Here is a 72,089-nt window from a genome sequence, read left to right as displayed (position 1 = left end):
GTTTGTCTTCGATCTGCGGCCTCTGAACAGCAGATTGTTGGTTAGGTCGATGATAGATCGCCTGCCTGTAATAATCGTTTGTGAACGGGTTCTGATGGTTGTTCACTTCACGGTTAGGACATTCTCTCTTGAATTGGCCACGTTCCTTACACTTGAAGCAGGTAACCTTTGATTTGTCGAACCCTAGTTTCTGATCAGGACCTGAGAGACTGTTTCTGCCTGTGATCTCCATAAAGCATTGTGCTCTTCTAACCAAACTTGCCATGCACCATTTTATATCAATCAATTCAAGCTCCTCGGGGTCGATTTGGTCGTAATCCTCTTTTGTCATATCAGGATTACCGATCCTGCCCGCCACTAAACCTTCATACGCCTCTAAAACGGAAGCAAGTAAAGCAATGTGTTGTTTCGCGACTGTTTCATTAATTTCATTTCCATACTTAATATTTACCGCGATATTGCATTGCACCCCAGAAACGTAAGCCTGATTGTTGGAACTTGTAGAGCTTTGAGGTGAAGGCTGCTCTTGAGCTTTGAAGTTTGGATCGTAGTTCACAAACGGTGAGGGTTTGTTTGATTGTGGAGTGTTTGTAGAAGCATTTGAATTTGTATCAGCACTAAAACCCGTTTGAATCTTTGGACTTTGATTTGTTGCAACAGGAGTGCTTCCTTTGTAGTAAAGAGATACGTCTTGCTGCACATTTGCTGAAATCATCTTCTTTATCTTTAACATCTCCAACTCATGAGCCTCTATCTTTTCGATAAATGAACTGAGATTCAAATTCACGAAATCCGAGTTGTTTTTCAACATCATCAAGTATGTTCCCCATTCATCATAAGGTAATGCGTCGGACAACTTGTCGATCCACTCTTCGTTTGTCTTTGTAATCTCCAATCTTTTCATCTCTACCACAAGATGGCAATAACGTTCAATCAACTGCTTCGTTGTTTCACCCTTCATCCCGGTAAAGATGTCGAACTCTTTCTTGATCAGGGCTTTCTTGCTTTTGATCATAGAGACGCTGCCTTGGAACTTCAACTTTAATGCTTGCCACATCGATTGTGAGTTGTCATCATGTTGTAACAGCACAAGAATATCTTCTTTTATGGCCTGTTGGAGAATACTGACCTTTTTCTTCTCCGCCTTAAAATCATTCTGTTCGGTTTCAGTCAAACTTCCAATGCCTTTCTCTAAGCCCATTCCATCAACAGGTGGAACATATCTTTTCTCTATCTTCATCCAACACTCAAAATGGTTGGCTTGTACCCAATTCTTGAAACGACCCGACCATCCGGCATACTCATCCAAGTTCATAAGCTTTGGTGGTTTCTGCATTGTTCCTAGCTCGTTCTCCATGTTGACATTTTGAACTATGCTTGCCGGACTTTGTGTTGCCGTCATGCCGCTACCCGCAAAAAGATTGTAAAAATCTTGATTTTCCATTTTAGGTGACAAATTCTGAAAAATTTTTAACTTTTTGACAAAACAGATTACTTTTACCGAAAAACTTTTTACACAGACTGAATTCCCAATACGATATCACGAACGAAACGGACACTCAAACCATGTTTTCACACTTAGACTGACTTTTCAGGCGAAATCAGACTTTTTCAATTTCAGGCGAAATCACAGTTTTAATTTGGAGCGAAATCAAAAGATACTTTTTGGAGCGAAATCAGAAAGTGGCTTTTGGAGCGAAATCTGAATGTTATCTCGAGGGAAATCAGATTTTGAAAACCTTGGAGCGAAATCAACAGGTAATTCCGAGCGGAATCACCTTTGGAGCGAAATCAGTGATTGAATCTCGAGCGAAATCAGAATTCACGAGCGAAATCACTGATTTCGCTTCTACTGCTCGAGCGAAATTAGATCTTTTGGAGCGAAATCAAACAAAAACACCCTCGAGCGAAATCAGGTTTCGAGACATTTTCTACCAATTTTAAGCCGTATTTTGATCTGAAACTCTCAAGGGTTTGTTAATTGTCAATTTTACACAATATGTCCAAATTTCAGTCCATTTTGTCCGTGGAAATGTCCAGAAACTCAAAAAGTGTAGTAAAAAGGCTTTGATTCTGGTATTCTAGCTCATAACTGGCTCTGATACCAATTATAGGATCGTTATTGACGATCAATTGAGTGGATCTGAGCTAAACACCACTGTTTATGCAGCGGAAATACACAAACAGCTTGAATCAAAGCAGAATGGAGTAGAAACAGAATGCAGATTACTTTAAACACATTTTCACATTTATATTTCTCAGAAAAATTTGGCAGCAGTTCGGCTACACGGTCGACATTCAGATACAAAATGAGAAAACATCACAACTATATATAGGGGGGTGATTTCGCTCCAAATGACATTGAGTCATTTCGGGCGAAATCAGAAAGATATGATTTCGCTCCAAATGACACAATGTCATTTGGGGCGAAATCGGGACATTACAACACAAACTTTACAATCAGCCCCCTATACTATACATAATTAACACTTCTGACCCCTAGACCCTATACAAGCTTAACTAAGACTAAGACGCAGGCTTTAGACATTCGTGCACCAACACATAGCTTAATCACAACAAAGCTATATGAAAGTAAAACCATGATGATCATCCATTAATTCAAGTTTTAAAATAAAAATACGACAACATTGTTTTAAGAGTTGACACATGAAACGGAATTTCAACACAACATAAATAAAAAAAACATTGTTCATAAGACACAACCATAAAACACGAAACAAACGCAGTTTAAGTCTTGTGACTCGTCCAGGCAAAAGTCACAATCCCTAAACTTGGATGACATCACTTCTCCTACGCAGCATGAAGACATAGCATACCTTGCCAGATCCCTAATTCCCTGAAATACATGTAATTTGAAAAATCAACAAAAGTTGAGCGAGCTCATGTAAAAGTGAGTATGTAAAAACCTTTGTAACATGTTTGTATGTATGAAAATCCCTGGTATGTAGCAAATAAGGAAAAAAAAGAGATTACCATTGGGTTGCAAAGCCAATGATATGTGTGAAGTGCTGTAGGAAGACTCAAACCTAGCAGATTTTTGCGTCGGGCTCAAAGTCACCCCAAGGTCCGTATAGTGGGCCTGGAGTTGGGCTCGCTACACCCAGATAGATCTACCGCTACTGACCCTCGGTCCTAAAATGAGGATTAATGGCCTCTAGTTCCAGCCTACCCACTCACATGATCTAAGTAGTAACCCTCCTTAAGCTAACCATACCATGCATAAAAGTATCCGTAATTACTGTAACCTATAAATACCCCTTTGATTTTGGGTTTCACTTGCATCTCTTCTCATTTCTGATTGCTCTCTAAATTCTTGGAGGATCTTGAGCTTATTGAGAACCTCCTTCTGTCCTTAATCTTTCGTGCTTAGTTTAATTATTTAGCATTTAAACCGAAAAGTCAAGCGTTTTCGATAAACGCTTTGACTTTTAAACGGTTGAGCCATGGTTCGCAACAAATATGGCTACGTGACCGTAATTAGGTAGGTGTTAAACCCTAAAAAGGGCACCTCCTAATTACCACGTTTTACATAGTTAATTGTCGGGTCAAACTAATTAAAATAAAAGTCAAACGGGTTGTTTTTTTAAAATAAAATTAATAACTAATAATGAAGAAGCTATAATCAGTTTTGTCACTTTAATAGCTTGGTAAATATTAGTTGAACATGTTTAAGCATGTTCAACCCGACAATTCTAAGTATAGGCTCGATTCACAACCGAAAGTCGCAAAGTTTGACCTTTGCTTTGACTTTCAGTTCTGACCCGAATTAGCTTGAGTTTATTTATACCTTAGGGTCCCTTGTGACCATGTTATATGTTAGTATAACCTCCTAAAGTTATACTACTTGGTTCTTTAGAATTAAAGATCATTGCATGTTTCCATAATGCCTAAATGTGACCATAATGCCCTTTGATGTTAAAACAAGATTTTTGAAGATGTGAAAGGACTAAAACCTTCGTTACTGATTTATAAACATGTCCATAAAATTTCACATCAGTTTGAGGTCTAGATTAGGAGTTATGCTCATTAGCGTAATTAAGAAGCTTTTTAGTAAATAAACCGCATAATTAGCATATAGCCTATCTAAACCCAATTTTTGATACCAACCTTTTTACCCACTGATGTAATATAATATTTTGGGAATTTTGGAGATTTTTATTTATTTTTAGGCTGAGCATAACTTAGAGTTTTAAGCTTGACTCAGTAATTGCCGGTTTTGCCCTTTTGGGCTATAAAATGGGTTTTACAAATTCTTTTGACCGCAAACCTTTTTCTACTGGTTTAATATGATAAATAAATTATTTTGAGCCTTCTAGAATTATAAAAATATCAGCTTTTCTTTAAAAACCCAGAAATGGCTCCAAATCGCCTTTTTAAGCGTTTTTAACGCATAATATATATTAAAACTATTTTAGATATATAAGACTTGATACCTACTGATGTTTTAAGTAAACTTTCATACTTTAGCAATAAGCAAAAGTCTTAAACTCAGAATTCCAGTTTTGACCTTTTAAGCCTATGTGAAATTACCAAAATGCCCTTAAGATGCATAGTTTGGTTATAAGTGATAAATTTCACATATAAGTTATACCCTACTGATGTAACTTAGTAAATTAAGTATTTTTACTGATTTAATCAGACATATAACTCAGATTACTATTAACCTCTTTTATAACCTTTAAAATGACCAAAATACCCCTACGGGGCATAAGTTGGTTTTAAACTCATTTTGGGCATAATGGAAGATATCCTACTGATATCACAACATATCAAAGGCATATTAACTTATGGAACATGTTCATGACTCTTATGGTTACCCGTTACGCATGTTCCGCGTTCGGATCGGTCTATGTAACTAGTTTACATGTAATAGCCGAAACGGGTCAAACCATATCGTTTCTGTCTCAAAATCCAGAATGTGATTAAGTTACCCATATTAAACAAGCATGCAAGCTTGTCGGGTCAAAACCACATTCTAAACCGGTCTTCGCTTTATCATGCGTTTGAACCGTGTCTTCCTTTTTAAAACTAATCGGTCTAAGTCTAAGCTTAATTAAAGACCCATTAGGATTCTAATAGGTTATTAAAAACCTTCGTTCCAGATTAGGAGCCCAGTAAAAGCTACGTGCACTTGCTGTATTTGATTTATACTTTGCTCAGGTAAATACTCTTAACTTATTTTCCCTATACGGGCTTGGGATACGGTACTATAAAAGTACCGCTTGGTCGGGTGTATGTAGTCATTTAAATCGTAATGTGATTGATGTATTTACATAACCTGTTTGATATGTATTATTTGGTGTATGGCCTTTGGGGGTTAAATGACCATCTCCCGGATATCCTTGGCATCATTCATGAAATGGCCACGACCTAAGTACGGGGTGTCGGCGTACACCTGACAGATGCATTATGTAAAAACTAGTATCCCACGTAAAGGAATCAACCTTGTGGGCATTATACCTGTGGCGTGTCAGTTAACTTAAGTCCGGCCTTGTAACCGACCCTAATGGACGACAAATGAGTAAAACTGTATACAAGATTATTTTGAATAATTGTCCCAAGTTATAAAAATATTTTTGCCGAAGTGCATTCAAATCAATCTTCAAACTCTTTTCAAAATGAGTCAGTTAAATTGTATTTACCAGTGTAAACTGACGTATTTTCCAAAAAGGCTAAGTGCAGGTACTATACGGAATAGGCTGGCTACTACAGGCATCATTACTCAAGTCTCGCAAGCTTTAGATGTCAAAGTCTGTTGAACAGTTTTCCTTTTTATTTGATCTGCCTGTTGATCTATTTCGACTGTTTTGTGATACTTAAACATTACAATTTATTCAGTTGAAATAAATCTATCTTATGCTTCCGCTGTGCATTTATATGTTGTGTTGTTTGACTATGATGATATCAATTACGTCACGATACTCCCCACCGGGCCCACCGGTGACACGTGGAAAATAGGGGTGTGACAGGTTGGTATCAGAGCCAACACTGAGTGAATTAAACACTAGCCTTTTGTGTTTAATCTCAGTTACACAATTGCACACTCTTGAGTCTAGGCAAGAACATAGGACTAATCCTAATTCGTTATATTTTGTTTCCTTTGTTATTTTCTGATTAGCCCTTGCATGGGCAAGTCATTTTTTTTTGTTAGAAGTCCCGTTTAGGGCAACCATGTACTTGTCTAAATTTTAATGGGACGATTAGATTCCTATATTATAAGATCTACCATTATAATAAAATGGCAAAAATCTAAAAAGGACAAGACCTAGCCTTATGTCCACTTAAGACAGGGCCAAGATGGTAGTTCCTCGATTAGATTCAGATCCTTGTTAACATCTCAATTTAGGATTGCTCTGCGTTTAAATATTAAAAAGAATCTTAAAGGTAAAAGCTAGCCTAATGTCCTTGCAGACATGGCCAAGATGGTAAAACCTATTCGAAAGATTCAACCCTTATTAACATTTGATATGTTATAATGCTTGACAAATATGATTCGATAAAATCACATAAGTCATTATTAAATTGGGTTATTCTAAGATCCCTATTTAAATAATCATCCCTTAAGGATGAAGTGCCCACGGGCTATAATTAACGTCCTCTGGGACTAAAGACAGTGGTAGCCTACAACTCCCTGTCAAGGAAAGGTAATGAACTTTGATTCAAACCTTAATACCTCGATTCTATAAAATCCTGGTTTATAAATTAAATCTGTCTACGTGACTAGGCCTTTTGTGCTATTGCTTATAATTTAGGGTTATGATAAAGATCCTGAACAATTATGTACTTATCAAATTAACTAAAAGGTGTATTAAAAACCATGGTTAATAAATCATTTAAAACGATAAAACTGTGTAAGCTTCCGTATAACCCCGTCCTTATTTGATTTTATGTAGCAATTAAAGCTACATGGCTAGGTCAGAGGAAGTGAACAGTCATTCCTTGGAAAACCACGATGATGATAGGGTTAATATAACCAGGGGAGAGCTCCGTACACTGATTGATACGGCTGTATCTAAAGCTGTAAAGGAGCAATTCAAGGAGGTTAGTGAGACATATAGTAGAACTTCTTCCGTACCCACTCTAAGTCTGTTCCTAAGACTCATTCAGAAGTTCACAGCAAGCCACCCTCTAAGAAAGATGAACCGAAGAAAGATGATGATCGGCATTCATCTAATCAACACAGTGTTCCATCCAAGAGGATAGTGTTCGATGATGGAGCGTGTACCAAGTCCTGTACTTATAAGTACTTTGTTTCCTGCAAACCCCGGGATTTCACTGGGGAGAAAGGGGCAATAGATTGTATGACTTGGTTAGATGAAATGGACACTGTAGTTGATATCAGCGGTTGTGCTGAAAGGGATATAGTAAAGTATGTATCCCAATCGTTCAAAGGAGAGGCACTGGCATGGTGGAAGTCTCTCATTCAAGCTGTTGGGAAGATCCCACTCTATAATATGCCATGGGAGAAGTTTGTAGTCCTCATTAAGGAAAATTATTGTCCACAGCATGAGGTGGGAAGGATTGAGTGTGATTTCTTATCATTGGTGATGAAGAATTTAGATTGCCAAACTTACCTCACCAGTTTTAATACCATGTCTAGACTGGTTCCTTATCTTGTGACGCCAGAACCCAAGAGGATCGCTCGCTTCATTGGGGGTTTAGCCCCAGAGATCAAAGCCAGTGTTAAGGCTTCAAGACCTGCCACTTTTAGATCAGCAGCTGATCTATCTCTATCCCTCACTTTAGATGCGGTCAGGCTAAGATCGCTCAAGAACTCTGAGGAGAGTAAGAGGAAGCGTGAGGAGGATAACTCACGAAGGTCTAAGAAAAAGCACAAAGGTAATTCGGACCACAAGAAAGAATCTGGGTCCAACAAAGGTAACCAGCGAACTAAGGAAAAGCCAAAGTGCACGAATTGCCAAAAACGCCACTTTGGAAAATGCAGGCTTGAGACCAAGTCTCAATCAGGACCACCTGCATGTGGGTTGTGCAAGTCTAAAGAGAACAAGACTATTGACTGCAAGAAAATTAAAGATGCTACCTACTACGGCTGTAAGCCTGTAACGAGAAAGGGGACATTAAGACTAACTACCCTAAATACGCCAAGAAACCTGAGGAAGTAAAGAAGACCAATGCTAGGGTCTTCCAGATGAATGCACATGAGGCAATTCAGGACGACAACGTGATCACAGGTACCTTCCTCATAAATGATGTCTATGCTAGAGTACTGTTTGATTCAGGAGCTGATAAGTCATTCGTAGATGATAAGTTCTGTAAGTTGTTGAATTTACCTGTTAAAACCTTGAGTGTGAAATATGAGGTGGAATTAGCTGATGGTACCTTAGACACCGCCTCAACCGTTTTAGATGGATGTTTTATATCCATTAGGAACCACTTTTTTCCTCTATCCTTGCTTCCTTTGAAGTTAGCCGGATTTGATATAGTATTGGACATGGATTGGTTATCGCATAACCAAGCCCAGATCATCTGCAACAAGAAGCAAGTGGTGATTAAGACTCCGTCTGGTGAGTCACTTACCATTCAAGGAGATACCCAACACGGATTGCCTGAGCAAGTGTCTATGCTCAAGGCATCTAAGTGCATGAAGAAGGGTTGTGTCATTTATATGGCACAAGTGACGGTCGACGAGCAGAAGCCCAAGATTGAAGATATTCCAGTCATTTCTGAATACCCTGAAGTTTTCCCTGAAGAGCTACTTGGTTTGCCACCAGATAGACAAGTAGAATTCAGAATTGACATCATCCCCGGAGCAGCACCTGTTGCTAGAGTGCCTTATAGGTTGGCACCAACAGAGATGAAGGAATTAAGGACGCAGCTAGATGATTTGCTAGCCAAAGGTTTTATTAGGCCTAGTTCATCTCCTTGGGGAGCGCTAATCTTGTTTGTCAAGAAGAAGGATGGGTCAATGCGTCTAAGCATCGATTACCGCGAGCTTAATAAGGTTACTATCAAGAATAGGTATCCTTTGCCTAGGATCGACGATCTGTTCGATCAATTGCAAGGAGCAAGCTACTTTTCTAAGATCGATTTGAGGTCAGGCTATCATCAGTTGAAGGTTAAAGATGAAGATGTACACAAGACTGCGTTCAGGACTCGTTATGGTCATTATGAATTCTTAGTGATGCCTTTTGGGCTCACTAACGCACCTGCCGCATTCATGGATCTCATGAATCGCGTCTGCAAGCCTTATTTAGATAAATTTGTCATCGTCTTCATCGATGACATCCTCATTTACTCGAAGAATCAAGCGGACCATGAGAAGCATCTCCGTTGCATTTTGAAACTGCTTCATCAAGAAAAGCTTTATGCCAAGTTCTCGAAGTGTGAATTTTGGCTTCGTGAAGTCCAATTTCTTGGACATGTGGTTAGTAAGCATGGTATCCAAGTATATCCCGCTAAGATTGAAGCTATCATGAACTGGCAAGAGCCGAAGACGCCTACGGAGATTCGCAGCTTTCTAGGACTGGCAGGATACTATAGGCGATTTATTGAAAACTTCTCAAGAATTGCAACACCCCTGACTCTTCTCACCCGCAAGAATAGCAAGTTTGATTGGGGGCCTAAAAAGCAAGAGTCTTTCGACATTCTGAAGCAGAAGTTAAGCAACGCTCCTGTGCTGACGTTGCCTGAAGGAATAGATGAGTTTGTAGTATATTGTGATGCATCACACACCGGGATGGGATGTGTGCTTATGCAGAAAGGCAAGGTCATTGCCTATGCTTCACGCCAGTTAAAAGTGCACGAGAAGAATTACACCACCCATGACTTGGAGCTGGGTGCCGTTGTATTCGCACTAAAACTGTGGAGGCATTATTTGTATGGGACTAAGTGTGTGATCTATTCAGATCACAAAAGCCTTCAGCATATGTTCAATCAGAAGGATTTAAATATGAGGCAGCGACGTTGGATGGAAACTCTGAATGATTATGATTGTGAGATAAGATACCATCCAGGCAAGGCAAACGTGGTTGCCGATGCCTTAAGTAGGAAGGAGAGAGTAAAGCCTATAAGAATCAATGCCAAGAGCATTGAGATAAAGAATAGTTTGAATGAAAGGTTGTTAGCTGCGCAGAAGGAAGCTGTGCTAGAAGCTAACTACCCTGATGAAAAACTAGGAGTAACTGAGGAGCAGTTATCCGATGGCAAGGACGGAATCCTGAGATTAAATGGACGAATATGGGTTCCAGTTTATGGAGGACTTCGGGATGTCAACCTCCAGGAAGCCCACAGTTCCAAATATTCCGTTCATCTTGGAGCTGATAAGATGTACCAGGATTTAAAGGCAAATTATTGGTGGATAGGCTTGAAAAAGTCTATAGCCGCTTATGTAGCTAAATGCTTGATGTGTGCTCAAGTTAAAGCTGAACATCAAAAGCCGTCAGGTTTGCTACAACAGCCTAAAATCCCCACCTGGAAGTGGGAAATGGTGACGATGGATTTCATCACCAAGTTGCCAAAGACTAAGAAAGGAAATGATACTATTTGGGTGATAGTAGATAGACTGACTAAGTCAGCACATTTCCTACCTATTAAGGAAACTTACAGTTCTGACATGTTGGCCCAATTGTATGTTGATAAGATTGTATCTCTGCATGGAGTACCAGTGGCTATTATCACGGACAGAGATACCAGATACACATCCCATTTTTGGAAAAGTTGCCAACAGTCTTTGGGCACGCGCTTAAATTTCAGTATGGCTTACCATCCTCAGGCGGATGGGCAGAGTGAGCGTACCATTCAAACCCTGGAAGACATGCTTCGTGCATGTGTAATTGATTTAGGAGGTAGCTGGGATAAGCACCTACCATTGGTCGAGTTCTCCTATAACAATAGCTACCATACAAGCATTCAGGCTGTGCCTTTTAAGGCATTATATGGTAGGAAATGCAGAACGCCCATTTATTGAGCAGAAGTAGGAGAATTATCAGGACCTGAACTAGTCTTCGAAACGACGGACAAGATTGTCCAAATTCGTGATCGCCTGAAAGCTGCCAGGGATAGGCAGAAAAGCTATGCTGATAAAAGGCGAAAACCTCTTAAGTTTGAGGTTGGTGATAAGGTTCTGCTTAAAGTATCACCCTGGAAGGGGGTCATGCGATTTGGTAAGAAAGGTAAGTTAAGCCCAAGGTATATAGGACCATTCGAGATCATCGAATGTGTAGGATCAGTGGCTTATAAGTTAAACCTACCTGAAGAGCTCAATGGCATTCACAATGTCTTCCACATCTGCAATCTGAAGAAATGCCTAGCTGATGAATCACTAATCATACCACATGCAGATGTGCACATAGATGAGAGCTTGAAATTTGTGGAAAAACCCTTGTCGATTGAGGATCGACAGTGTGACACTCTGGGTTTTCCCGAGCATATATCTTGTAGTGACAATGTGTGTGTACATATTATTAAATGAAAGTTGTGTTTTATCTTGATGTTCTACGTGATCCTTGCACTAAGTTATATATATGTAGTATATATATATATGTGTGTAAATATGTATTAGTGAGCCGAGACCCCTCCCTTGCACACTATGGGCTGCCAACCTACCTACCCAGCCCAATAACACAAGGACCCGACTCGAGACCACTCGGTCTCGAGTGAACAGTAAATAGTTGGGCCGGTTGGGCCGCAAACCCCTCTGAGCCCCACTCGAAACCCTTGTAGGGTGCACCACCCAAACCAAGTATAAAAACCCATCATCCACCTTTCCCTTACACTCTCACACATCATCCCACACAAACTCTCTCCCCCACTAAAACCCTAGAACCACAAAACCTCCTCTCCTTTCTCTCAGACCAAACCGGTGACAACAAGGACCCTCGGTTCAAGCTCGAGATCATCATTCGAAAGCTCACTCATCGACCCTTCATACCCTCACACTTCGAGTCTCTACCGGTTAGTGTTCTAATGTGTACTAGGTGTTATATGTGTACTAGGTGTCATGTGTGAAATATATGCTTAGTCTCTTTGCATGATCTTGATTGATTTAGTGAGTAAAAATGATGAAATACATGAAGATTGTTGTTTATCTATGATGAAGATGCTTATTTGTTGAGATGATGCATATGGAATTGATGGGTATCATACTAGCCTGACTTTTGTGAAATGTTGAGAAATATAGAAAAGAATAAATGTCAATGCATATGCAACACAAGAGGTCTTGTTAGTGTGTTCATAAATCAAGGAATGATCTATTGTTTGAGTCCATGTTAAAAGTTGAAAACCCTAATAATGAACAACATGAATATGATATGAATGTGTTATAAATGTTTGAAATACCATGCTTTGATCTGTTTTGAAATAGGATTAGACAACAAAACATGTTTGTGCATTTTCATTGGATAGTACATGGGAGCATGACATGGGAATTCTATTGGATAGTACGACATGTGCAGACACGCAGGAAACAACAGGTGGTGGAGTCGAAACCCTTGGTCTCGACTCGAGACCATTGAGTTACAACTCGAGACCGCAGTGATTGCGACTCGAGACCTGGACCAAGCAACTCAAAACAGACTTCAGGGCCTCGAGACCATCAAGGTCTCGACTAGAGATCACATAGTCTCGGCTCGAGACGGGACTCGAGACCCCTGAGGTTGTGACTTAAGCCTGCCCTCCTCGAGACCAGAAGTCCGTGACTCGAAACCTCCTGGTTGCGACTCGAGACCGCGTGTTCTCGAGTCGAGACCACCCTGTCTCGGCTGGGCTGCTTGTCTTGGTTATTGGGCCACAACGTGTTTTGTTTTGGGCTGACTGTTGACTGGACTGTGTGTTAGCTGTTACTGTTTGGTTGTTTCAATAGTAGAGCAGGCCCAATAACTCAACATGTAACTATATGTATGCTATGTGTTAGCTATGTGCAAAAATATACGTGATCTTCCTGTACCCAAACCTGACCTATACTGGTAACCATGATTAGGACGTGGTGACCAACATACTTGACCAAGTAAACTGCCTGTCGAGCAACCCAAGGTGAGTTCACACACTAAAAGCATGCGTCCCAGGGAGGGACACGGACAAACTGCCAACTTTGGGAAAAACACTTTCGAACTGATATTTCCGGGGGAAACACGAATGGGTACTTTTATATTACTATCTCCGGGGGAGATATGTTTGGATATTATTTATAAATCACAACTAGCAAAACTAAACGAAACTCTATCACATTAAGTCCCTGCTTACAGTACCGATTAATCGTCGGGGGCGAACGGGTTATTAGTTGATAGCGCTATTAGGTTTGACAACCTCACACCGTGACCGGGGGATCGGGCGTGAACTAGTAGACCTTGCATCTTGGTCAATGATGATAGACATTAACTCGGGGCACAACAACTTTACGTCAACAGTTTCGGTATCGACAGTTTAGTGAGCTTACAGATGGGGTAGCTCCCCGTAACGTGATTATAAATGCTTTGTCTAAACAACTTACGTTTTCGAAAACTAAAACTCGACACCTCGTGGACTCGCCAACATTATGTTGATACCCTACTGCATGCTTTGCAAGTACCCAGTGACTCAGGAGCTTGCAGCTTGGGGATGTGTAGTGGTTGTCTAACCCATGTGTTGGGTTCTAAATAAACTTGAACTATGAACTTTGTTTTAAACTATTTTGTCTATGCTTCCGCTACTTACCTAAACTACTATTTGAATTTAAAACTTTTGAACTTTGGTTATGATATTTGCTAACCCTATGGTTGGTGAATACTACTTATGTTATTAATTAAATCTCAGTATAATTGGTGGCTGGATCCTGGTCAGTCACGCCCCCAGGCGGTGGCACTCCGCATGTGGATTTTGGGGGTGTGACAGATTGGTATCAGAGCCATTGGTTATAGTGAACTTGGTTTTAAAAAAGGGAATCTTTTTGAGAAAAACCAGACTATAACCCGTGACTCGTGACGACGCTACACTCCAAGTGCAAGACTCAACACATTAGACCTCATAGCTCGGACTAGCGTTTACTTGCTTGCTTGCTTTATGCTTTCTGTTCTGCTATACGTACTAGTGTGCCTAGTTAAATAGATACACCTCCCTCTTCTATCTCATTCTCGCTACATTACGACATCACACTCATACTATGTTTTCTGATTATGAAGACAATGAGTGGACGTGGAAGAGGAAACATTAACATGACTCAGGCTCAATTCACTAACCTGCTTAACACGGTGGCTGCAGCTTTCGCAGCTCACCCTGGAGGTAAACTCATTATTTTAGGATGTTTAGATCCTACCACCGCATCGTCTTTTCACCCCTAAACCTATTCGCTTCGCTTCTCACAACAGGTCAGCATGCACCTGCTCAACCACATGTTTGTACTTTCAAAACCTTCATGGATTGCAAGCCTCTCCCTTTCAATGGCACTGAGGGTGCCATAGGTCTCCTACACTGGATTGAGAAAGTCGAAGCCGTCTTTGCTGTCTGTGAGTGTCCCCCTGCGAATTGGGTGAAGTTTGCTACTGGTACGCTCGAAGGAAACGTGCTTTCCTGGTGGAAGGCGCAAATTCAGATGTTTGGTTTGGAAACTGCTAATGCTATCGCGTGGGAAGATTTCAAGGACATGATTAAGGAAGAGTATTGTCACAGGGATGACATCCACAAGCTCGAAAACGAGTACTTTGAGCTCAAGATGGTTGGATCAGAGATCGAGGCATACACCAAACAGTCCAACGACTATGCTGCTCTTTGCCCAAACATGTCTTGACCTATGTATCGAAGGATCGAATTGTACATCAAGGGTTTGGCCCCGGAAATCCGGAGCCATGTGACCGCAGCCAACCTCAATACCATTCAGCCAGTCATCCGTCTTGCTCACAAACTCACTGATCAGGCTGTGGAACAGGGCAAGCTGCCCAAGAGGATCAATTGGGACTTCTAGTGATAACAAGCGTAAGTGGGAAGGAAACCAAAACAAGGATGCTAACCCCACTCAGGTCCCATCTCAGCAAAGGAAAACTGAAAACAACAAGGGCCCTCAACAACAGGGTGGCTATCGAGGGAACCACCCCAAGTGCAACAAGTGCAACCGACACCACAGCGGGCCTTGTGGGAAAGGTCAGTGTCAGCGATGTAACAAGATGGGGCATGAGGCCAAGGACTGTAGGAGTCCACGTCCCGCAGGGCAGAACCAACAATAGCAGCAGCAACATCATGGGAGTGTCAAGGGTTGTTTCCAGTGTGGAGCTGAGGGACACATCAAGAGGAATTGCCCTGAACTGAACCAGAACCGCAACAACAATCAGGGAGCTGGAAACAACGATAAAAACAACAACAATGCTGGGAATGGTGCAAGAGGAAGGGCTTTTGTGATTGGAGCTGGAGAAGCAAGGAATGACCCCAATGTCGTGGCGGGTAAGTTCCTACTCGATGATCGTTATGTTTCCATATTATTTGATTCTGGAGCCGATGCTAGTTATGTATCCCTACGTATTAGTAAGAAGCTTAAGCACCCACCTACGTTACTAAGTTCTAAGCATATCGTTGAGTTAGCTAATGGTAGAAACATCGAGGCCTCACATGTTATCAGCAACTGCAAACTAGTACTGTCTGGTCAGACCTATAGCATCGATCTTTTCCCTATCGTTCTTGGAAGCTTCGACGTCGTCATCGGTATGGATTGGTTATCCAAACATCGCGCTGAAATCCTCTGTCAAGAGAAAATGGTTCGTATCCCCCGCCATTCTGGCAAACCCCTCATTGTACAAGGTGACAAAGGCGGAGAAGTCACAGGCATCATCTCGTTCTTAAAAGCCCATAAGTGTTTACGAAAGGGGCACACCGCTATCTTAGCACTTGTCACCAACACGCAGGAAAAGGAAAAGAGGATTGAAGATTTTCCAGTGGTACGCGACTACCCCGAGGTATTTCCTGAAGAACTGCCTGGACTCCCTCCCCACCGTCAGGTCGAATTCCAAATCGAGCTAGCTCCCGGAGCAGCACCTATAGCTCGTGCGCCTTATCGACTAGCCCCCGCAGAACTGAAGGAACTTTCCACGCAACTACAAGAACTATTGGATAAAGGATTTATCCGTCCTAGCTCGGCACCCTGGGGAGCACCAGTGCTCTTTGTCAAAAAGAAGGATGGCACATTCCGAATGTGCATCGACTATCGTGAGCTGAACAAGGTTACCATCAAGAATCGTTACCCTCTCCCACGTATCGACGATCTATTCGATCAGTTGCAAGGATCGAGCTACTACTCTAAGATTGACCTGCGCTCAGGTTATAATCAGCTAAGAGTCCGTGCCGAAGACATCTCCAAAACTACATTCAGAACTCGTTATGGCCATTACGAATTCCTCGTCATGCCCTTTGGAATGACTAACGCGCCTGTGGTTTTCATGGATCTCATGAACCGAGTGTGCAAGCCTTACCTCGACAAATTCGTAATTGTGTTTATTGACGACATCCTGATCTACTCGAAAGGTCAAGAGGAGCATGAACAACACCTGCGTCTTATTCTCGAACTCCTTCGCAATGAACAACTGTACGCCAAGTTCTCGAAATGTGACTTCTGGCTTCGAGAAGTCCATTTCCTTGGGCACGTGGTCAATAAGGACGGAATTCACGTCGACCCAGCTAAGATCGACTCTGTAAAGAACTGGCCTACACCTAAAACTCCGACCGAAGTTCGCCAATTCTTGGGATTGACAGGATATTATCGCAGATTTATCAAGGGATTTTCGAAGATTGCACAACCCCTCACGACTCTCACCCAGAAGGGCATTGCTTACAAATGGAATGAAGCTCAGGAGTCCGCATTTCAGAAGCTGAAGGATAACCTCTGTAGTGCTCCTATTCTCTCGTTACCTGAAGGTACCAACGACTTTGTGGTTTACTGCGATGCGTCTATTCATGGGCTCGGTTGCGTGTTAATGCAACGCGAGAAAGTTATTGCTTACGCTTCTCGACAACTTAAGACTTACGAAAGGAACTACACTACGCACGACTTGGAACTGGGAGCAGTGGTTTTTGCTCTTAAGATATGGAGACATTACCTGTACGGTACCAGGTGCACCATTTACACCGATCACAGGAGTCTCGAGCATATCTTCAAGCAAAAGGAATTAAACATGCGACAACGTCGATGGGTCGAACTCTTGAATGATTACGAATGCGCCATCAAGTACCATCCAGGCAAGGCCAATGTCGTGGCAGACGCCCTCAGCCGAAAGGACACTGCACCTAAGCGTGTGCGAGCGCTACAACTTACTATCCAGTCTAACCTCCCTACTCAGATTCAAAACGCTCAGGTTGAAGCACTAAAACCAGAGAACATCAGGGTTGAGTCCCTGCGAGGATCGAGGCAGCGGTTAGAACAAAAAGAAGACGGCGCTTACTATGTGACAGGGCGCATTTGGGTTCCACTCTATGGAAATCTACGTGAACTTGTGATGGACGAAGCCCATAAGTCCCGTTACTCAGTACATCCTGGTTCGGATAAGATGTACCACGACTTAAGGACCACATATTGGTGGCATGGCATGAAGGCCCACATAGCAACATATGTCAGCAAATGTTTGACTTGCACAAGAGTCAAGACTGAGTATCAGAAACCAGCAGGCCTACTCCAACAACCAGAGATTCCAAAATGGAAATGGGAGCAAATCTCCATGGATTTCGTTACTGGCCTACCTAGATCTCAGCGCGGAAATGACACTATCTGGGTGATATTAGACCGATTAACTAAATCTGCACACTTTTTGGCTATTAAAGAAACAGACAAGTTTTCTACCTTGGCAGACGTTTACTTAAAGGAAGTGGTTTCGAGGCACCGGGTGCCAACCTCCATTATTTCCGACCGAGACGCCCGTTTTACTTCTGAGTTGTGGCAAGTTATGCACAAATCCTTTGGCTCACGTTTGGACATGAGCACCGCTTATCATCCACAAACGGATGGGCAGTCGGAACGCACCATCCAAACCCTGGAAGAATGCTTAGGGCATGTGTGATCGATTTTGGAAAGAATTGGGAGAAGCATCTACCGCTAGTGGAATTCTCCTATAATAACAACTACCACACCAGCATTCAAGCAGCACCCTTTGAGGCATTATACGGTCGTAGATGCCGATCACCTCTTTGCTGGGCGGAAGTTGGTGACAGCCAGGTCACGGGCCCAGAATTGGTGGTAGACACAACGGAAAGGATCGCCCAGATCAGACAACGCATGGCGGCAGCTCGTGACCGTCAGAAAAGTTACGCTGATAAGCGTAGGAAACCGCTAGAATTCCAGGTCGGGGACCGGGTTCTACTTAAAGTCTCACCCTGGAAGGGCGTGGTTCGTTTTGGTAAACGGGGCAAGCTAAATCCGCGATATGTTGGACCATTCAAAATTACCGAGAGGATCGGTAAGGTTGCTTATAGGCTGAACCTGCCAGAAAAGCTGAGTGCGGTGCACAACGTCTTCCACGTGTCTAATCTGAAGAAGTGTCTGTCAGATGAAACACTCATAATTCCCTTCAAAGAACTCACTATTGACGAACAGCTACACTTTGCTGAGGAACCAATTGAGATCACGGATCGAGAGATCAAAACCCTCAAACGTAGCCAGATACCTCTCGTGCGAGTTCGTTGGAACTCGCGACGTGGCCCAGAGTTTACCTGGGAGCGGGAAGACCAGATGAAGTGCAAGTATCCCCAGTTGTTCCCAAATGAAACCCCCAGCACTGAAGCTACAACCGAATTTCGGGACGAAATTCTAAACTAACGGGGGGATGATGTGACACCCTGTTGAAACACTCTCACTCATACTAGCTTGACAGTGGCTGCCTTAACTTTCGGGACGAAAGTTCTTAAACCTTGGGGATAATGTGACACTCTGGGTTTTCCCGAGCATATATCTTGTAGTGACAATGTGTGTGTACATATTATTAAATGAAAGTGGGTTTTTTGATGTATCTCAAAATAACTTTGGGCCTAGACAAAGCCCAAGATTTGAAACAAAAAACAGTTTTGGCACACTTCAAAATGAGGAAGATTGTTTCGATACCGAGCATGGGTTGTGGGAAAAAGAGATGTTAATGGTTCGTAAATTTTACGAGACAAATACGCAACCTCCGGATGATGTCTTTAAATCTTGGTCGGAAAAACTAAGAGCTTACTATGTGATGTTAACGAAGTTTGATCCGGTTAATGAAGCGATGATTGAAACAAAGGATGAAGATGAGATAGAGGTTGAATCCGAGACGGATGAATCGGCAAGAGATATCGCTAGAGGAGTTTAGCCTTTATTATTATTCTTGTTTTGGTGTTTGATGTATGTTTTAGTTTTTGGATTGTCTTTGGCGAGTTGCCTTGGCTTTTCCTTTTTTGTACTCTCATTTGAAAGTTATTAATAAAAGGTTTACCTGGGGGATTCCCCTCGTTTCCCATAAGTTATATATATGTAGTATATATATGTGTGTAAATATGTATTAGTGAGCCGAGACCCCTCCCTTGCACACTATGGGCTACCTACCCAGCCCAACAACACAAGGACCCGACTCGAGACCACTCGGTCTCGAGTGAACAGTAAATAGTTGGGCAGGTTGGGCCGCAAACCCCTTTGAGCCCCACTCGAAACCCTTGTAGGGTGCACCACCCAAACCAAGTATAAAAACCCATCATCCACCTTTCCCTTACACTCTCACACATCATCCCACACAAACTCTCTCCCTCACTAAAACCCTAGAACCACAAAACCTCCTCTCCTTTCTCTCGGACCAAACCGGTGACAACAAGGACCCTCGGTTCAAGCTCGGGATCATCATTCGAAAGCTCACTTATCGACCCTTCATACCCTCACACTTCGAGTCTCTACCGATTAGTGTTCTAATGTGTACTAGGTGTTATATGTGTACTAGGTGTCATGTGTGAAATATATGCTTAGTCTCTTTGCATGATCTTGATTGATTTAGTGAGTAAAAATGATGAAATACATGAAGATTGTTGTTTATCTATGATGAAGATGCTTATTTGATGAGATGATGCATATGGAATTGATGGGTATCATACTAGCTTGACTTTTGTGAAATGTTGAGAAATATAGAAAAGAATAAATGTCATGCATATGCAACACAAGAGGTCTTGTTAGTGTGTTCATAAATCAAGGAATGATCTATTGTTTGAGTCCATGTTAAAAGTTGAAAACCCTAATAATGAACAACATGAATATGATATGAATGTGTTATAAATGTTTGAAATGCCATGCTTTGATCTGTTTTGAAATAGGATTAGACAACAAAACATGTTTGTGCATTTTCACTGGATAGTACATGGGAGCATGACATGGGAATTCTATTGGATAGTACGACGTGTGCAGACACGCAGGAAACAACAGGTGGTGGAGTCGAAACCCTTGGTCTCGACTCGAGACCATTGAGTTACAACTCGAGACCGCAGTGATTGCGACTCGAGACCTGGACCAAGCAACTCAAAACAGACTTCAGGGACTCGAGACCATCAAGGTCTCGACTCGAGATCACATAGTCTCGGCTCGAGACGGGACTCGAGACCCCTGAGGTTGCGACTTAAGCCTGCCCTCCTCGAGACCAGAAGTCCGTGACTTGAAACCTCCTGGTTGCGACTCGAGACCGCGTGTTCTCGAGTCGAGACCACCCTGTCTCGGCTGGGCTGCTTGTCTTGGTTATTGGGCCACAACGTGTTTTGTTTTGGGCTGACTATTGACTGGACTGTGTGTTAGCTGTTACTGTTTGTCTGTTTCAATAGTAGAGCAGGCCCAATAACTCAACATGTAACTATATGTATGCTATGTGTTAGCTATGTGCAAAAATATACGTGATCTTCCTGTACCCAAACCTGACCTATACTGGTAACCATGATTAGGACGTGGTGACCAACGTACTTGACCAAGTAAACTGCCTACCGAGCAACCCAAGGTGAGTTCACACACTAAAAGCATGCGTCCCAGGGAGGGACACGGACAAACTGCCAACTTTGGGAAAAACACTTTCGAACTGATATTTCCGGGGGAAACACGAATGGGTACTTTTAAATTACTATCTCCGGGGGAGATACGTTTGGATATTATTTATAAATCACAACTAGCAAAACTAAACGAAACTCTATCACATTAAGTCCCTGCTTACAGTACCGATTAATCGCCGGGGGCGAACGGGTTATTAGTTGATAGCGCTATTAGGTTTGACAACCTCACACCGTGACCGGGGGGATCGGGCGTGAACTAGTAGACCTTGCATCTTGGTCAATGATGATAGACATTGACTCGGGGCACAACAACTTTACGTCAACAGTTTCGGTATCGACAGTTTAGTGAGCTTACAGATGGGGTAGCTCCCCGTAACGTGATTATAAATGCTTTGTCTAAACAACTTACGTTTTCGAAAACTAAAATTCGACACCTCGTGGACTCGCCAACATTATGTTTATACCCTACTGCATGCTTTGCAGGTACCCAGTGACTCAGGAGCTTGTAGCTTGGGGATGTGTAGTGGTCGTCTAACCCATGTGTTGGGTTCTAAATAAACTTGAACTATGAACTTTGTTTTAAACTATTTTGTCTATGCTTCCGCTACTTACCTAAACTACTATTTGAATTTAAAACTTTTGAACTTTGGTTATGATATTTGCTAACCCTGTGGTTGGTGAATACTACTTATGTTATTAATTAAATTACTCAGTATAATTGGTGGCTGGATCCTGGTCAGTCACGCCCCCAGGCCGTGGCACTCCGCATGTGGATTTTGGGGGTGTGACAGACAGGTTAAGAAGCTTCGGAGAAAGCAAGTGCCTATTGTAAAGGTTAAATGGGATGCTCGCAAAGGTCTCGAGTACACGTGGGAGGTTGAATCCACAATGAAAGTTTTCTCATTTGTTTCAGTAAATATCGAGGTCGAGATTTCGTTTAAGGGGGTGAGGATGTAACACCTCGAAAATTTATGTCCAATAATGTATCGACACGTGTCATGGACTTAAAACGTGCAAAGGATTGATTTAGAGGGACTAAAGTTGACAAACGAGGAATCTACGTGTGTAAAAAGGTTCAAAATGTCAACAATGAATAAATATATCTTAAAAATATCCCTACATGATGTTTATACCCTTAATCAAATGAGTCATGGATCATACGAAACTAATTGTGAAAGAAAGTGAGGAATTACAAACTACAGGGGTTAAATGTGTCAACATGTTTAAAAGTATACCTCTGAGTGACCTTTTAGCAAACCCAGAGCTTTGTAATGGTTAATTATACTCACAAGAATGTGTGATAAAAATTTCACAAGGTTTCGATAAAGTATGAGAAAGTTATGACAATATTCGTATGCGAGGGGTTAAAAGCGTCAAACTGCAAAAGTATGTCAATTCGTAGGGTGTCGGACCTTCCGGAATATGACCATGAGTTTTACATGCTCTATTAACCTTAATATAGCTTAGATATAGGCTTAGAGGTGTGTGGTGCGCAAAAATAAACTTTTAGGTCATGCAGGGACTAAAAGTGTCAAAAAGTGCACAAGTTTGCATTTTCGCGCATATCTTGCATTCTGAATATCCCCGGACACCCAAAAATTTATGTAACCACTAAAATATTTTATTTTAGTGTTTGGCTTGATAAAATTCCATTCGTCGCGTAATTTGGATCGTTTTTAGCGTCCGTCCGTGTTTCGTCGTAATTAGCCGAACAGCGGGACCGTACGACCAAACAAACCGACATCCGGCATATTTTTGGGCATTTTTCATGTTCCTTATGCCTAGGCATCATTGTAGAGCCTTAAAAATGGTTTATCGGGCCTTAGATGTGTCGGAAATGGCAATTGGAGGTGCAGGGGCCAAAATTGACAATTTGTGAAAGATGCTGTATGTTGGCATGGTCCTTACGGACCGTATGCAGACCCTTACGGTGCGTATGCGATGCCTAGCAACAGAATTTGAAAACCAGCTCTGGTTTTGCTTCTTGTCTCTCACAATTGATTCTATGGGCTGGTTTTTGTGCACCCATGGTTTTCTAAATCAATGAGCATACTTGTAGGGTTGAGATTGAATCCCGTTTATCGAGGAACGATCTTAACGGCTCTCGAAAACCTATAAATACCCCTTTGATTTTGGGTTTCACTTTCATCTCTTCTCATTTCTGATTGCTCTCTAAATTCTTGGAGGATCTTGAGCTTATTGAGAACCTCCTTCTGTCCTTTGAACTCTTGTAAGTAATCTTTCGTGCTTAGTTTAATTATTTAGCATTTAAACCGAAAAGTCAAGCATTTTCGATAAACGCTTTGACTTTTAAACGGTTGAGCCATGGTTCACAACAAACATGGCTACGTGACCGTGATTAGGTAGGTGTTAAACCCTAAAAAGGGCACCTCCTAATTACCATGTTTTACATAGTTAATTGTCGGGTCAAACTAATTAAAATAAAAGTCAAACGGGTTGTTTTTTTAAAATAAAATTAATAACTAATAATGAAGAAGCTATAAAATTAGTTTTGTCACTTTAATAGCTTGGTAAATATTAGTTGAACATGTTTAAGCATGTTCAACCCGGCAATTCTAAGTATAGGCTCGGTTCACAACCGAAAGTCGCAAAGTTTGACCTTTGCTTTGACTTTCAGTTCTGACCCGAATTAGCTTGAGTTTATTTATGCCTTAGGGTCCCTTGTGACCATGTTATATGTTAGTATAACCTCCTAAAGTTATACTACTTGGTTCTTTAGAATTAAAGATCATTGCATGTTTCCATAATGCCTAAATGTGACCATAATGCCCTTTGATGTTAAAACAAGATTTTTGAAGATGTGAAAGGACTAAAACCTTCGTTACTGATTTATAAACATGTCCATAAAATTTCACATCAGTTTGAGGTCTAGATTAGGAGTTATGCTCATTAGCGTAATTAAGAAGCTTTTTAGTAAATAAACCGCATAATTAGCATATAGCCTATCTAAACCCAATTTTTGATACCAAACTTTTTACCCACTGATGTAATATAATATTTTGGGAATTTTGGAGATTTTTATTTATTTTTAGGCTGAACATAACTTAGAGTTCTAAGCTTGACTCGGTAATTGCCAGTTTTGCCATTTTGGGCTATAAAATGGGTTTTACAAATTCTTTTGACCCCAAACCTTTTTCTACTGGTTTAATATGATAAATAAATTATTTTGAGCCTTCTGGAATTATAAAAATATCAGCTTTTCTTTAAAAATCCGGAAATGGCTCCAAATCGCCTTTTTAAGCGTTTTTAACGCATAATATATATTAAAACCATTTTAGATATATAAGACTTGATACCTACTGATGTTTTAAGTAAGCAATAAGCAAAAGTCTTAAACTCAGAATTCCAGTTTTGACCTTTTAAGCCTATGTGAAATTACCAAAATGCCCTTAAGATGCATAGTTTGGTTATAAGTGATAAATTTCACATATAAGTTATACCCTACTGATGTAACTTAGTAAATTAAGTATTTTTACTGATTTAATCAGACCTATAACTCAGATTACTATTTAACCTCTTTTATAACCTTTAAAATGACCAAAATACCCCTACGGGGCATAAGTTGGTTTTAAACTCATTTTGGGCATAATGGAAGATATCCTACTGATATCACAACATATCAAAGGCATATTAACTTATGGAACATGTTCATGACTCTTATGGTTACCCGTTACGCATGTTCCGCGTTCAGATCGATCTATGTAACTAGTTTACATGTAATAGCCGAAACGGGTCAAACCATATCGTTTCTGTCTCAAAATCCAGAATGTGATTAAGTTACCCATATTAAACAAGCATGCAAGCTTTTCGGGTCAAAACCACATTCTAAACCGGTCTTCGCTTTATCATGCGTTTGAACCGTGTCTTCCTTTTTAAAACTAACCGGTCTAAGTCTAAGCTTAATTAAAGACCCGTTAGGATTCTAATAGGTTATTAAAAATCTTCGTTCCAGATTAGGAGCCAAGTAAAAGCTACGTGCATTTGCTGTATTTGATTTATACTTTGCTCAGGTAAATACTCTTAACTTATTTTCCCTATACGGGCTTGGGATACGGTACTATAAAAGTACCGCTTGGTCGGGTGTATGTAGTCATTTAAATCGTATTGTGATTGATGTATTTACATAACCTGTTTGATATGTATTATTTGGTGTATGGCCTTTGGGGGTTAAATGACCATGTCCCGGATATCATTGGCATCATTCATGAAATGGCCACGACCTAAGTACGGGGTGTAGGCGTACACCTGACAGATGCATTATGTAAAAACTGGTATCCCACGTAAAGGAATCAACCTTGTGGGCATTATACCTGTGGCGTGTCAGTTAACTTAAGTCCGCTCTTGTAACCGGCCCTAATGGACGACAAATGAGTAAAAATGTATACAAGATTATTTTGAATAATTGTCCCAAGTTATAAAAATATTTTTGCCGAAGTGCATTCAAATCAATTTTCAAACTCTTTTCAAAATGAGTCAGTTAAGTTGTATTTACCAGTGTAAACTGACGTATTTTCCAAAAAGGCTAAGTGCAGGTACTATACGAAATATGCTGGCTACTCCAGGCATCATTACTCAAGTCTCGCAAGCTTTAGATGTCAAAGTCTGTTGAAAAGTTTTCCTTTTTATTTGATCCGCCGGTGGATCTATTTCGACTGTTTTGTGATACTTAAACATTACAATTTATTCAGTTGAAATAAATTTATCTTATGCTTCCGCTGTGCATTTATATGTTGTGTTGTTTGACTATGATGATATCAATTACGTCACGATACTCCCCACCGGGCCCACCGGTGACACGTGGAAAATAGGGGTGTGACACGAAGTATAAAAACTGAAAACCATTAAGAGAAAAGGGGGACATGAACTCACAGAAGTGCGTCTCGAAATAGTCCGTCCCAAAATAACCTGCTGCGTGACGACCTACACGTACTAACTTTTATTAGACGGACGGTCGTGCCTTGGCTTAAGGTTTAACGTTTTTGGGAAATAGTTAGTCAACTATCTCGTATTTACACTTCTTAATTATTTTATAAGTATATTCCTTCCCAAGGATGGGGGTATTAATACATGTGTGTTTTATAATTCCGAAAATATATTTTTAAGTCTCACTTGAAAATATATTTTAATTACTTTGTCTAAAACGTTTTAATTCCCAATATATATATATATATATATATATATTTTTTTTTTCCCAAAAATATTATATTTTATTCCATAAGTTTTTCCAAAATAATATTTCACCAAAAATATTCTAATAAGAGTATTTTTCCGAAAAATACATAAGTTACATTTTTAAAGTTCGCGTTTTATTACGATACTTATATAACTTACATATTCATTTTTGTGAGAGCGTTGATATTATTTTGGAGATCGTAACTTTATGATATTTTCAAGTTATATTATTTTTACCCTAAAAATAATATATATCTAGTTCACAAAATAATCACACAATCATACAAGCGTTTTATTATGAAATATATATTCTAAATATATATTTAACAAGTTTTATTTACGAAAATCCACCTCCGAATACTTGGTAATTTTGTAATAAAAATCATGGCGAAGTTTATTTTGAAAACCAAGTCAAAAACATATTTATGATCAAAAATATTTCTAAGCGTTATATTTCTAGAAAAATTTCGCCAGAGTTTCCTCTGTAACTGGAGGTGGCCACGCTTAAAAGCGTATCATTTTCTTTTCAAAATTCAATCAAGCAATTTAACAATCACCAATATACAATATTTAAACATCGAACTTGACAAAACAAGCCTAAATCACAAACTCATGAACTTGAAAATTGTGTAAAAATATGTAGTAAGTTTCTAGCGTATTTAGTAGGTGTCGTTATCTTTTAAAAATAAAACTAGTTTCTTAAAAACTTTATTTTTAAAGAACTTGAAGTTTTACAACTTCTAGTCACGGTTTACAAAAATATTTCTTTACGAAATTTCATTGTTACACAAGTGTTTACACACTTGTTTAGTTACTATAAATGCTTCTTGTTTATAAAATACCCGGGTTTTAACAAAACTAACATTTTCCGCTTGGTTCTTCTGAAAAAACCACTTGTAGATCTTTAGATCTACTAGTTTAGAACCTTATTTTACAAGAAAAATTATAGTTATTCAAGTTCATGTTTCATGGATGGAAGGTTTCATCATCTTTCATAATTCTAACACTAACATACTACTAGTTCATGTTCTTGAACATGATCTAGTGTGGTTAGATGATGATCCATCCCACTTTTTGCAACAAACAACATGAAATAATCACAGCTAAACAAGATTTGTATGATTTACACAACTAGCTTCTCTTTATCCATTTTGTTTCATCTTATGTTCAAGACTTTATGTGATGTTCTTTAGTGTTTCAAAGTTTTAACCATTAAATCACTTATTAACCACCATAAACAAGATCAAGATGATGTTTAGAGGCACTTACTACTAGCTCGAGGCTAGGGAAGAAACAAGACGTAAACGAGGTGGATAAAAGAAATCTAGAGAGGTTCTTGAGCTTCCGAGTGCACCGAGCCTTCTTGTATGATCTTTAACACCCTTGGGTATGTATGGTTTGCTTGTAGAAGGCTTGATGGTGGTGGTATGGTGGTGTGGTGGTGGCGGATGGACAAGAGAGAAAGAGAGAGCAAGAGTTGTTGAGTGTTTTGTGAAAATGAATGTGATTAACTCTTGAGTTTACTTATAAACCAAGTTCCTATTATCCACCAAATATTGTGTCACCTAGATATCCAACAAATGACAATTAAATAATCAAAGAATTGTGGGGTGTGTCCCCACTCCACAAACCGGTTCGCAAGGGGGGGGGGGTATAGGGTTGGATTTCAAATCCTTAGTTACTAATTAGTTAGATTAAAGAGGTTAAGTTAGAGATTTAAGTGTGTAATAAAATATGAAGGGTGTTAGGGTGTTCGGGGACCCTAACTAGCTCAGAAAAGTATAAACAATGTCTTTGGCAATATTTTTATGTTCCAGGTAAAGTCCGGTTATTCGGTTGGATATTGATCCGTTAAAGTGTCAAGTAAAGCTTTAAAGTGTCTTTTATAGTGTTTTTAGTGACACAATAATTTATCAACACGTTGGAAAGTGTCTAGAATTATTTTACCAAGTTTTTGCACTTTGCTAGTTATGTTAAATGCTGAATTTTTGTATAAAGTGCAGAATTTTGTAATTAAAGTATGTTTTAGGCACATCCGGTCACTATAACTATCACCTAGTGACGCAGTTTTATAATCCTCACCTACCTACACTCCCTACTAGTGTAGTAATCTATTCCCGGCTCATACTGGCCTCAGAGACAATGTCTGTCTAGTGCTGGCAATGTCAGCATGTTTACTGGGTTATCCGCCCACTGTGCTAACTGTGCTTTTGTGCATCAAGTTTGTCACTATTGTTTTGTGTGTAACAAATGGAGTGACAGTAATACAGTATGATGCATGAACATGTATGTATCAGAAAACAGAAAGCAGTTTATTCGTAATTGTAATTAAGCACAGTAATTAAGCACTAATTAAATATTAATTAATTTGTACGGATATCTGGTTTGGTGAGGGTTGTCACAAATGCTAGAAATCTCTTTGGAATATAAATTGTTTGATTATGCTGCAACCAAAGTTGGAACACATGAGGTTTTGCAACCTAATATCAAGAGGAAAGTAGGAAACCAAGAGTTTTTGCAACCAATTATGCTACCAATTGGGAAAGAAACAGTCTCAAGGTTTACACACAAGATTATGAGGTTTGTCTTTCTTTTCGATCTGTAATTAAATTGAGTTAATTATTTGTTTTTTGGTTGCTCTTGCGATACCATTATTCTTTAAGTCGTTGAAAAGTAAAATAGCTAGATTAAATGCAAATAAAGATTATGAATTTCTTGAGGAATTAAGTACAAATAAAAATTAGTTTTGGATAAAAACTATAAAGAATAACTGAAGGGTTTTTGCGAGCGAATGTCATGCAATGCAACTCTAAAACGCCATAGGTAGACCTAAGTGTTTTAGAAATTTGTTTCTTGTAATAACTTATCTTGTTGCTTTTGTAGATATGTGGAATCTGGCTTTGCAATTTTTCCTGTCATAATATGGATTGTGCATTCCAAATACTTTGAACATTGAATGCTGGGAACCTTTTCTAATGGGTTGCAGCAGAAGGAGATGGTTTTGGGTCGTCTTAATGAATCTCATCTACTATCGAATGGTATAATCAAATCAATGGTAATTCACATCTATAAAAAACAATAAAAATTTGGGTTTTTTTTTCCGTGTTTGGGTTATTCGGGGCAAGTTGTTTGGGGTTTGGGGCGGGAAAAGTGACCCAAAACCGACCCATATAAGGTTCGGGTTAGTCGGGTTTGGGTGGCTTTGGATTCGGGTTGGGTTTAGGTAAAAATTAATTAAATAGATTGTGAAATTAACGACGGTAATTTGAAAGGTCTATCCTTCCACTCATCTATATACATCCCGAAAATTTCAAGATCACCATCACAATAACTAATGCTAGAAATCTCTATGGAATATAAATTGTTTGATTATGCTGCAACCAAAGTTGGAACACGTGAGGTTTTGCAACCTAATATCAAGAGGAAAGTAGGAAACCAAGAGTTTTTGCAACCAACTTTGCTACCAATTGGGAAAGAAACAGTCTCAAGGTTTACACCCAAGATTATGAGGTTTGTCATTCTCTTCGATCTGTAATTAAATTGAGTTAATTATTTGTTTTTTGGTTGCTCTTGCGATACCATTATTCTTTAAGTCATTGAAAAGTAAAATAGCTAGATTAAGTACAAATAAAGATTCTGAATTTCTTGAGGAATTAAGTACAAATAAAAATTAGTTTTGGATAAAAACTATAAAGAATAATTGAAGGGTTTTTGCGAGCGAATGTCATGCAATGCAACTCTAAAACGCCATAGGTAGGCCTAAGTGTTTTAGAAATTTGTTTCTTGTAGTAATTTATCTTGTTGCTTTTGTAGATATATACAATCTGGCTTTGCAATTTTTCCTGTCATAATATGGATTGTGCATTCCAAATACTTTGAACATTGAATGGTGGGAACCTTTTTTAATGGGTTGCAACAGAAAGAGATGGTTTTGGGTCGTCTTAATGAATCTCATCTACTATCGAATGGTATAATCAAATCAATGGTAATTCACATCTATAAAAAACAATAAAAATTTGGGGTTTTTTTCCGTGTTTGGGTGGCTTTGGATTCGGGTTGGGTTTAGGTAAAAATAGACAGTTCTAATTCTTTAGTTTACATGAACTAGATTAGATTTTGCTTAAAAAGCAAACAGCAAACTAAAAATGACTTTGGGGTTTGACTTTTAAGACTTTCAAACTTTACAATCAATTTGTTGTTTCTTGTCTTGAAAAAGAAAATTGGCCAAATCCTAAAAGGTAAGGATCTGAATTGCACACCCTTTTAATTCCATTTGTTTTGTTTGAAAGTGGTAAAACCCAGGAAGATATTGAATTGTTGGAGTTTTACAAAGAAAAAAAACATAATAGGTAGAAGAATATACTTGAAGAGCTCAGTAAGCATATGTCTTTGTCACAGATGATGCATCAATTGAGATCATGTTATCACGCATGTCAAAACAACAAATTTGTTAGAATACATTGATTTTTTGAAAGTTTTCATGATTTTTTTTACTTCTTATTAGTTTTATGTAAGTTCACACTGGTAGTAAGTAGCGGAATTGTCTATCATTTCAACTAAAAAATAAGCAAATTGTCGCTCCCGCAGCAACGCGCGGATTCCTCACTAGTAAATAAATAAAATAAACTCGCTAAAATTTATATTTATAGATTTTTACAAGTAATATAAAATCTTCCTATATACTAATAAATGAAAATCTTTTTTGGACACGTGTCACTTTCTGGTGTTTTCTCACCTTATTTTCCTATTTATCTTTTATATTAAATAATAATAATAATTTTAAACACAAATATTAGATAAGAATAAATATTTAGATAAGGATAAACATTTGTTTTTATTATGATCATATTAAACAATAATAATAATTTTAAACAAAAAATTATATTAGAATTTAAATGATTAATTTTATTATGATCATAATAAATAATAATAATAATTTTTAACAAAAAATTGTTAAGAATGCATATTTAACAAAGTAAAATCTATCTACTATAATAAAAGAAACCAAGTTTCAGACACATGTCATTCATAGAAGGTATCCTCAAAATTATACTTATTTTATATTAACTAAATAAATACATAAATAATAAATTAATATTAAATATTATCATTCTTTAATAAAATATTATCCTCAAATCTAAATTGTTAATTTAATATATTTTTAAAACAAATACCTTTCTTTCCTACTTATCTTATATTAAATTTATAAATAATAAATATTAATTAAATGTTATCCTAATTTATTATAAATATAACTTTTTTATTAACTGGTATACAAAATTATATTTATTCAACTCGTGTAAAACGCGAGGTTTTAAAAATATAATTTTTTATTATTTACTATACAAAGTTACATTTATATATAACACGTGTAATACACGAAGTTTTTAAAGATATAACTTTTTTATCATTTGCTATGTAAAATTAGATTTATTCAATACGTGTAATACACTACACAGAGTTTTTAAGGATACAATTTTTTTATTATTTGGTAGATTTTTCAACCCGACTATACACGGGTTTTTTAAAGATACTACGCTTTTAGTATTTAATATACAAAATTACATTTATTTAATATGTGTAATACACGTGGTTTTTAAAGATATAACTCTTTTTTAGATCTATTCAACACGTGTAACATACGGGGTTTTTAAGGATGTAATATTTTTATTATTTGGTAGATTTATTCAACCCGATTATACACGAGTTTTTTTAAAGATACGATGTTTTTAGTATTTAGTATACAAAATTACATTTATTTAATCTGTGTAATACACATGGTTTTTAAAGATATAACTATTTTTTATTATTTGATATATAAAATTACTTTTATTTAACCCGTAAAATATACGAGTTTCATAAAGATATAACTTTTTATTATTTAATATATAAAATTACATTTATTTAACTCGTGTAATACACGGGGTTCTAACCTAGTGTTATAATAAGTAAATAGTACATTTAAAGTTCATTTTTAAAAGATAAATCTTGATGATTGTATGTGTTAACATATAACATTATATTTTATTAAACACATGCAATATACGAGTTTTTTTTAAGATATATCTTTTTTATTATTTATTATATAAAATTACATTTATGCAAAATAAAAAAAACACAATAAAATGTTATAATATAAGTAAATAGTATATCAATATTCATTTTTAAAAATAAATCTTGATGACTGTTTTACTAACATATGTCATTATATTTTATTCAACACGTGAAATATACGAGTTTTTTAATATATTTTTTTATTATTTATTATATGAAAATTATATTTATGCAATCCGTGTAATACACGGGGTTTTAACCTAGTAACTTGATAAAAGAAATACCAAATTAACAAATAATCTATACTATATAATAAAAGAAACCACTTTTAGAACACTTGTCATCATATTAGGGCATCTATTATAGATAATTATTATTTTAATTTAATATTTTCTAATTAATTATAGATAATCCTTCTACTAAATATTATTTAATTTAATATGTTATGGATAATTATTATTTAGTTTAATCTTCTTCTAATTTATAATATTATTTAGAGTAAATGGCCCATGTGGTTATATCACTTTTACCCTTTTAGCTCAAAAAAGAATTTTTTAACATCTGAGCCCCCAACATCTTCTTTTCTAGCCCTTTTGGCCCCTAACACTAACCTCATCCATTAAATGTTATTTTTAACATCTGAGCCCCCAACGTCTTCTTTTTTAACTATTTTGGCCCCTAACACTAACCCCATCCATTAAATGTTAGGGGCCAAGAGTGTTAGAAAAAAAGACGTTAGGGGCCAAAAAGGTTAGAAAAAAAAGACGTTGGGGGTTTCGATGTTAAAAAATTATTGTTTGGGCTAGACGTTGGGGGTTTAGATGTTAAAAAATTATTGTTTGGGCTAAAAGGGTAAAAGTGATATAATCACGGGGGTCAAGGTCGTAATTTACTCTATTATTTAGTTGAATTAATTATTACGTTTATATTTATCTATTTACTTAAAATTCAAACTTAATTATCTAATTTGATCTTAACTATATATTTGAATATTTTGTTTAGTTTGGTATCAAACAGGTTTTACTAAACTTAATATAAAATTAACTAATATTATTTATCATTTATAAATTTACGTAGTTTTAAATAAAGGCTTAAATTTATTGATATTTCGTTAACAAATTTTGCAACAACAGAATAATCTATTTTAATCACGAAAACCAAACTTTGTGTAAATATATTAAATATTTTTATTTTCACTCTACAAAATTACATTTACTCGACCCATGTAATACATGAGGTTTTTAAGATATAAATTTTTATTATTTGATGTATAAAATTAGATTTATTCAATTCGTACAATACACGGGGTTTTTTAAGGATATATATTTTTTTATTATTTAGTACAGAAAATTACATTTGTTCAAACCGTGTAATACGCATATTTTTAAAGATGTATTTTTTTATTATTTGGTATATAAAATTATATTTATTCAACCTGTGTAATAAATGAGGTTTTTAATGATGTATTATTCTTATTATTTGGTAAACAATATTACATTTATTCAACCCGTGCAATACACGTGTTTTAAAGATATAACTTTTTTATTTGGTATATAAAATTACATTTATTCAACCCGTACAATATTGTTCTTATAGATATAACTTTTTATTATTTAATATATAAAATTATATTTATTCAACCCGTGCAATAAAGAAGTTTTTAAAGATATATTGTTTTATTATTTAGTATATAAAATTTATTTATTTAACCCGTGTAATACACGGGGTTATAACCTAGTAAGTATATAAGGTAAACTCAGTAAAATCCATATTATGAAAAGAAAAAGAAACCGAATTTTTTAAATCCACACCAAAAGAATCCGGATAGTATCCAATGCGAGAAGATAAAGTTGAAAAGTTTGAAATTCAAATTGGATCCTGCAGAGTTGGATTGTACCCAGTTTCAAAAAAATCTGATTTCCTATCTAATCAATTTCAAATTATTTTTTAGATAGATTTTGAATTAGGATTTTTTGTACACCTCTCAAACAAAGGATACTTTTTAGTAGAGCTGCGTAAATCGGGTTTTTTTAATACAAGGTTCAGGGTATGAATTCGGTTTCGGATATGATAAGATATTGGAAAATCGGGTATTGAGAGAAACTATGTAGGGGTGTGGTACGAGTATTGAGGAAAAAATCATACCCTATGTACCTGGGTAGGGTATGATCGAGTTCAAGTATTGACTGGGTCAGTGGCGGACCCAGGATTTTTGGACAATGGGGTCCCATTTTTCCGGTGTTCAAATATTTTGGATCGATCGTTGTTCGGGTCGGGTCGAGAAACATAATAGAAAACAATATCATAACTAAATTACAAGTTTCATTTACTACACTTTCAGCTAAATATATAGGTGAGAAAAAATTGAAATAGGAAAAAAAAAAGAGTGATTAATTTAAAATCAGGTTTAAAAAAAACACAAAAACGAAACAAACAAGTATCTAACTGGGACCTTTCGTGTATAAACAAGGGGTTTTACCACTGCACCAAGTTCACTCTCATTGTTATAGGGTCCAACTAAATTATTTTATGGGGTCCATAGAAAATTTTATATACCGCTTCTACTACTTTTTAAAAAAAGATTGTGGTCCGGGGACCCCGTTCCGCTTAACGTGGGTCCGCCCCTGGACTGGGTATTGGAACTGGGTATGGGTTCGGGTGTTAATACCCATTTTAAATAATAAGTTTTTTTTATTATTTTACACAAAAATAAATTCGTTTAAAAATTAAATTTGGTTTGTAATTTATAAAAATAATTAAAACAAATTACAATAACATAAATTCACTCAAGTATAAATTATTTGATTTATAATATGCATTTTTAAAAAAACTTAAATATAAAAGTTGTAAAGTAAACATAAAAATATACTTTAAAAATTTAGGTATTCTATTAGGTATTAAGAAAATTGGTATCGATTATAGGGTATAACCGGGTTCAGAATAGAGCATGACCGGTTCCGGGTATTAATCGGGTACGAGTATTGATCTTAAAATGTATACTCTATCCATACCCTACGGGTAGAGTCGGCTTCAATTAAGGGTACAAAATACCCGGGTAAAAAATAACCGGTTTCATGTTTTTTTTTTTCTCGGGACCGGTTCCGCGCATAATTGTTTTTTTCTACACATCTTACTTTATGTTTCATACTGTTCTCACTAAGTAGTAAGTACAACGAAAAAGCCCAAAAAATTACTCGAAGAAATATTTCCAACAAACAGAGGCCCAACGGGCTGGCCCAAAAGGATAAACCTGCACTTCACCGGCACCATTCGAGGTTTTGGAACAACAACCTTCACATCGAACGATTCCACTGTTTGGCGTATAATCTTCTCCATATAGTTGCCGGAATTGACACCGGAATCCATCCGAGAGGTGATCTCTTAACACGTACGGCCAAATAAACTGTCGATTGTTAGCAAGAGAGAGAGAGAGAGAGAGAGAGAGAGAGAGATATCAAGAGCTTTGGAGTTGTGTGCAAAAATGTCTGCCGTATGGAGAGCCAAATGGAGCTTAAGCACGACGGCCGGAGACTGTCCTCGAATGCTCAGATTTGCTCTCCATCCTCCAAAGCATGTATTTTATTCTACTTTAATTTCTCTTCTTTGTCTCGTTTATACAGTAGCTACATATTAGATACACATGAGTACCTATTTAGTAAATTTAATTAATTTTTGGGATGTTGGAGTTAGGTTGAGGTTGAATTTGCTGATGGAAGTCTGTACAAGTTGCAGGCTGAATATCTCAGGGTCTTCAGCCCTGCTGTTGATAGTAAGATCAGATCAATTGCTGGTCAAAAGGTAATCAATCTTCTTTAACTTTCAAACCTACACTTTTTGCTCATGCAAACAGCAAACTGGATGAACAGCTATGCTTCTTCATCCAACTCAATCTAGGGCCGTCCATTGTGTCCGGTTACTAGATTGATTTGTTCAAATTGAACACGACGGCCCATTTAAATTTGTGTGATCTTAATATTACACCTTTAACCATCTATCTGAGCGTCAAACGGTTTGTAATAAATGGGTTAGTGGGTCGTCTTTTTAATTAAATGGGTTAAACATGTCAACCTTGAGACGACCCATATAGCATGTCTGCGTGAACACGTCAACCTAAACTTGGCCCGTTTATTGAAGCTAGAAAATGTGGTCATTACTTGAATAGTTTCTGATGGACCATTATATCAAACATGGATTTGCATATCACTATGTTCTGATACCAGCGTCAAACCTTTTTAAACCAGGTCATTTATGGGCGCCGGCATGTAGGGATCATGTCTGCAGAACCCATAGGAAACTACGGGGTAAGGTAGGTATTGACGATTAAATGATAGTCTAGTGATAGCCGCTACAAATATTAAGTTGAGTAGTTTTGTGTTGGGTGGTTAATTTAGGTTGCTTTTTGATGACTTGCATAAAACTGGGATATATACATGGGACTATTTCTATTATCTTGGAAGCAACAAATTCACCCTCATGAGAAGTTACATCGACACGTTGAGGAAGCATGGTCTTAGCCGTGACCCACGTTCCAAAAAATAAGGTGATTTTCTATGCAAATTGTTGAATCTCTTAAATGACATGTTCATAGTGCATAGAGGTGATAGTTTCGGCCCCTTGTGAATGGGATGATTTTGTATCTCTAACAGGTTAAATAGGTAAAATAAAAATGCGTATTCAGCTGCTCTAGTTGTATTTTAAGTGCAGACTGATAATGAGCAGTTCTGTTGTGACATTTTCTTTTGAATTTCTTGACTGCAATTTGTAGTTACAGTTATTTATGGGAATACTAAAAGGTACTTGATATGTTCTTTGTTATTTACTATTTTTCATTATTTTGAAAGTACATTTTTTTTTATATAGAATCATTAAATAAGTTGGAACCAAAACATCACTTTAATCCTAAAAATCTTGAATCATATTATCATAGTTTCATTGGTCTTGATTTCTATTTATATAAACAGGGTTGGGGTTGTTGATGTACAAAGTGATTTTTGTGTGCACGGCGTACGAAGTATCCACGATGTGACACATGTAATATTTTAGGGGTGAGGGTGTATGTAACCCTTACATTACAAGTAGTTTTAGATGCACCAATATAATGGCTCATCGATTTTGCATTCGAGAACACCTTAATCAAGTTGGCGTGAATGAATTGTATGGTAATTGAATGCAGAGCCGATGCGCTATCTTGGGGGCAAAAGTGTGAAATTGGGGTTTACCAATTATCAAAATGATCGTTCATATGACTTGAAGAGGGAGAGAATGAGAGCGTGGCTCTTATTTCCGATGAAGAGATGGGGGTAGGGCTGTAAACGAACCGAACGTTCGGCGAACAGTGGGAAGTTCGTTTATGTTCGTTCGATTAGCTTAACGAACGAACACGAACAAAAAAATTCGTTCGGTTAGCTTAGCGAACGAACACGAACATAGGTCTCGTTCGTTCGACTGCGTTCGTGAACGTTCGGTAATATGCTCGGTTACGTTAGTTCATGTTCGTTCGTTTACGTTCGTTTAATTATATTAAAAAACAATAAATAATAAACCTTTTATCTAAACATATTGAAAACTTGAAACTCTATTTTTTCTAAGTTAGCTAAAATTTGGACATTCTAAGACATTTTTTTGGGATAATTATGTCTAAGCTAGTTAAACTTGATTTATCGTTTGATGGTTGTAGTAGACTTCTTGTGTTTTGTTTATCATTTGATGGTTGTATTTAACTATTTATTTTCACTGTTTAAGGATAACAATGTTTTTATTTGCTTGTGTTCGTTTGTGTTCGAGACTCGTGTTCAGAACTGTTCGTGAACAATTGAATTTCCTTAACGAACAAACACGAACATAAACTTTTGTTCGGTATGCGTTCGTGAACAGTTCACGAACATGTTAATTTCCTTAACGAACGAACACGAACATGGCTTTGTTCGTGTTCGTTCGGTTCATTTACAACCCTAGATGGGGGTAAATAGATGACCTTGCCCTCATTTGGGTGGCGCATGTCTTCGTTAAACGGCACACCTGTTAGTCAAAAGGGTTTTTTGTTTCAATTTTTGTACTAAAAGCCTCTGTTGAAGGACAACACCTTTAAGTTGGTATAGACATAAAGAATGAAAAGTGTAGGTTATTTTAAAAACTATTTGAATGTAAATTTCTTTGGTGAAACTAGATTTAAATATAAAAAGGTAAATAATGGAAGTTATATTGTTCATGTGTGTAAATATGTTACTAACAAAAGTCACCTAAGGTGACTGTCTGCAAGGCAAATTGTTATATTAGATAATGGATAGTAAGGGTAAAACAAGAAAGTTTGCATCTTTTGTGATTTTTTTTCTTTAGATTTAGTCCTACAGTTTTATATTCAAATATGGGTCAGGATATACTAGGAAGTTTATTTGGATAGAAAGTCTAGCAAGTAATCTTGACCATCTATTAAATAATCAATTGCTAAGATTAAATGGTGAAATTCAACAATTCCTCATTGTTTTTAAAACGTTAATAACTTTTTTCATACGACAATATTTTTCTATAAAAATTGCACAAAAAAAAGAGTGTTTTTTTTATCTTTAAAACGAGCACACTATGTTGTACTTTTGAAAAAAAAATCGAAAACCCAGATGCGTAAAACGCAATGGATAGAACAACACACTATAACCCAGGTTCTAAAACGCAATCGGGTTTCTTATGGTCGTGACTATGTTTTAACATGGTCATGCCTCTATTCTAACATGATCATGTTCTTTGTACTCAAATTACGAACAAAATGTACCTAAAAGCAATGGGTTTCACATGGTCATGCCTTTGTTTAACATGGTCGTGCCTCTGTTTCAACATTCAGGTTCTAAAACGCAATGGATTTTAACATGATCATGCTTCTAACCATTGGGTGTCAGCCCAATGGCCACCGGCACCCAAGTTAAACCGGTTTGAGGCCTAAAGTGCTCGGGTTCGAATCCTGCTTGCAGGCTCTTCGCTCCCCTCAAAACGGCTGGGTAGTCAACGCCAGGCAGCGTTGTCGGGTCGCTAGCTTGGGGAGGGAGATCCCTCCCGCGGTCAGAGGTACTGTGCAATTACCCCTTTTTTTTAACATGATCATGCTTCCCTTTAACATGATCATGTTCTTTGATGTTCTTTTACACTCCAGTTCTAAAACGCAATGAAACCCAAAATCAAGATTTTGCACTACAGATTCTAAAAACCAATGAAGTTTTAACATGGCCATGCTTTTGTTCCAACATGACCATGCTTCTATTTTGGCATAATCATGTTCTTTGCACCCAATGAAACCCAAAATCAATATTTTGCACTGTAGGTTCTAAAAAACAATAGAGTTTTAACATGGTCATGTTTTTGTTCCAACATGACCAGGCTTTTATTTTAACATGATCATGTTCTTTGCTTGTAAAACGCAATGAAACCAAAATCATTATTTTGCACTGTAGGTTCTAAAAAGCAATGGAGTTTTAACATGACCATGTTTATGTTTTAACATGGCATGCTTTTGTTCCAACATGGCCATGCTTCTATTTTAGCATGATCATGTTCTTTACACTCCAGATTGTAAGACACAATGAAACCCAAAATCACACTGCGTGTTCTAAAAAACAATGGAGTTTTAACATAGGTTCTAAAAAGCAATGTAGTTTTAACATGGGTATGCCTTAGTTCCAACATGATCATGCCTCTGTCTAAGCATGATCATGTTCTTTGCACTGCAGGTTTTAAAATGCAATAAGTTTTAACGTGGTCATGGCTTTATTCCAACATGATCATGCTTCCATTTTAGCATGGTCATGCCTCTGCTTTAACATCCAGAAGAACAAAAATGAAAAGAACTCTAACTAAAACATAATAGATGAAAAACACAATTGAGATTTGATAACCTAAAACGCAATGAAAATAAAAAATAACACAACTTACAAAAGAACTCTGATTAACGACGGTGGACGGAGAAAGAACTCCGATACACCGTGGGGAAACTGGTGGCGGTGGATGGTGGAATGGTGGTGTCAGATCTGAAAAACCCAACAGGTGGTTGAAGGTGGTGGTGGTTTTAGATCTAGTTTCTTGCAAGATGGTGGCGATCGTAGGTGGTGGTGGTGGTGTTGGTTGTGATGTAGTAGTTTATGGTTTTGAAAATGGTGGATTTGAGTATACGGGAAGAGAAATGAATTGCAGATGTTGGGTTTTTTTTAAGATGGTGAGTTTTGACCAAAATGCCCCTTCTTATGTTTTTTCATCTTTGCCACATGTCATCCTCTTATTCTTCATATCCTTCATACCCAAACTAAACTTCTTATTTGATATTTTCCCTTCCAATATGTACTTCATTATTTATTTAAGAAACTTATAAAATATAATCAAGAATTTTATTTTCTTTTCTTTTAATTTGAGTAAAGCATTATTATACTTTTTTAAATAATGTGATGGTGTAACGCATTGTGCAACAAAACAGTATGTACGCACCATTTACCCGCATGAATGTAATCCATTTACACATTGCAAATGTGATCTGACCTATTTAAGCATGATCATGTTCTTTACACTCTAGATTGTAAGACACAATGAAACCCAAAATCACACTGTGTGTTCTAAAAAGTAATGGAGTTTTAACATGGGTAAGCCTTAGTTCCAACATGATCATGCCTCTGTCTAAGCATGATCATGTTCTTTGCAATGAAGGTTCTAAAACGCAATAACTTTTAACGTGGCCATGCATTTTATTCCAACATGATCATGCTTCTATTTTAGCATGGTCATGCCTCTGCTTTAAAATCCAAAAGAACAAAAATGAAAAGAACTCTAACTAAAACATAATGGGTGAAAAACGCAATTGAGGTTTGATAACCTAAAACGCAATGAAAATAAAAAATAACACAACTTACAAAAGAACTCTGATTAACGACGGTGGACAGAGAAAGAACTCCGATACACCTTGGGGAAACTGGTGGCGGTGGATGGTGGAATGGTGGTGTCAGATCTGAAAAACCCAACAGGTGGTTGAAGGTGGTGGTGGTTTCAGATCTAATTTCTGGCAAGATGGTGGCGATCGTAGGTGGGGTGGTGGTGTTGGTTGTGATGTAGTAGTTTATGGTTTTGAAAATGGTGGATTTGAGTATACGGGAAGAGAAATGAATTGCAGATGCTGAGTTTTTTTAAGATGGTGAGTTTTGACCAAAATGCCCCTCCTTATGTTGTTTCATCTTTGCCACGTGTCATCCTCTTATTGCTTCATATCCTTCCTACCCAAACTAAACTTCTTATTTGATATTTTCCCTTTACTTCATTATTTATTTAAGAAACTTATAAAATATAATCGAGAATTTTATTTTCTTATCTTTTAATTTGAGTAAAGCATTATTATACTTTTTAAAATAATGTGATGGTGTAACGCATTGTGCAACAAAACAGTATGTACGCACCATTTACCCACATGAATGTAATCCATTTGCACATTGCAAATGTGATATAACCTATTTAAGCATGATCATGTTCTTTACACTCCAAATTCTAAGACACAATGAAACCCAAAATCACACTGTGTGTTCTAAAAAGCAATGGAGTTTTAATATAGGTTCTAAAAAGCAATGTAGTTTTAACATGGGTATGCCTTAGTTCCAACATGATCATGTCTCTATCTAAGCATGATCATGTTCTTTGCAATGCAGGTTCTAAAACGCAATAAGTTTTAACGTGGTCATGCATTTATTCCAACATGATCATGCTTCTATTTTAGCATGGTCATGCCTCTACTTTAACATCCAGAAGAACAAAAATGAAAAGAACTATAACTAAAACATAATGGGTGAAAAACGCAATTGAGGTTTGATAACCTAAAACGGAATGAAAATAAAAAATAACACAACTTACAAAAGAACTATGATTAACGACGGTGGACGGAGAAAGAACTCCGATACACCGTGGGGAAACTGGTGCCGGTGGATGGTGGAATGGTGGTGTCAGATATGAAAAACCCAACAGGTGGTTGAAGGTGGTGGTGGTTTCAGATCTAGTTTTCGGCAAGATGGTGGCGATCGTAGGTGGTGGTGTTGGTTGTGATGTAGTAGTTTATGGTTTTGAAAATGGTGGATTTGAGTATACGGGAAGAGAAATTATTTGCATATGCTGTGTTTTTTTTTGAAATGGTGAGTTTTGACCAAAATGCCCTCCTTATGTTTTTTCATCTTTGCCACATGTCATTCTCTTATTGCTTCATATCCTTCCTACCCAAACTAAACTTCCTATTTGATATTTTTCCTTCAAATATGTACTTCATTATTTATTTAAGAAACTTATAAAATATAATCGAGAATTTTATTTTATTTTATTTTAATTTGAGTAAAGCATTATTATACTTTTTAAAATTAAAATAATGTGATGGTGTAACGCACTGTGCAACAAAAAGTATGTACGTACCATTTACCGCATGAATGTAATCCATTTGCACATTGCAAATGTGATCTAACCTATTTAAGCAATGCATATGTTGATAAAGTCATTTACACGGTGCAAATGCACGTCTAGCTTTGTAACGAGTTCTGATTACGCATTACATGATATTTTTAAACTGTGCAAATGTGATGGTTAGGGTTTTAGGGTTAGAAAATTAGGGAAAATGAAGTGTATATGCGTTTTTTTTGTTTTATTTATTAAACATTTAAATAAAAACATGAATTGACCAAAATACCCTTAAGTGAATAAACTTGACTGAAAATTTTAACCTGGTTAGTACTAAAGGACGTAGAGTGTAACAAATTTTGCAAATAAATGATTGTGACTGTAATTATTGAAGTTAAAGGCAATTCGGTACAAACATAAAGGACAAAAAGTGTAATTTACCCAAAAGTTTATTATAATGGTGAAGTCTAATTACATTTGTCTCGTCTAACAAAAAAAAATTGTACACATGCACAAAGGGATACTGACATTTGTTCTAGAGAAAAATGCCCGGATAGTCCCTGTTGTTTGCCCATTTTTCACCTTTAGTCCATAACTTTCTAAAATTACAGCTATAGTCCCCAAATTTTGCAATTTCATTCCCAGAAAGTCCCTGGTGCAGATGGGGATTAGTTTTTGGTGTTAGGTGGGTGCGAAATGACTAAAATACCCTTACTATTAAAAAATGTTATTAATTATCTATTTAAATATCTAATTAAAAGAAAGTAGGGTCCACTTATAGTTTATTTAAATATCTAATTAAACTAATACACCTGTCTTTCTTCTCCCTTCTCTCTTCCAACCACCACCACCCAACTCCCCACCTGCAACTTCTCCACCACCATCACCACCCACACCCAATTGAAAGAGCTAGAATAGATCAAAGCAACACACCAATTACATAGCACATATTTGTTTTCTCCGAAAAGTGACAGATACATTGATTTAACGACATAATGAACAAACATGAAGCATGAATGACAACTTGTCTAGCACTTTTGCAGTATGTAAGATAATTCTTTATTACTACACCAAGCGAAGAACTAACAGATCCTATCATCTCTGAAACCACCGACACAAAATCGTAATCAAAATTAGATCCGATAATCTCTTAAACTGCCGGAACAAGATCAGAATTAACAAATCCGATCATCTATGAAATCGTTGTTGATCAGTTCTGTTTAAACATGAGGGAAAACACGAAAACATACCTGTTACAGCAGACATTGCAGAGGAGAATCCAGTGAGAGATGAGGCCATCGAGTTCGACATGTTTGTCAGTGTGATCTGGTTCCTTCTTAGGGTGCAAAATAATGATGGTGATGATGAAACCGAATAAGGAGTTCGGTTTTGGAGAGGGAGGCCGAAATTGATGTTAAGATAATTAGGTTATGTGTCTAACCTTAGAACCTCTACATAAGTCTCCTTATATAAGCACCCAAGAGGAAACCTAATTAGTTAATAAGGGTAATATGGTCCATCAACAATTACCAACTAATTATTTAATAGGTTATTATATATTTTGATCTATATAATGTAAATGATTATAATGGCTATTAGATTAAATATTAAATCATAATTGTTAGGCCCTAAAGTGTGAGACTGACGCATCAAATTAATACAACGGACTATGGTTACGAACTGGGCTTTACCGGGTTAGTTTATATTAGGTTTTGGACCTTTATAGGTCACTTGGGCCAAGCTTTAGGCCATGTGGGCCAAGCAGGTCCAAGGGGAGCCCATGTAGGGATTTGGGCTTAGGTATGTATATAAACAAGTTTCTAACTTGTTTTAGGGTTGGACATTCACAGTTACAGATTTCCTCTAGAGAGAGAGACGATTGGTTGCAAGCTTGTACCAGACGATTTTGCTAATTGATAGTAATAGAATCGTGTGCAAGTTTAAAGGTGATTCGGTATTGTGTTCTTTGATTTTCATATTTTTCGATTTATCTTGAATCATCCTGTGATTGGATTCCGCACTCTCACAAGATTGGTTGATATCATTGAAAGATCCGGTTATACGGGACTTACAAGTGGTATCAGAGCCTTTAGAACCTGTTTCTAGGCTCGGTGTGATATCAAAGATTCAAGATTTTCGTTATTTTTGGTTCGGTGTTCTTCGTGTTCTTAGCGTTCTTCATCGTGTTCATCGGGTTATTATTGAAAAATTGCCATAATTTGCTCCTTGATCCGTTTCAAAATTGTGTTAAAGGAATTTTTTTTATTTTTAAAAAAAATTCTTTATTTAAAAAAAAAAAAATCTCGAAATTGTGCCAATTAAAGGATTTTTTATTTTTGAAAATTCTTGATTTTTCCAAAATTACCGAAATCACAAAATTCTCGGGATATCTTTCTTGTTTGTTTTTTAAAACAAATATTTGGTTTGAATTTTAAACTGATTCCAAGAGTGCAAAGGATTTTTTAAACGGTTCCGAGTCCTAACTTCTCAAGTCGCAACCTTCTTCATCGGTCCAGTCGCAACCTCCAGTTAAAACACCTTCAGGTTCCAGTCGCAACCTTCAGTTAAAACACCTTCAGTCGCAAACTCCTTTGTCGCAACCGTTTCACCTTCTTCAACGACAGCAAGTCGCAACCACTGATCATCTTCATCAAGTCGCAATCAAGGTTTCGGCTCTTCACGGTTTCGTTCCGACTCGCAATCTCCGACTCGCAATAACGACTCGCATCAACTCCATTACGAGTCGCAACCACCGTTCCGACTCGTCCGACTCGCAACCACGGTTCCGAGTCGCAACCATCTCTTATCACTTTCACTGTCATCGTCTGAATTAATCATCTCGGTCGTCAATCACCGTCCTGAATCACCGTCATCATTACAACCTACACCATCTCCGGCCTGCATCTCTGTCATCGTCTGAATCAATCATCTCGGTCATCGTCGGTCATCGTTCACCACGTTCCCATCCCCGTTCATCATCACCTCCGTCACCTCCATAACCACCTCCTCCGCCGTTCATCATCATCATCATCATCGGTCATCCTCTTCATCAACCCTCGCCGTCGACCATCATACCCTCCATCATCTTCTCCGGTCACAGAGATTTCAGATCCATCATCTTCATCTATCTCCGACGAATTACGTGTTTTTGAGTTCTCAAGTTACCGAGTTTTCGAGTCGTGTTTTCGTGTTTTCTGTTTCAAGGTTGGTCATTGTCCATCTTCTCCGGTGACCCCCAACGATCTCCGGTTTCCATCTCCGAGCACCGCCACCTTTGATCAGTCGCCTGAGATTTATAAGTAGGGTTCGGTGTGTTTAAATCGAAGAAGACGACGACTTGATCAGGGACTTATAATATCAGCTTTTCTTTTAATTGAGATCAAATATAATATAATCATAAACAATCATTTGTTAATCATTATATAATTATTATTAACTCATCATTACATAATCATTAGGTTTTAATAATAATAATAATAATAATAATAATTAGTTTTCTTATATATAAAAAAAAAATTAAAACAAATTGATAATTAAAAAAAAAATTAATTAATTAAAAAAAGGGGTTTGTTTGGTGGTGAATTCGGTTTGACAGGTTTTGAGGTACGGTTCAGAAAGCAGGTTCCTTCGCGTGCAAAAGGTTTCAGTTAGCGAGTGCACGGGTTCTCGCTTGAGATTGTGTTGAGGGAATAGTTAAAAGATCATATTTTTTGGGAGATCAAATCTTAAAATGTCTTCAAAAAGAGAGATGCTTGAGCAGAAATTCGAAGGATTCAGTTACTTATACGGTGAATCGATAGAAGCTCTTGCAGGTCGGTTTACTGAACTGCTCTCTGAAATGGAAAAGGCAGAAATGGTGGTGCCTACTCGCGTGAGCAACAGAAAGCTTCTGGAGGCTATAAAAGGGAACTGTAGTTGGTTAATGAATGTTAATCAGATAATAGTGACAACCGAAGGCAACTGTTACAAAATGAAGTCAGATGAGCTGATCTCTCTCATCAAATCCTATGGCAATGCTGACTCATCACAAAATTCAGCATTTATGTTTAACAAACCCATGGCTCAAGAAGTTACTCGTGAGCGTGAAGAGATACTTTCTGTATTTTGCACTCCTGAGTGTAGAAATAGAAATGAGGCATATCGGTTAAACAATGCTGAGTTGATTCAAGAATACAACGACATAAAAAATAAAAATTTTACTTTATCAAAGAATGAAAAGCTTTATAAAGATAAAATTGAAGCTCAGCGAAAAGACATCATCAAACTTAAGGATGATGTTAGTGTAAAAACAGCCCAACTCTTCATGGTTCAAGAAAAACTATGCGATGTGACTAAGGAACTGGAGGATATCAGAGATAGATATCAAATAAATGAGCTAAATATTAAAAAATTTGATTCTTCCAGCAAATTAGTCAAAAACCTGTGTGATCAACAGCTAGCATACCAGAAAAGAAAAGGGTTGGGATTGGGTTTTAATCAAGTTCCTCCTCCTTACAATGACAATTACACATACTTACCTATGACTGAGGAGGAATTGATGAATGAGAACAAGATGACTTACGGTCCTAAAACTGATAAGTCATCAATCAACAGCAGACCTGTTGATAAAGAAGCGACTCCTTCGATAAATATTGTTTCCAAGGGTACTTTTGATCCTAATGCTTCGTCTTCTCTTGCAGATGAAGTTAAAGTTGAAGGTGTCGTTGAAAATGAACAAGCGTCAAGTTCTCATGTGTGTGACATTTTTGGCTCATTTTTGCAATCTATGTTGAAGAATGTCAGGCCTGATGGTTTGGGTGAAAACGTTAATGCTTGTGTTAGAGAGACTGAATCGGCAAATGAAACGAATGAGCCGGCTGAACCGTCTGATTCCAAACGCGAATCACCTGAAGCAGCTGATTCTGAGAAATTGGAATCAGTTGATTCTGGTGAATTCAGCTCAAGGATGTCATGTGAAGAACCGACTTGTGCTGAAAATTCGTCAAAGGAAGAAGTGAAGATTGACGTGACCAAGGCTCCAAATGCGCAAGCTGAACAGTCTAAACCTTCGGTTGGTGACGAAAAGGCTCAGATCAAGCAACAAGAGCCGAAGCAAGCAAGTAAAGGACGTGGAAAGAAGAAGCCTAAACATCAAAGACAAGCAGGCTCTCCACAGTCCTCAACGGGCAGCAATAGTCCTCAAAAGGCCCGTAATGTGAAAAATACTTTTGTTAAGCCAGTCACTAACGGCAAATGTGAAAAATATGCATTTGACTGTGCTAACAAAGCTTTCGGAAAGACTGGTGAGATTTCTGAACATGACGTGCAGTCTACTCAAAACAAGAAAACTCAGAATAAATCTCCACCACAGAAGGCCCCTGCAAACGACAAGTATAGACATCCAAATTCATCGTCGTCTGCAAGAAATGTGCAACAAAATCAAGCACAGAAAGGACCGGTTCGTCCTTCAGGGTCTTCAGGAGCAAATCCAGCTGATCAGAATGCATTCTACGTAAAGAGACAAACATGCTTCAATTGCGGCATTGCTGGTCACATTGCTCGAAATTGCACACATCGTCCTTACATACCCTACTATATGCAAAATCAGAGGGTTACACCAAAGGGCAACTATCATTCTAAGCCGATGAAGGTATCTTCACCTAAGGCAATGAAGAATGTGAATCCCACAGTTAAACCTTCTGATGGGGATTGGAATGTTGCTAAAGCAAAAAGAAAACAAGCTTTGAAACCTACAAAAGTTTCGAAAAATAACAAGGTTGATAAGCCAAATGTTTTGCCAAAGGCATCTAAGAAACTAGAAAAGCCTAAACAAATTTGGAGAGCAAAACAAAAAGCAGCTACATCTCCAATCCTTGAAATGAAAGGGGACTTGTGTTTAAAAGAAGTGTCTTATTTTGATGCTTCAGGAAATCCCAGGACCACGATGGCCTGGGTACCCATGTCTTACTAACCTCCTTACTTTTCAGGAACAACCAAGGAGGAGCTGTTGACAATCTCTGGAATGTTGATAGCGGTTGTTCCAGAGATAAAACGGGTAACATTTCTCTGTTGCAAAAAGTTCAAATTTTTTTTACAGATGATATGTTTCCATTGGAGGAGATTAGAGAAGTAAGAAATGATCAGCAAGGTACCGTTTAAATTCAGTACTTTGATTTGAATTTGATTAGTCATCTATCTGATGACAGAACGGTTAAACAAAAATATTTTTCTCTCTTTTTCTTAGTTTATAACCTTGTATATACAGTGTCCTTTCTCTTGTAAAGGGTAAATTTGCGCAAAAATCCAAGATTTCTGCACAAATTTAGGGGGAGAGAGAGACATATATAGTGTTTAGGGGGAGAAAATGAGAAAAATACAAAAATATTAGAAAAATGAAAAAGCCAAAAAGAAAGATTGCATGATATGGGAAGTGAAATAAATGTTCGTGTTAAAGGGTTTGACTAACACATGTAAGGTGCCATAGCTGAAAAGACTAGGATCTACTGCGATATGTCGATAGGCTTGACGCTCAACATGATAAAAGATACCAAGTGATATAAACATAACGAACTATGTATCATGTGGGTAACATACCAAAGGCGTATGATTTTATGGTCTTAAATCTTGCGTTGATAGATAGCCAACATCTGAGGTTTCGGGTCTTTATATTGTTGAATCATCCGAGGATATCTTGGTTGTCCTTCTGCTTAGAACTAAAATTGTACATGACCCCAGGAAAGAAAGTCACTTGGAATTAGCTCATATCTATTTGAATGTCTGTATGTTTCCCGATACACACAATTTTGATCTGATTCTGAAATCTTATCTGAAAAAGTCGTGTACCTCCTCTGCTGCATCCAGATACATGCTGACCTGGAGGTGCTAGGCAACGACAGCTTCTGCTGCATCCAGATACATGCTGACCTAGCTGTACGTTGTCGCGCTATAGATCTAATACACCCGAAAGAGGCCCTCTAGTGCCCAAAAGAAACCCCAAGAAACCTATATCAAATTGAGAAAAACTCATTTGATCTGTATAATATATCATCTCTGCAAAAGATCTATTCTGTTCTTTTCTCAACCTACTCCCAGTTAAGATTTCAGAAATCTGGATTGGACTTGTGAAATATGTGGTAGGGAAGATACTTGCATGATAGAGTGTGCTGTTTATATTTCCGGGATTTGATTAGTATTTATTTGGGTGTTCATTGTTAAGAAATCAAAACATGATAAAACAGATTATATGCAGACTGCACAGTCAGGATATCTTCAAGGATGACATCAGTATACTCACCTATTACGATGAATCGTTGTGCTTACCTTGATCGCGGGGGTATGCCTTGGAATGGGACACACGGGTATAATAGTATAATATTACCTTAAGCATATCACGAAGTTGAAAATTGAAAGTTGAGTCGTTAAAGTTTAAGTGGACAAATATATTGGCAATCGCATAGACCAGTTTGATTAGGCTCGTACTGAAAAGTGTTCCTTAGTCTGCCTGAGAACGAATTTTGATCCCATTTGCAATTGTAATTGTATATTATGGTAGTTGTTTATATTTTGAGTTTTTTATTTGTTTTAGTTTTTGAAAATTAAAAATTAAAAAAAATAGAAAAATTCAAAAATCCAAAAATAGTGTGTTTATTTGTTTCTCTTAAAAATTAAAAATGTAACCGTTCTTGAAGATTTGACTGATCATCAAAAGTTAAAAGAATTTAAATTGTGAAATTTCATGTACCTAGTGTTCATGTGGTACTCTCCCTGTTGCATAAGAAATGTTTGCTTATGAGTTTGTGAGCATGTGCAGAACTTGATTTCAATCAAGAACAGGGGTTGATGAAGACTGAGATGCTGTTAGTTGCTGAAGAAGCCCAAAGCATCACAACAACAAGATGTACCTGAGTCAGAAGAACCGGATACGAGACGCCGTCTGACAATGAAAGTGCATTTGAAGAAGTACCGTGAACCTGCTTGAAAGACAAAGATTGAAGAAGAAAAGAGCTGCTGAGAATCCTCCTCTCACATTCTTTTTAACAAGATTTTCAAGCAAAGCTGATCGTGATCCTGATATGAAGCTAACCACAAAAGTTGAAGAAAGAGACCCAGTGCTGAGGGTTCAGAAGTCAAGAACTTCCACAACATCTGCAGCATAGCGACAACCATAGATCTCGTTGAAGACGTTTCTGAATTCAAGTTATGAAGACAATTTGATGGCATCAGTCTAGGGGGAGATTGTTAGGCCCTAAAGTGTGAGACTGACGCATCAAATTAATACAACGGACTATGGTTACGAACTGGGCTTTACCGGGTTAGTTTATATTAGGTTTTGGACCTTTATAGGTCACTTGGGCCAAGCTTTAGGCCATGTGGGCCAAGCAGGTCCAAGGGGAGCCCATGTAGGGATTTGGGCTTAGGTATGTATATAAACAAGTTTCTAACTTGTTTTAGGGTTGGACATTCACAGTTACAGATTTCCTCTAGAGAGAGAGACGATTGGTTGCAAGCTTGTACCAGACGATTTTGCTAATTGATAGTAATAGAATCGTGTGCAAGTTTAAAGGTGATTCGGTATTGTGTTATTTGATTTTCATATTTTTCGATTTATCTTGAATCATCCTGTGATTGGATTCCACACTCTCACAAGATTGGTTGATATCATTGAAAGATCCGGTTATACGGGACTTACAATAATATATTAGATAAGCCTGATCAGGAGTTAACACTCATTTTAGCCTTAAACAAGAATTATAGCAGAGAAATACAGTCGTTGAATCATTATGCGTCAGGACCCCCATTAGTCATATTATAGCCTTAATTTAAAACCTAATCGTTGTGATCAAAATACGCATAAGCCCTTTGTTTGATTTGTAACTTTATTTGTCTATATGCCATTATACCGGTTGAACATATTCTAAGAGACATACAAAATCAAACTGAGGAAATTTCATTAATCATAAAACATAAGCTAGTACAATATGCTAAACAAGGTCTTTACTAAATCCTATATTCCGAACATGTTCTTCGTAAACCTTAGGAGGGACACCTTTAGTCATCGGATCCACAAGCATATCTTTAGTACTAATATACTCAATACAAAGATTATTTTCCTCAACTTGTTCACGTACGAACAGATATTTTGTATCGAGATATAAACCAGCTCCAGTCGAATTGTTACTATTCGAGAAACTAACGGCAGCTGAATTATCACAGTAAAGCTTCAATGGTCTAGAAATGGAATTAACGATTCTCAGTCCAGTGATCAGATTTCTAAGCAACATTCCATGACAGGTTGCGTTATAAACAGCAATGTACTCTGCCATCATTGTGGAAGTTGTGGTCAACTGTTGTTTATGACTCTTCCATGAGACAGGTTCGCCTGCTAACATAAAGATATAGCCTGAAGTGGATTTCTTGTCATCTTTGCATTTGGCAAAGTCAGAATCAGAATAGCCTACCACTTCTAAATGATCACTTCTTCTATAAGTCAGTTTATATTCTTTTGTCCCTTGCTGATATCGAAGTACCTTCTTAGCTGCTTTCCAGTGATCTAGGCCATGATTAGTCTGATAACGACCTAGCATTCTAGCAATATAAGCGATATTTGGGCGAGTACAGACTTGAGAATACATCAGGCTCCCGACTACTGACGCGTAAGGTATCTGGCTCATTTGCTCCTTCTCAACCTCTGTTGTCGGACACTAGAATGAACCGATAACATCTCCCTTAACTACTGGAGCGACAGAGGGTTTGCACTGTTGCATGTTGTAACGTGTAAGGACACGATCTATGTAAGCCTTTTGAAACAATCCTAAGATCCCTTTGTGTCTATCTCGGTGAATTTCGATGCCAATGACGTAAGAAGCATCTCCAAGATCCTTCAAGTCAAAGTTATGCGAGAGTAACCGCTTCGACTCATGCAACATGTCTAAACTATTACTTGCCAGTAGAATATCATATACGTAAAGGACAAGTATAGTAAAGTTGCTACCACTCATCTTGAGGTAGGTGCATTGATCCACTTGATTCTTCATAAAACCTTGTTTCTCCATGACTTCATCAAACTTGAGGTACCACTGACGTGATGCTTGTTTTAACCCATAAATGGATTTCTTCAACTTACAGACTAGATGCTCCTGACCCTCAGGATTAAAGCCTTCAGGTTGTTTTATGTAAACATCTTTGTTTAAGTCTCCTTTAAGGAAAGCGGTTTTAACGTCCATCTGATGCAACTCTAAATCAAAATGAGCTACTAGGGCCATGATGATCCTTAATGAATCTTTACGAGAGACAGGTGAAAACGTCTCTTGATAATCAATTCCCTCTTTCTGAGTGTAGCCCTTTGCAACCAATCTCGCTTTGTAGCGTTCAACGTTCCCATTCGGATCCAGTTTTGTTTTAAACACCCATTTACATCCTACGGGTTTGACACCGTTGGGTAATTCTACCAAATCCCAAACGTCATTTTTCTTCATGGATTCAAGCTCATCAATCATTGCTTTATTCCATTCAGAAAACTGATCACTTCTAATGGCTTCATTATAAGAGATAGGATCATTGAGCTTTCCGGGATCCATTTCAGTCAGGTAGGTAACATAATCATCCCAATTAGTAGGCCTTCTTTGCCTAGATGACCTCCTGAGTTGATTATCGGGTTCAGCATTGTCTTGGTTTTGAGCGTTTGATGTGCCTTCGTCATGAGGTATAATGGGTTCTGATTGTAGAGGTAAATTTGGAGTTGGTGCAGTAGCTTCAGGTACAGTAGTTGCATTGGGTACAAGAGGAGTAATCGGAGTAATGGTAAGCGACGAGTCTCCCCCCCCACATCTTGTACTTCTTGCAATTCTTCATAAGGGTTGGTACTGCTCCCACTGACCTTGAAATCCTCCAAGAACGCATCACGCTTGGTTTCAACAATACGGGGGACATGGGAAGGACAATAGAAACGGTAACCCTTTGAGTTATCAGGATACCAGATAAAGAAACATGTAACTGTTTTAGGGTCAAGTCTCCTTAGGAAAGGATTTTAAAGTTTTGCTTCAGCAATGCAGCCCGATACTTTCATATATTTAAGACTCGGTTTCCTTCCTGTCCAAAGTTCATAAGCAGTTTTAGGGACATACTTAGAAGGAACTCTATTGAGTATATGAACAACTGCTTTTAACAATTCAGTCCAGAGGAATAATGGTAAATTAGTGTTGGCTAACATACTGCGCACCATGTTCATAAGGGTACGGTTTCTTCGTTCAGTGACACCGTTCTGCTGAGGTGTACCAGGCATGGTGTATTGGTTCACAATCCCCTGGCCCTTACAAAACTCATAAAATGGACCAAGAGCTTGACCCACATCAGTATGTCTTCCATAATATTCACCGCCTCTATCTGATCTCACAACTTTAATCTGACGATCTAATTGCTTTTCAACTTCAGCCTTATAATCTTTAAAAGTTGTAAGAGATTCAGATTTCTCCTTAATAAGATATAAGTACATGCAATGAGAATAATCGTCAATGAAAGTGAGAAATGAAGTATGTCCTGTTATGCCAGCGATTTGGTAGGGACCACTAATGTCAATGTGAATGAGTTCTAATAAATTAGAGCTCCTAGTGGCACCTTTCTTATTCGCTAATGTCATTTTACCTTTAAGACATTTGACACATGTTCCAAAATCAGAGAAATCGCGAGGAGGTAAGACTTCGTCCTTTAAGAAACGATGTAATCGTTCTTTTGAGATGTGGCCTAAACATTGATGCCATAACATGGACGAAGTCTCTAAGTCTCGTTTCTCTTTCATCTTTGTGAGTGATTCATTAATGTTATATGACAACAAAGATTTGGAATAATTATCATCTAGTTCTAATTTATAGAGACCACAATCCAGAATACCAGTACCATAAAGAACATAATCATAGAGGATAGAGAGTTTGCGATGACCATGGGAAACAATAAAACCGTCCATGTCTAACTTTGGTCCTGATACAAGGTTCCGAGTTACCTCAGGAACATATAAGGTATCATAAAGTTTAATACATAAACCAGTTTTCATAAATAATTGTAATGTTGCAATGGCCTTCACTTCTAATTCTCGATCATCCCCAACCTTAAGCGTTCTTTGGTTTCTTTCCAGCTTCCGGATTGTAAGGAATCCCTGAGTTGAGTTGGTAACATGAACCATAGAACCAGAATCAAACCACCAAGAATTTGCAGGAACATTTAAATTATAGGACTCAAGTATCATAAAATAATCGTTACCTTTCTTATCCAGCCACTCCTTAAAGTCAGGACATTCCTTTTGCATATGTCTTGCCTTTTTACAGAACTTGCAGTGGATTCTTCCTAAGAAGTTCTTAGAGCTGGAAGGTGCACTTGTATTGGGATTGGGCCTTTGGACTTTTGAAGCATCCTTCCTCTGATGATTGTTCTTCCTTTTCTTAGAGTTGGAGGTGGTGAAGTTAGCAACATCAGTAGTGCGATCCATCCTCATACGCTCTTCCTCCTGTACGCACATAGCGACCAGCTCACTCATCGTCCATTTGTCCTTCTGAGTGTTGTAATTGATCTTGAATGCTTCAAAGGACGAAGGAAACAAAGTAATGATGAAATGAACGAGGAAACCATCACTGATTTCCATTTCCAGCCCCTTCAGCTTATTGGCCATGTCATTCATCATCATGATGTGCTCACGAGTGCCGCTCCTCCCATCATACTTAGTTGTCACCAGCTTGAGGATAAGGGTACTAGCATGTGCTTTAGACGTCCCCTTGAATTGCGCCTCCACAGAAGCCAGGTAGGTTTTAGCATCTTCAGAATCAGGAATAGCTCCTCTGATTGTATTTCTTATGGACTGCTTCATAAACATGAGAGACATGCGGTTACACCTAGTCCACTTTTCATGAGTCATCTGCTCAGCAGCAGTACTTTGAGGAGTAAGGTCCGCTGGCTTATTCTCTCTTAGAGCATAATCAAAGTCCAGCAATCCAAGCGTAAGCATGAGAGCATCCTTCAATGTAGCAAAGTTATCACCAATCAAAGGTGGAATCCCGCAATTGGGTGCTGATAGTGGAAATAAGATGAGCAAGTTATGATACTAAGAAAGTAGTTCTAATGTGATCTAAGGGCACGTTATACTAAGGCAGGCATAAATAATGACCATTTTTGTTATGAAGTTGTGATATTGTCTTTTACTAACATCAAAATAATAGACTTAGTTAAATTTTACTTAAACGAAGACAAATCAGCTTTGGCCAGAAGTGTAATCATTTAAGCATGTGTGCAAAGTGATTGTAACAAATCAACTTTGGCCAAAAATGATAAAATCACTTTAGTTATGCACTTGTTAAGTATGCTATACATGAATGAATTAAATGAGCTTTGGCCAGATATTAAGACATTCACGTTTGTAATGCACACTCAACATAGCTTTCGTAATACTTGAACGATAAATAGATGTATCAAATCAGCTTTGGCCAGAAATGACACATCAGAAGCTCATTCAAGTTAAGCTATTTTGGTTTTGTAAAACATTATCTGATTCTGATTAATTAACTAAATATTTACAAAACCAATTATTTAATAGCAAACCACCTGTTAGTTTGGATCGAACTGCGGTGAGTTCGCTGGGGGGTGCATGGGGACAGTGTGGTCCCGCTTGGGGTTCGGGGCGGAGCCCCGAGCAAAATTTTAGTTCATATTAACTGCTTTATAAAGTAATAGGATTTCGAACAAGTCTTGACATTTTATGAACAGTCATGATTTCGAATGAATTATGTCTTGGATTCATCCGAGATGAATGATTTCGAATCATCTCGGACTATCCGAGATGGATGAGTTCGAATGATCTCGGATGTGTCCAAGACGCGTAAGTCGAATGATCTTGGATGTGTCCAACTCTCATGATTTCAGATGAATTATGTTGGGTCTAAAACGTGTAGTCTAATGTTATCAACGAATCAAGTCAACAAAGTCAATGCCATCAAGACAAAGTCAACGCGCAAGTCGACATGAGAAGTTCGAAGAATGATATGACGTGTGAAAGATCGAGATTTGATAGTTATAGTGCTTTGGATAATTAAATATATTTTGATTTAAACAAAATATATTTATTATCTTATTTTATTAGTCTTGATGTTTATTGCTACTTTTAGTAAGTTTTAATCTCTAGGGACTTAATTGTAATTAGCCTAAAATGGTAAGGCTATAAATAGAAAGAGATGATTAGGGTTTTAAAAAGCACACATTTCTAGAAAATTTGGGGGCTAATTGTATTTATCATCTTGCAAGTTTATCTAGTGGGTTTTAAAGCTTGATTTTGAGTGTGTTCATCTTTATTCTTATACAAAATCAGATTTTTGGCTCGATTTGATCCTACAATTTGGTATCAGAGCTTGGTACTCGAATTTGGGATTCAACAATCTTCAAATTCATCATAAAAATCTGATTTTCATTTGAAAAAGTTTTGAAACTTTTAGGGTTTTTGATTTTATTCACTTTTTCTTCAAAAATCTTGTCTTTAAAAGGTTTAAATTATGTGTTTGCTGATTGTGAGTTGATACTAGTATTATTTGAAAGATTCATAGTGATTTTATATCATTTAAAGAGGTTTCGGCTCAAATCAGAAGGTTTTTGATGAGTTTTTGAAGTTTTGGGCGATTTTTTATGAATACAGCGATTTATTTTGAATATAGCGTTTTTATTGAAAGATCCGGCGAATTTGTGTTTTCCGGCAACTTTCCGGAGAAATTAACTTTTCCGGCGAAATTAATTTCCGGCGATTTTAAATCTTGAACGCGAGTTCAAGTCTTCCGGCGTATTTAGTAAATTTGCCGGTAAGTCACGTTTTCCGGAGTCGTTATTCCGGTATTCTCTTTTCGGTCAGCGTATTTAAATTAAAAAAAAAAGGGAAAAGAGTAGAAACAGATTTTAATGTTTTGTGGTTCATTCAGTTCATCATCATGAGTGTGTTCACCATAATACATAGCAACCTTATGCCAAATTCTTGATTTCCATCAAAACCACACATCAAAATTACTAAATTCCTCCTTTTGCAAGCACTAAACACAACAATCTTTAACAACTTAGAGAGAATCAAGCCCCAAAGCTTTTGCTTTCACCTTAAAGTTCTGAGCGTCGGACGAAAAACTACCAAAACCAAAACCACTTCACCGTGAACAACCGATCCGAACAGATCTGCCGTTAGCGGTGCGAGAAACGATAAACGGAGTAGCTCTCCGCTGTCACACCATCGTTGACTACCCTTTCTACCACCACACCCACCCTCTTCAACCACCATCGTATTGACATCACCGTGAACGACCGCCTGTTATCACCACCGTACAACTCCGCCGGACACCTGATTCAACCAAAATCACCACCACCGCACTTCACCGTTGTTCACCCTTAACCACCGTACCATCATCACCTTACACCAGCCTCCGCCAATTTCAACCGTCGATCTGCCACCACCGCCTCCGCTGCAAACAAACACCCCACTTGAACCGCCACCGCTATACCGTCTCCTCCGCCGTACGACCATCCATCTCCGGTCACCCTAACACCCCACCGTCTTTCATCTTTACCAATCACCGTCTCCTCACCACCGTCTTCGCTCACCGGTTAGCCCACCGTCGTCAATATCCACAGAAAATCACCACCGATCCACTACCACCTTTCGTCGTTCCTCACTACGCACCCACACCAACACCGCAACACCGCAACCCTGCCTTCTTCCACCAATAACCGTCGTTCTCCAACACCGTTCAACACCACCTGCTCCCCTTTCGTCCCACCGTTCACCACCAAAGAAAAGAGTAGAGGCAGAAGAGTTTTGATTGTTCTGTGTCGTGTGTGTTTGTTCATCGCAAAGATAAGGTAGAAAGAGGAAGAAAGGAGGTTGTGACAACTCGTAATTTGAACCTACTTTCTGTAACGCTACGTGCTTACGTGAACTGTGTTAATTGAATGTTACGTTTATTTATATGTGAATGAGTGTTTATGCAAGTGACCCGATCGCACAATGCACACAAGCCCGTTTGGGCCGAACACCGTACCATGACTCGCACACCTATGTCACTCGGCCCACATACTTCGAAACCCGGAATCAAGGGCAAGGGCGGCCCAATGTTGGGTTCGGCCCATCCTCTAGTCGATTAACATATGGGATGTGGTAAACATCTCACACTTTATCAAAACACCCTAACACATACACAAACCCTAGAACACACACACTCTCTCTCTCAACCGGAACCAAGGCAACCGAACACCCTCCACCATCGAAGATCTCCTTGTTTGGATTATTCTCTTTTCTTAACCGGTTAGTGTTTGATTGTTCGTAAACGATGATTTGATTGTATATGATTATGTGTTAGAATTCATGGGTAGGGATGTTTACATGATAATCGGATGGCTTGCAATATGTTGTTCGAATTCTTGATTAAGTTGATGTTAAACCGAATGCTTGTTAAATCGGCTATATGTTTATGTTAATTGGATGATATGTCATTGTTTCGGGTATTAGAATTGGTGGGCTTTGAGATTGCTAAGTTATAAGAGTTGTTTAGATATTGTTATGTTTTGATCATGTTAGGGTTCATGAGATTCGATGATAAGAATACTTGTTTGATCGGTTTGGATGATAGTAAAAACTGTTAATTGATCTGATTGTGAAATTACCAAATCTGTTTGCAACTGTTACGGAATTGATGAGCTTGAATTAAGGAAATCAGTTACACACCTTGTCTCGACCAGGGTTGCGAGTCGAGAACCCTTAGTCTCGACTCGAGACCAACACACCAACACAAAACAGCACAAACCGAGACCACTGTTGCGGGTCCGGTTGCGACTCGAGACCGTGTGATCTCGACTAGAACATGATGACTCGAGACCACCTTGTTGCGACTCGAGAACCCGAAACCAGTACAACCCGAGACCGTCTAGTCCCGACTCGAGATCTCTGGTCTCGACTCGAGACCATATACACATACACACTGTTGGACTTGCACACTGTTACGAGCCCAGCTGATTGGGCCGCATATTTGGACTTTGTTTTTGTGAAGCTACTGTTGAACTGTTATGCTTATACGTGAATACAATGGTCAATACTTGTACACAACTTGTTACGATACGTGTAGAACATTCGTGCGATACTTGAATACAAACCTGACTTGTATGATAAACGTGCTAGGACGTGGTTGATCACATTGTAGCTTAACTGAACTTTTTGTGTATCATACCGAGCAACCCCAGGTGAGTTCATTGCATTTTCTCAAGCATGCGTCCCGGTGGTTTGGGACAACTGGTAAACATTTGGAAGGGAAACCTTGGGTAAACAACTTAATCGGTTTTGGTTATTAAACATGGAATCTATTATTGGATTGCTTGGAGGGCAATGGGGTAATTAGTTGATAGCGCTATTAGGTGGGAAACCTCACACCTGGCCGTAGGGACGGGCGTGAACTAATTATCTGGGTATCGCTATGGTTGTTAGAGGCACACTCCTCGGATACATATGGGCACACTCCCTAGGGTATCTAGCGAAGACAACATAGCATCGGTCGTTAAGGGGTACACACTCCCCGGAAACATATGGGCACACTCCCTAGGGTATCTAACGTGAACGACATCGTATCACAACATTGAATCGCATTAACATACATCTGGTAACAAAACATGTTAACAAAACCTTGAACTCACCAGCGTAGTCTGACACACTTGTTTGCATGCTTGTAGGTCATTAACGTTTGGATTATGGACTTGCTATCTGGGAGTGCTGGAGTGGTCATGGATCGAGGCACTTGGATTAACTTCATTTGATACATTGGTTTTAAGTATTATTATGGAACAATTGCTAAACGATTTATTACATGCTTCCGCTACACAACATTTTGGGATTTGATATGATGTTTTATTTAAGTATTTACCATTGGTTCAATGTGATTGCTGGCTCGAACTCTGATGCGTAACACGCCTCGCGGGATTTCCGCAGGTGGGATTTTGGGGGTGTTACAGTTTGGTATCAGAGCCAGGTTTTAGTGAACTAGGTTTTAAAACGTTTTGTAAAACGAGACTATAACCAAACAACTTCGAAGATCGATCATGACACTCAGCTCCAGATTGCAAGGTTCGTCTCTCTCTCACTTTATACATTACTTGCTTAGCAGTCACACACTCACAACGTATATGAACTGAAGCATTTAACACTATAGTGACTTGATAGTGCGACACTACTCTTCGACTCATGTAAACCATAGACCTGTGATACCACCTGTTGTGTTGTTTGAACGGGGGAAGCTTTGAGCGCAAGCTAAGAGGCACTGAGACAAGCATGCAAATTGCCTTATTATTATGGGTGCACACTTAATAATAACGTGGGGTGCATGCAAGTCCCAGTGAGGCTTATCGAGCGTGAGAAGGGTTCTGCCTTACTATGTGTGAACTTGGTAGTACGTAAATATCAGTATGATACTTGACTTCCATCTCGTTTCGAATTTCTGAATCGGTTCATTTCCAACTATAGAATCATGAGTGGACGAGGACACGGACGTGGCAACATCAACATGACTCAGGCTGAGTTGACTGACTTAATCAATACCTGTGTGGCTGAGGCCTTAGCAGCCTATCAAGCTGGTACGGAATGTACCAAGTACTCTTTACTCTTATACCACGTACACGTCTTTTCACTCCTATAATGTGTTTCCTTCCGTCATTTAGGTCAGCAAGCGCAACCTCAACCTAACCAGCCTGCGTGTACGTTCAAAATGTGTATGGACTGTAAGCCACAGACCTTCACCGGGACTGAAGGGGCTGTGGGACTTCTAAGATGGTTCGAGAAAGCAGAGTCTGTGTTTGCTATCTGTAATTGTCCCGCTGGGGACAGGGTGAAATATGCTGCGGGTACCTTGGCGGACGGTGCCCTAACTTGGTGGAATGCCCAAGTCCAACTGTTGGGCATCGAGGCAGCGAATGCTACAACTTGGGATGACTTTAAAGGGTTGATTCGGGAAGAGTATTGTCCTCGGGACGAGGTCCGGAAGTTGGAAAACGAGTACTACGACTTGAAGATGGTTGGATCTGAAGTCGAAGCGTATGTGAAGCGATCGTATGAACTGGCCGACATGTGCCCGAACTTGTCCCGGCCTATGTCTCGGAGGATTGAGTTATTCATCAAAGGGTTGCCTCCGCGTGTGAAGAGTTTGGTCACTGCAGCCCATCTCAATGATTTGACACAGATTGTTCGTCTGACTCATAAGATTGTGGACCAAGAGGTCGAGAGCAATTCGTTACCCCCGCGCATTTCAGCCACTGCTGCTGCGGCACCCACTGCTACTACATCTGCTAATGACAACAAACGGAAGTTGAGCGACTACGACAAAGCACCCAGTGCTGGTCAGACTCAGAAAAGGCCAGACAACAACAACAACCACAACATCAGCCAGTCGTCTTCTGTCAATCAAGGCCAGGGAAGTGGCCACAGCCAGGGTTCATATGCAGGGAAGAAGCCACGATGTAACAAGTGTGGCTATCATCATTTCGGGTCGTGTAGTCGGATATGTAATAGGTGTGGTAAGGCGGGCCATGAGGCCAGGGATTGTAGGGCCCCACAGCCCAAACACCAGCAGCAACAAAACCAGCAGAATCAGAGACAACAGGGACAACCACCCCAGCAGAACCAGGGTTTCAGGAAGGGGTGCTATCAGTGTGGTGACGAGGGTCACTTTAAGCGGGATTGGCCTCAGTTAAACCAGAACGCTAACGACAACAACCGCCCGAATAACAACAATGCTGGAAACAACAACAACAACAACGGCAACAACGGGGGAAATGGTGCTCGAGGCAGAGTGTTCCAGCTTGGAGCAGGGGATGCCAGGAATGACGGCAACGTTGTAACTGGTACGTTTCCTGTTAACAATCGTATTGCTTCTGTATTATTTGATTCGGGTGCCGATTGGAGTTATGTGTCCCTAGAGTTTAGTCAACGATTAGGGATAACCCCAACACCTTTAGAAGTTAAACAAGTAGTAGAACTAGCAGATGGTAAAACGATAGAAGCATCGAATGTCCTTTTCGGGTGCAAACTAGATCTCGTGGGTCAGGTGTTTGATATTGACCTCCTTCCCGTTACGCTCGGTAGTTTTGACATAGTGGTAGGCATGGATTGGTTGTCTAAGCACCAAGCAGAAATTTTGTGTAAAGAGAAAATCGTGCGTATCCCTCTCCCTGATGGGGAGACATTATTAGTTCAAGGACATCGTAGTGGGACGATGGTTGGTATTATCTCGGCCATGCGTGCACAGCAATATCTGCGAAAGGGGTATCCTGCAATGTTAGCGTTAGTTACCAACGCTCAGTCTGAAGAAAGTAAGATCGAGGATCTACCAGTGGTGCGAGAATTCGCTGATGTGTTCCCAGAGGAGCTACCAGGGTTACCTCCTCATCGTCAAGTAGAATTCCAGATTGATCTTGCGCCGGGAGCGGCTCCGATTGCTCGAGCTCCATACCGGTTAGCACCTGGAGAGTTGCAAGAACTGTCCAATCAACTGCAAGAGTTGTTGGACAGGGCCTTTATTCGCCCCAGTTCTTCGCCTTGGGGAGCCCTAGTACTATTTGTAAAGAAGAAAGATGGGTCATTCCGTATGTGTATCGACTATCGAGAGCTCAACAAGGTGACCATTAAGAACCGCTATCCGTTACCACGCATCGACGACTTGTTTGACCAGTTGCAAGGGTCAAGTTTCTATTCAAAGATCGACTTAAGGTCGGGTTATCATCAGGTACGGGTTAGGGAGGATGATGTTCCCAAGACTGCTTTTCGAACGCGCTACGGACACTACGAGTTTTTGGTTATGCCGTTTGGAATGACTAATGCACCAGCGGTTTTCATGGATCTCATGAACCGCGTATGTAAGCCATATCTCGAAGAGTTTGTTATAGTGTTTATTGATGACATCTTAGTCTATTCGAAGAACAGGGAGGATCACGAGCGTCACCTACGTCTCATCTTGGAACTTTTGAGAAGGGAACAGCTGTATGCGAAATTTTCTAAGTGCGACTTTTGGATTCGAGAAGTGCATTTTCTTGGGCACGTTGTTAACGAGAAAGGGATACATGTGGATCCTGCGAAGGTGGATGCAGTTAAGAATTGGGCGGCACCAAAGACTCCGTCTGAGGTGTGACAATTTCTTGGTCTCGCAGGGTATTATCGAAGGTTCATTAAAGATTTCTCGAAAGTCGCGCAACCCCTCACCTCGCTGACACAGAAGAACGCGGCGTACTCTTGGGGAACGAAGCAAGAAGAGGCCTTCCAGTTGTTAAAACAGAAACTTTGCAGTGCACCTATCTTGTCGTTACCAGAGGGTACCGAAGATTTTGTGGTTTATTGTGATGCTTCGATTCAGGGTCTCGATTACGTGTTGATGCAACGCGAGAAGGTGATAGCTTATGCTTCTCGTCAGCTAAAGGTGCACGAGAAGAACTACACGACACACGACTTGGAGTTAGGAGCGGTGGTATTTGCGTTGAAGATTTGGAGGCACTATCTGTACGGTACCAAATGCACCATCTACACCGACCATAGGAGTCTCCAGCACATCTTCGACCAGAAAGAGTTGAATATGCGACAACGACGATGGGTGGAATTATTGAACGATTATGAATGTGCCATCAAGTATCATCCGGGCAAGGCAAACGTCGTAGCTGACGCCCTCAGCAGAAAGGATAATGCACCTAGGCGTGTGCGAGCATTGCAACTCACGATCCAGTCCAATCTTCCTTCCCAGATACGAGACGCTCAGTTAGAAGCGTTGAAACCAGAGAACGTTCGAGCTGAAGCTTTACGTGGCTCGAGGCAACGACTAGAACGAAAGGGGGACGGTGCTTACTACGTAACTGGACGCATTTGGGTCCCATTCTTTGGCAACTTACGAGAACTTGTAATGGAAGAGGCACATAAATCACGTTACTCCGTACATCCCGGATCAGATAAGATGTACCACGACTTGAAAACTACCTACTGGTGGCCCAGCATGAAGGCTCATATAGCAACCTACGTCAGCAAATATTTGACTTGTGCTAAAGTCAAAGCGGAACATCAAAAGCCCTCAGGTCTACTGCAGCAACCAGAGATACCCACATGGAAGTGGGAACAGATCGCCATGGATTTCGTGACAGGGCTACCTCGAACTCAGGCTGGAAACGACACTATATGGGTAATTGTTGATCGCCTCACGAAGTCAGCACATTTCTTAGCAATCAAGGAAACAGACAAATTCTCTCAGCTGGCAGCAGTGTATATCTTAAGGAGGTGGTTTCTAGGCATGGGGTGCCAACTTCTATCATTTCAGACCGAGATCCGCGTTTCACTTCAGAGTTATGGCAGTCAATGCATAAATCGTTCGGTTCCCAACTCGACATGAGTACCGCTTATCACCCGCAGACGGATGGTCAAAGCGAGCGCACCATCCAAACACTTGAAGACATGCTACGGGCATGTGTAATCGACTTTGGGAAAGGATGGGAGAAGCACTTACCGTTGATAGAATTCTCCTACAACAACAGCTACCATACAAGTATTAAGGCAGCTCCATTCGAAGCATTGTACGGACGGAAATGTCGTTCACCTCTCTGCTGGCTTGAGGTGGGTGATAGTCAGATCACAGGCCCTGAGTTTGTGCTTGAGGCCTCAGAAAGCATTGTGCAGATCCGAAACCGTATGGCCGCAGCTCGCGACCGCCAGAAAAGCTACGCTGACAAGCGTAGTAAACCGCTGGAATTTGAAGTTAATGACCGCGTTATGTTAAAGGTTTCACCCTGGAAGGGTGTGGTGCGTTTTGGGAAACGCGGCAAACTAAACCCTCGTTATGTAGGACCATTCAAAATTGTAGAACGGATTGGAAAGGTGGCCTACAGGTTGGAATTACCGGCTGAGTTGGGTAATGTCCATGATGTATTTCACGTATCGCAGCTAAAGAAGTGTTTGGTTGATGAAACACTAGTTGTACCATTCTAAGAGCTGAAGATAGATGACAAATTGCAGTTTGTCGAAGAACCAATTGAGATTATGGATCGGGAAGTTAAAGTTCGTAAACACAGCCGTATACCGATTGTGAGAGTTCGTTGGAACTCAAGACGTGGTCCAGAGTTCACGTGGGAACGCGAGGACCAGATGAAACTTAAGTATCCACATTTGTTCCCCGAAGACCAGTCAAAACCTAGCAAACCTAATGTTGATGCAACTAGTGAATTTCGGGACGAAATTCCCATTCAAGTTGGGGAGGATGTGACACCCCAGGAAAATCAGCAGACGATATAACTTACCTAGCTTTAACTTATCTAGCTTTCTCAGTGAGTGCGTACCAAATTTCGGGACGAAATTTCTTTTTAGTTGGGGATACTGTGACAACTCGTAATTTGAACCTACTTTCTGTAACGCTACGTGCTTACGTGAACTGTGTTAATTGAATGTTACGTTTATTTATATGTGAATGAGTGTTTATGCAAGTGACCCGATCGCACAATGCACACAAGCCCGTTTGGGCCGAACACCGTACCATGACTCGCACACCTATGTCACTCGGCCCACATACTTCGAAACCCGGAATCAAGGGCAAGGGCGGCCCAATGTTGGGTTCGGCCCATCCTCTAGTCGATTAACATATGGGATGTGGTAAACATCTCACACTTTATCAAAACACCCTAACACATACACAAACCCTAGAACACACACACTCTCTCTCTCAACCGGAACCAAGGCAACCGAACACCCTCCACCATCGAAGATCTCCTTGTTCGGATTATTCTCTTTTCTTAACCGGTTAGTGTTTGATTGTTCGTAAACGATGATTTGATTGTATATGATTATGTGTTAGAATTCATGGGTAGGGATGTTTACATGATAATCGGATGGCTTGCAATATGTTGTTCGAATTCTTGATTAAGTTGATGTTAAACCGAATGCTTGTTAAATCGGCTATATGTTTATGTTAATCGGATGATATGCCATTGTTTCGGGTATTAGAATTGGTGGGATTTGAGATTGCTAAGTTATAAGAGTTGTTTAGATATTGTTATGTTTTGATCATGTTAGGGTTCATGAGATTCGATGATAAGAATACTTGTTTGATCGGTTTGGATGATAGTAAAAACTGTTAATTGATCTGATTGTGAAATTACCAAATCTGTTTGCAACTGTTACGGAATTGATGAGCTTGAATTAAGGAAATCAGTTACACACCTTGTCTCGACCAGGGTTGCGAGTCGAGAACCCTTAGTCTCGACTCGAGACCAACACACCAACACAAAACAGCACAAACCGAGACCACTGTTGCGGGTCCGGTTGCGACTCGAGACCGTGTGATCTCGACTAGAACATGATGACTCGAGACCACCTTGTTGCGACTCGAGAACCCGAAACCAGTACAACCCGAGACCGTCTAGTCCCGACTCGAGATCTCTGGTCTCGACTCGAGACCATATACACATACACACTGTTGGACTTGCACACTGTTACGAGCCCAGCTGATTGGGCCGCATATTTGGACTTTGTTTTTGTGAAGCTACTGTTGAACTGTTATGCTTATACGTGAATACAATGGTCAATACTTGTACACAACTTGTTACGATACGTGTAGAACATTCGTGCGATACTTGAATACAAACCTGACTTGTATGATAAACGTGCTAGGACGTGGTTGATCACATTGTAGCTTAACTGAACTTTTTGTGTATCATACCGAGCAACCCCAGGTGAGTTCATTGCATTTTCTCAAGCATGCGTCCCGGTGGTTTGGGACAACTGGTAAACATTTGGAAGGGAAACCTTGGGTAAACAACTTAATCGGTTTTGGTTATTAAACATGGAATCTATTATCGGATTGCCTGGAGGGCAATGGGGTAATTAGTTGATAGCGCTATTAGGTGGGAAACCTCACACCGGGCCGTAGGGACGGGCGTGAACTAATTATCTGGGTATCGCTATGGTTGTTAGAGGCACACTCCTCGGATACATATGGGCACACTCCCTAGGGTATCTAGCGAAGACAACATAGCATCGGTCGTTAAGGGGTACACACTCCCCGGATACATATGGGCACACTCCCTAGGGTATCTAACGTGAACGACATCGTATCACAACATTGAATCGCATTAACATACATCTGGTAACAAAACATGTTAACAAAACCTTGAACTCACCAGCGTAGTCTGACACACTTGTTTGCATGCTTGTAGGTCATTAACGTTTGGATTATGGACTTGCTATCTGGGAGTGCTGGAGTGGTCATGGATCGAGGCACTTGGATTAACTTCATTTGATACATTGGTTTTAAGTACTATTATGGAACAATTGCTAAACGATTTATTACATGCTTCCGCTACACAACATTTTGGGATTTGATATGATGTTTTATTTAAGTATTTACCATTGGTTCAATGTGATTGGTGGCTCGAACTCTGATGCGTAACACGCCTCGCGGGATTTCCGCAGGTGGGATTTTGGGGGTGTTACAGGGGTGGCGGCTGACATTATAAAATTAGGGTTGTTTGTTAGAGAGAGAGAGAGTTGGAGAAGGTTTTGAAAGAAAGAGACAGATAGTTTAGATAGGGAGAGAGAGTAATATGAACGGTTGATGCTTTCTTTCAAATATTAGAGGTTCATTAATTAAAAATATATATATATATATATATATATATATATATATATATAGGAAAATAAAACAATAAGTGGTGACAGCTTTTGGAAAGGAAAGAATCTCGGGAATACACAAACATAAATTTGAAATCATAAATTGTAGTTTATATCTCTTTGAAGTCCGATTAAAATATTTATTTATTTATTTATATATTTTTTAAAGGGTAAGTTGGCATAGATTTTTTGAATGGACTATTTGATGGTATTGAAATATTCTCTATTCTAGGCCGGGTCTTAAAAAAAAAATTTATTCGTGAGCCTAGAATGTTGATCAGTTTTGGGCCGGGAGTTTCAAGCTATTTTTGGGCCTTTTCGAGTTGATAGTTTTCAGGTTGATACGGGGTTATTTTCAAAGCAATTTAACCCGGGTTTTGAGCTGATACAAATATTTTTTTTGGGGGGATTAATTTAAAAAAAAATGTTTCAAAATCAGTTGACTCGCATTGCACAAGTTGAACATGAAACAGGAACCGCACCCCAACCTCCAAAGTTGAAAGGATCAACCAATTTCAGCAGTTGGAAAAACCAAATCAAGTCATTTTTCGAGTACACAGACTATAATCAATGGATCTCAATCACAGTCGGACCTCACGTCCCCATGACCGTTCGTGATGACATGCGTGTAGTCAATAACGATCCCTCGACTTACACAGATAAAGACAAGGCATTGATTCAACGTGACCGTCGGGCTCATGCTGCTTTAACAATGGCCCTATCAATGAACGCCTACAACATGTTTAAAGAGTACACGACGGCGAATGAACTTTGGTTAGCGTTGATTGATTTCTATGAAGGAGACAAGGAATTGATTCGGAACAAAAGGAGCACGATCCAAAAAGAGTATGATATGTTCGGCGGCGTTCGCGGGGAAAGCCTATCATGTTATATTAGCCGATTTCGAAACATGATGGCTAAAATGAAGAAGGCCGGTAATTCGATCACCAATCGCGGTGCAATACGCAAACTTTTGGACTCACTTCCAAAAGAATGGAGCTTGAAATGTATGACGATCAAACAACACTACTTGAACAACCTGAATCCAATCACGCTATCAGATGTGATCGACACACTAGAAACGTTTGAAAGAGATCAAGTCGAACATCTTCAGAAATCTGTCCAATTTGCTGATAGTCACAAGAACTTCACATCTGCAACCCCAACAACCACCAACGGCTCAAGCCCACAAGCTGCAAAAGCGTCATACTTCAACAATGCTTCCGCAATCTCTGAAAAGGCTTCACAGTCTGATGTAAAGACTACTGTGGTCGATGATGCTCAAGCTATAAAGAAGGAAGAAAGGAGCAGTGCAGCTAGTGAAAAGCTAGAAGAAAAGATTCTTGAAGAAGCAATGAAAATGGAGTCAAACAAAGAAAAAGATGAGGAAAATCTGGAGAACAACATCCCTTACGAGTTTAAAGTTAAATTGTGCTCCCAATCATGTGTGAACGTCGTGGCACATTACAAATCCCTCAACCGTGACCTAATTAGAGACAAAGAAAAAGTTTTGCAATTTAACAAAGAGTTGAAAGAAAATGAAGCTGCATATCAGAGAAAGTTGAACTCAACTTTAGCTGAAATGCAGACTCTAAAAGAATTTGTTTTCAGAAAAGATTTTAGCATTAACGACTTAACTGAAAGATTAGAAAAATCTCTTAATGAAAACAATAAATTGCAAATAGTAATCGATAAATGGAATGTTAGCAAAAAGGCCTTGGTTGACATTAAAAATTGCCAACGACCGACATATGTGAAAGATGGGATCGGGTACAAAGATAAGCTTGGAAATGAAAGAAAACTCTTTTTTCCTCCACATAGCAAAAACTATGTACCCATGCCATATCCTCATCCTGATAATGATTTGATTGACGAAAATGATCTTGTTGCTAAAGATGTTTCTTGTGAAAGTGAAGAGGTTACTAACCTTTCTGACAACAATGTAGATGTGATCGAGCGTGAAGAGGATGGATGCGATGATGACTGTGGTGGAACAAAAATAGGGATAGGTTATTCAGGCGACAGTTATTCCACTGTTAACTGGTTCGCCTGGAATTGTGATAAAGCAAACAAAACTTCCATTCGGGGTGACTGTAAGGGGAATGTGTCTAAATCTAAGGCCAATAACCACAATAATGTAGTGGTTGAATGTTTTGATTTGAATTCTGCCATTTGTGATGAAAAAGGTGTGTGTGAACCTCCTGTGTTTGTTCCAGAATTGAAACAAAACAGATTCGGAAAATTCCTCACGGAGGAAATTCCAGAATTTGTTCCTTCTCACACAAGTACGTCAGAATCAGAGAAAGAGCTAAATGAAGAAAGTAGCAGCGAAGACTCAAGCACCACAACTTCAGAAGGCGACGAAGGAAGCTCAAGTGAGGATCAAGGCGATTTAGATTTTCAGTCACACCAAGAATGGGAAAGCTCAAATGACTCGAAAACTTCAGTAACAGATGCTTGTAAAACGATTGAAGACCTTGAACCATCGGGTGTTCAAGAACCAACAACCTCAAATGACACTCCAAGTCTAGTCAATCAAGATCCACTAGAAGAACACTTAGTTATTGAAGACTGCACAAGCTCAGATGACGAGTCAGTGTTGAATGAAAGTCTTGGGGAATTAAATATCAAAAGAACATCTGAAGTTATCAAACCTCACGTTAGTCAACATGCTGAGTCAAGCTCAAAGCAATCCCTGCCTCTAGCTGCATTACACGGAACTGCAAAGTCTCAAAAGCCATTCAAGGCTTGTTTTAGGTGTGGAAAAGAAGGTCATGTGCTCAAACAATGCCCAGAACGACACGATCCAGACGGTAAAGACAACCAATATTACTTCTCTGGATCAAAAGGTAAAAATCACACATCTTTGAAAGATCGGATGAAAAACTTTCAAACCAAATCTCCACATGTGAAGCCGGTTTCACATGTTTCAAAGATGAAAAGGACCTACACATAAAAACCTCACTCTTTCCCTCCGGGTCTTAAACATAAGATTGTTTCAAACTTTAAATCTTTTACAAACAAAATTTTTAAACCAACACAAGTTTGGCGAGTCAAACAAGTGATTGTAAAAGAAATCAATGAGGGAAAAGATTTGGCATATCGGGAGGTTTATTATTTTGATGAAAGGGGACAACCCAAGACTACGATGGCTTGGGTTCCACTCTCTAACTGAATTTCTTATGAGTGTAGGAACATCCAAGGAGGACTGTTAGTAACACCGGTTATTATCAGTGGTTGTTCCATATACAAGTTCGAAGAGGAAAATCACAGGTTTGGTTATGGTATCTAACCTGGTCGCGCACTCAACGACAATGTGACACGCTCATTTTCTTGTTGACATATGCTTTTGTGTGCCTGATGTGGAAGACTTTATTTTGTAAATACATGTTTTATAATTTTTAATTTTTCAGTAATTGATTGTACATAAATAAAATTTTAGGGGGAGTATTAAAATACCTCCTAGACCATGAGATGTGATTATTGCAAAATAATCATGATCTTATATGAGAAATGTTAGGAACTAACTTGATTATGTCTTCACATGAATAGGATCTGATGGAGGATACGGCTCCAAGTTAACGATATGTCGGTAGGTTCAGCATTTCAGACAAGTAAACTGCATCTTGGTGATAAAGATAAAGTCTACACAAAAATTCTGGCTTTTCTCAGGCATTACGCATCTCAGTGGGTAACACGTTGCGGCATATGGCTTAATGGTCTTAAATCTTGCGTTGACAGATTGCCAAAGTCCGAGATTTCGGGTCTTTATATTGGTATTTCATTCGGAGGATATCATAGTTGTTCTTCTGCTGCATCCAGATACATGCTGACC

General features: G+C 38.8%; 1 protein-coding gene across 3 annotated transcripts; it reads left to right on the top strand.

The window, feature by feature from the left end:
- Positions 1-35,437: 35,437 nt before the first annotated feature.
- On the top strand, positions 35,438-37,016 carry LOC110878385. Of its 3 annotated transcripts, none has more exons than XM_022126683.2 (4): positions 35,438-35,782; positions 35,899-36,006; positions 36,450-36,509; positions 36,600-37,016. In XM_022126683.2, the coding sequence occupies exons 1-4, from the start codon at positions 35,690-35,692 to the stop codon at positions 36,609-36,611; spliced, it is 273 nt and encodes a 90-aa protein (XP_021982375.1). In that variant the 5' UTR covers positions 35,438-35,689; the 3' UTR covers positions 36,612-37,016. The 3 variants fall into 3 exon arrangements, with proteins under 3 accessions (XP_021982375.1, XP_021982373.1, XP_021982372.1); XM_022126681.2 differs by having other exon boundaries at positions 35,440-35,778; positions 36,450-36,514; XM_022126680.2 differs by having other exon boundaries at positions 35,461-35,782; positions 36,450-36,514.
- Positions 37,017-72,089: the final 35,073 nt, after the last annotated feature.

This window comes from Helianthus annuus, chromosome 9 (genome assembly GCF_002127325.2).
Source record: "Helianthus annuus cultivar XRQ/B chromosome 9, HanXRQr2.0-SUNRISE, whole genome shotgun sequence".
Classification (NCBI taxonomy): Eukaryota; Viridiplantae; Streptophyta; class Magnoliopsida; order Asterales; family Asteraceae; genus Helianthus; species Helianthus annuus.
Note: the sequence above shows the minus strand (reverse complement) of the source record. Positions and strands in the feature narration are given on the sequence as shown.

What these genes read in the sequence shown, in the direction of transcription:
- LOC110878385 (XM_022126680.2), top strand. Translation starts at nt 35,690, where the DNA reads ATGTCTGCCGTATGGAGAGCCAAATGGAGCTTAAGCACGACGGCCGGA. An exon ending in GATCAATTGCTGGTCAAAAG is followed by an intron (nt 36,007 to 36,449) that starts GTAATCAATCTT and finishes TTTTTAAACCAG; the next exon opens with GTCATTTATGGGCGCCGGCA. An exon ending in ATAGGAAACTACGGGGTAAG is followed by an intron (nt 36,515 to 36,599) that starts GTAGGTATTGAC and finishes TGGTTAATTTAG; the next exon opens with GTTGCTTTTTGATGACTTGC.